We start from the raw sequence: 66,169 nt of genomic DNA, 5'->3' as shown, positions 1-66,169 counted from the left end.
ATATCTCTTTTTGCCGTATAAACCGATGAATCAGAGGTTCTATCTTAGGACTACAACTATGTGTGTGTTTTGTGTGTTATCACAGAAATGTCCTTTTCGCTCATGGACAAAAAGGCCTGGTCGCCTTTCCACTGTTAATAAACACTGTTAATAGTGCCAAATTAAACTGAACCAATTAGTTAATTGAAAACAAAAAGAGCTCTAACATGTCTAAGAAATAATGCAGATCTGTACAGTTGCCAATAAAAACATTTTAAGCGCCAAATAAAGGCATGGATTCTATGGATTTTTAAGTGAGTTATCTCAATTTACATAACAAACAAAGAAACTGAGACAAACTACCTCCTCGACTCAAGGCATCTCATTCATTTTACTTTCATTCTAATGAAATCACACAAATCTAATGATGAGGGAGAGATGTCCGATGCAAATGAAAGCATAGGCCTGCTTAAGATACTAGTCAGTCACATGCTGGAATAAATGTCCAGTGCGTTTAACAGACCTGCTGACTTTCAGGCAGCAGTCTGGGTTTTGGGATACATTTCACTGATAAAATAGCAGGAGATGAAACAATGGGTCCCTGTGGGGAAATTGGATAATTGGGCTGATAATAGTTCCAATAAGTCGACTATATAGTCTTTACTCTACTGCAACCACACAAATCTAATCAGGAGGGAGAGACATCCAGTGCCAGTAAAAGCATAATGAGCAGAGTGTTCACAGTCACAAGGTTAAAAAGGTCATGTCAAGTTGTCTCTATGAATAGGTGAAGATAAAGCAACAGAGAAAACTTCAGTCTGATTGTGGTAACGTCAAAGTCAATGTGAAAATCCTCAGTGGGATAAAAGACCCGAGTCAGGTGGTCTAGATGCAGTACTGAATGATGTAAAGTACATCAAAAAGCGTGCAATGCATTTGTAAATTAACCAATATCACGTTCCTCATTTTCAGAATGAAAGAAGCCTTTTGACTCTCTGTAAGCGGTCGGAGGTTTTTGACGATTATATTTCAGATAAGTTAGCCCAAAGATAACAAAATGACTATACATCAAATCCAAAATTCACAGAATACTTCTCATGTTCTTGGAAATAAGATCATTACAAGAGAAGACAGAACAGCTTATAAGAGACAGAGAGCTAACTGAGCCTCCTGCCCTCTTATTCTACTATAACCACACCAGTCTAGTGTGATGGCAGCCTGATAAAAATGCATTCAAAGACAGAATTTACAGTCAGAGAGTTGGCAATGAGAAAGTTTATATGTAAATGGTTCACTGGATAAAAGACATATGTCAGGTAATCTATACTGGTGTACTACTACTACAGAAGATGCAGCTTACAAATGCCTGCTCGGAATATGCAGTACACCTGATGAAGCATTGCACTCCCAGGCTGAGGCATCTGACATAGATAATAGTCATAATAATATAATACAACAGCTCAAAGGAAACCAAATGACTCAAGCTATCACATTAACTCAAACAAAACATTTAATACTGCAACATTCTAAATCAGTAGAGTACAATGAGACCATTTAAATAGATGAGTCAGTGTGGCAGAAATTAAGCTTTTATGGAATAAAGAGTCTGAATTAACTCACATTTCACCCATGCGTTCTTATTGTGTATTGTTTTTATTCTGTGTATTTTGTTTCTTGCTTTTTTTCCTAATGAGGTTATCGTGGGAGTTTTCCCTTGTTCTCATTGAGGGTCTAAGTAAATTATGACTGCGGCTGGTAAGTGACTCTAACCAAGGTAGTCAGATTAGCTGGTAAGGTTTGAAATCCACCAGAAACTTTCCTGCCCTTTACATTCAAGGTGATTGGTCAGGATAACAAAAATAACAAAAATCCTAACATTATAAAGGAACCGATGGTTCCAGCCCCAGACATGAAGTCACAGAATGTACTTTCAGGTGTTTACCCCTGACTCAATAAGGTTGAGTGATAATACTGTGGCTGGTAGGGAACATCATGTAACATCATCTCATTCTGGCGGAGAACTTTTACTGATCATGTAAAGAATGTATATGCTGTTAACGTGAAGAAGATTGCAGAAATGCCGACGATTTTCTTCCTGCATGCATGAACATAAAATTTGTTTTCCAACACGTTGTCACAGCTGGGTTGGGTTCTCTGCTATGCTCTGAGAGAGAGAGAGAGAGAGAGAGAGAGAGAGAGAGAGAGAGAGAGAGAGGACAGACAGGAAATTGAATTCCTTAATTGGAATCACTAGCTCCATATTATAGACAGAGACCCTTGTTTTTGTAGTGCAACCACACTTTCTTTCCTCTGACTGTCCCTCCATCATACCGACTGGCCAGATCGTGGAGAGTTTTCCATACTGAGGTAAGCTGAAACTCTTTTTTTTTTTTACAAAATGTCTTCACCTAAATTCTATAATGATCTGTGAATTATATACAGACAAGACAATGTAATAACATGTTTCAGTGTACAATATGTGTATCAGCACTCACAGAGAGGTGTTTGATAAAGTATGAATGAAAGTATGATCTTGGGTTTGTTGATCAAGAAGATTTAAATAGCAAAAGGAATGGAATAACATATTAAGGAAATAACTAATGTGGAAGTATCTCACTAAATTAAAGACTAAAAAAACAAAGGAAATTACCATAACATAATACTATGAGTCATATAATCAGATTTGATCACCTATGTTGAATTTTAACACACTTGTGTGATTCATGTTGGATGCCCTCCCTCTATAGGCTGATAATTTCAGGTCTAGTTAGTCTCTGGTCCATAACAAAAGTGTTATATTACCACTGGCTTGTATTGCTTTGCAATTGACTGTGACTGCCATTCTTTGAATAGAATAGAATAGAATAGAATATTGTCCAACCAATGCTTGAAAGTTGTCCTCAGCCTCAGATCTGTATAATCAGAAATTTATTGTAACTCACATTTCCTTTTATGATCAAATGTTTATTAGTTTGTAAATGAGGTAACGTGAGTACAGAACATACGGATATTACACCAATGAGGAGTGAAGAGAAGATAAGGGAGACAATACTGATAACAAAACACCAACAAAATAACTATGCATCAAAATTCAGGGCAAAGAGAAAGGAGAAAATCATAGAAATAATATATAACAGACCAATATACATGAAATGTATGTGTATGTTCATATATAATTAAACAGACCATCTACCTAATATCTGCACATTGGTGGGTGCCACCAAACAGACAAATATTCCTATTATTATTGACAGTTTTGTATAAACACCATTGGGCTCAGCACCTACCCTACAAGATTAACCTACCTATCTACACCCACACAAAAGTGTATCAGGTCTTTAGCTCTTTTCTATTGATAGGTACTAGTTTTCTTAACAGCAGTCTTATCTATGATGATCTATGATCCTTCCAATGGCAAAGTTGACATACTCCCATAGCATAAGCTACTGGGTAATACCAGAACATATGTAAATTAAAGCGAAACAGGGAACTCACATTTCTGATTTCTGATTTTTGGTAATTACCCTACTTGTTATGTTGTTAGTTATGATGTCTGTCATGTATATCTGGGAAGTCCTGAAGTACTGACTGCTCTCTTACTATTTAGATAATAGACAAGGTTCTTTCTGTTGGTGCTGGGTTGGTTTTCCTTTCAAGATTTCTTTCATACAAGTTTTATTTCTGGTTATCTATCAATAGATTCATTCCATAGGCCTAAACAGACAATTTCAGCTTTCCCATGCTGTTAGACTGCATGATACAATCATTCGTTCATATAGAAAACTGCCATTCACATACAGAAAACATAAAAAATGTATTACATTTTTGTTTCCTTCTACTTTTAGTCAGTATCTGAGCTAGTGGAATCTAGTTCTGCATCAGTCACAAATCACAAGATCAGGATCACCGCAGAACCTGAGTCTGTCCTCAGGAAGAATACAAACAGGCAGCATTGTGCGGACGACTTGAACTGATGGGGCAAATCAGCAGAAATCTAATTTCCCAACACAGTCATACAGCGAGGGACATATTCCCATGACAACCAGCGATGCAAAATACCACACTATTCTTTTTTCAGGATGGGTGTGTGTGTGTCTTAATTGAGGTAGAGAAGTAACTCGTTTCACGTGTGAGGGGGGTTATAAGTCATTACTAAGGTCAGTATAGCAGCTGAGTCCAGGGGGTATTGTCTTACAAGCAAACTCTGGATGCATTCCATTCATGTTTGTCAGATGAATACACAAAGAGACCTGTGTTTGTCTCGTCAGCCCCTTCTGCTTGTACACATAAATTGACTAATTGACTTACTGGCCTTACTATCATGTGAAAAAGGTTGGACATCATGTGGAGAAAATGTATGTAAGGAGATGAGATTGGGTTGGTGATGTTCAGATGTTGCATGCTGATATGATATACTGTAGTGTGCGTGTATGTGTGTGTGTGTGTGTGTGTGTCCAAGGCTTAAGGTTTATTTTGTGAGTGAAAAATTTCTGGTACAAAAACAAAGAGTACAGTGAACATATTTTATTTTTCTCACACAGTCCTATAGGTATCTGTTGTCAATACAATCATTGCTATTCAAATGTTCAACAGCTTCTGATGGTTTTGAGACCTTGGCTGATAGATCATGTATTGGCTGCATTGAGCATAACTCAACCTATAGGACTTGACAGAGTCCTTGTCCTGAATTGTCTGTCCTGTCATGCAAACTGTCACTGGTCTTGTGAGGGAGGCAGCCACGTGCAGATGGGGAAACTGCAGCAGTTACATTCATGAACTCAGCACAAGGTGAATTGATAGCGCGTGACCTCTCCTTCCTGCTCTGTCTCCATTTACTTTCTATTAATTACCCTCTCTCTCTCTCTCTCTCTCTCTCTCTCTCCCTTTCTCTCTATCTCTCTCTCTCAACAGGATGGCCCTTCTTGATTACCCTATCCCAGAGCTGGATGTCACCTTGCAAGAGGTGGGCCGTGTTCTCCAGCTCACTCTGAACCCCGACCTTTACCCCGAGTTCAAAAGCACGCTGGAACAGCAGAGGGAGCTCCTCCAGGAGGCCCAGCAGAAACTGGCGGCCGGCGCCTCGGGCCGAGAGAACTGGGTGACGGAGCAGTTCAAGAGCCGACTGCTCTCCTGCGCTGACCCCCTGCCCACCTCCACAGCCCTCCCTGCCGTCCTGCCCGCCTCCAGGGCAAAGACCTGTACTCAGCTGGAGAGGGCCGCCACTCTGCTCTGGGCGGTGGCGAAGCTGTACAGCGAGCCCTCGTTGGTGGAGGGGAACGTGCCGACAGAGCGCACGCAGCAGTCTGAGGTATTTGCCGCCAGCCGGATTCCTGGCAGAAATCAAGATGAGATCAAGGTGAGACTTTTGGGAGGGCAGAACTAGAGAGCTGATTCATAGCCACATGACAAATTAAATTTCAGTTATCCATTTATTCATCCATCTAATATCTAGCATCTTCATTTCTAGGTCTACCCAGATAGCCTCCACGCCATCATCACCTGTGTTGGAGGAGTGTTCCCTGTTAACATACTGTGCCGTCCCAGCACTGGGGGGTCAATTTCTGCTCTACCATTCCTCGACATCTACAACCAGGTGGCTCAGGTGATGAGCCAGCCCAGCGCGGGCAAAAAGAACGACCCCCCTGCCATCTGCGGCCTCTCTGCCCTGGAGCGCAAGGCCTGGGCTGCCCTCAGGAAAGAGATCCTGCAGCAAGGAGGGGCCGCAGCCACATCGCTGGAGCTGATGGAGAGCGCCGTGCTGGCTCTCTCTCTGGAGGACTGCAACCCACCCTCTGAACTGGCTGATATCCTGAATGCAGTCAGGCTAGGGGGAGGAGACAGGCCCAGTCTGAGATACTACGACAAGGTATTGGATGGGATCTGGATAAAGATTTCAGAACAAAATCAAATCAAGCTTTCTCCCCCTCTTTTTAGTTAAAGGCCTTTCTTGGAACAGAAAGATCAAGGGACACAACAGCATCATGGGAATCGGGAATTGTCATGTGATGCTGCTGTGATAGAATTGTATTCATTCCTGTTAGTGAGTCTGATTTTTTGGATTTCCTAATTAAAGAGCCTGTCTTTTATCTTCTGTGAGCACAAGTAATACAGATTGACCTAAATTATTCCATTCAGCAAGTGGATCTTTACAATTTTAAACCCTTCTCTGTAGAAGATTTCAGAGCAGCACCCCTTTTTCTGTTTTCAGTACTATTCAGTACATTGCACAGAGGAAAGCCTGCCGATCTGTGCTCTCTACAACTCTGTCAAATTAGCTAAGCCCCACACACTTGGGTGTGACAACATCATTATCCCATGATTTATACCAGTGTTTACATCTGGGTAATTTAAAGAAAACACTTATTTCATGTACTATGATACAAAATCATCATTATAGACTCTCAATGAAGTCACATGACATACAGTATATTTGGTTGTGTTTGAGTGGGTTTGACTAAAGTGATCCTTTAACTGCACAGAGCAAACATCAGTTTATTAAATTATCACATGCACACATACTCACATGGTGAATTATAATTTCTGTGGTGGCTCAAAAGCACAGTTCAAAAAGCCCACACATCAGCCAGTTAGGACATCAAGCCTCAAAAAGGATATTAGGAAGCTGAGATAGTGAGATAAAAAAACAACAACCTTTTTTTTATTTGATGTAGTATAAAAAAGTGAAGACAAAGAAAAATTCAAGCAAACATTTCAGCGCATAAAGCTATTATCAGTGCATTTTTCAGTGATGATAAGTGGTTTCAGCAATCAGTGATTTACAAAAGAAGAATTAACATGTAAGCTTTTGTTTTTCTATTGTCTTGACAGGTGGTGAACGTGGTGGTGTTCAAGGACAGCACAGCTGGGATGGTGTTTGAGCACAGTGCCGTGGATGGGATGGTGGCTGGACTTGTGGCTGAGTGTGTGTACCATCTGTCTGAGACTGTTAACCTAAACCACGTCCATACTGACACAAGAAACAGCAATGGGTCTGTCACGGTAAACAGGGCTAATTCTGTTTCCCCAACTTCCCTAACATTCCCCTTGCAAGGAATAAATAACCCCAACCCCAGCCCTTCCTTAAAAGCAACTCATCCAATTATCACTTTTGAGGTGTCCTCTTACCCTGATGTCTTTTCTACAATCCGAGGGCAGAGAGGCCTGTATGATGCTTGGATCAACTTCTCTTTGCAGCTTTCCCTAAGGCAGACTCTTGGGGAATCTGCTGCCAATCACATCCTTGTCACACCTACCCATATGCGGCATTACAAACATGGCCGTTGCGATCCTACATACTCTCTTACCATGCGTTCCCGCCAGTTAGTAGGTGCTTTAGCATCCTGCATTGGCCCAGATAACACAACCCAATATACTACTGACCTCCTACGCTTGTTCCATGTTGCCTTTCTGGAGCATAAGAACATCATCAAAAATACCAAAAGTGGTCAGGGCATCGGTCCCCACCTAGCTGCCCTGCGCTGGTCCATGCCGTCTGACAACCCACTGAAGAAGTTCCTTGACCCCTTTGGATGTCCATCTGTGTACCTCACAGGTAAAGATCTGATGGAGGGCGTGGAGTGTGCAGTGGGGAATGTCTATGCCAAAGATCAGCTAGCTGTAACCTATCTAGGGAGAAGAGACAAGGTCCGCATGGTGCTTAATGGGAAAGGGAGCTTTGCGCTGGTACTGGAGAAGCTTCAAGAAAGTCTGAAGGTAAACCTGAAGCTAGTGATGCTCCTAGCTGTTAGGTATGCCATTGCATGCCAGATGGGAGCCCTGGAGTGTCTACTCCAACAGGGTCAAGTGGGGCAAATGAATGGAGAGATGTATCACTCTCCAGGAGGCCCAAAAACAGGCAACGCCACCGTTGACTCTGCCTCTGGCATGAGTCCAGACTATACCCTGGTGATCCATGGTGGGGCTGGAGAGGAGATGATGTTGAACACAAAAGTGGTGGATGTTATTGAGTTTGCCCTACAGACAGCATTAACGCTTGGAGCCCAGGTGCTTCAACAAGGTGGCAGCGGTCTGGATGCAGTTCAGAGGTCAGTGGAAGCGCTGGAGGACTGCTTCCTCTTCAATGCTGGTAAAGGCTCTGTATTCAACAAAGATGGCAAAAATGAGATGGAAGCAACCATAGTAGATGGCAATGCAATGAATTCAGGCTCTGTCGCTTGTGTGAAGAGCGTGAAGAACCCAATAAAAGCAGCCAGGTGTGTCATGGAGAAAAGCTCACACTCACTCATTGTGGGAGATGGGGCTGAGGAGTTCTTGCAAGGTTTGGAGGGGAAGGAGAAAGTTATGGGCCCTGAGTACTTCTACACTGATGTACGTCACAGAGAGTTAACTGCGAAGCTCAGTGTTGGAAATACTTCAAAAAACAATCACCCCCAGACAGTTGGAGCTGTAGCCTTGGATCGCTGGCGCAAGTTGGCTGCTGCAACATCTACAGGTGGGTTAGTAGGGAAGCTGAAAGGGCGAGTTGGGGATACAGCAGTAGTAGGAGCAGGAATATATGCTGATGACACGCTAGCTGTTACCTGTTCTGGAGATGGAGATGTATTTCTGAGGCACACAGTTGCACAGAAAGTTGCCAGTCTGTACCATCACAAAGGCTATAGCCTTAGGCAGGCATGTAGAGAAGTGATGACTGAAAATCTGAAAGGGAGCTGTGCAGGAATCATTGCTGTGGACACTAAAGGTGATGCCATCATCGAAACCAATGCTGGCGTGATGTTTGTGGCCTCTATGATTAGTGGCATTTCACGAGTAGAAGTCCTCAGACCCATGAAGAGCTTCTCTGATGTGATCTGGGAGACTGATGAGCTGGTTGCCTACCTACATTCCAACCCCTGGACACCAGGGGAAACCATTCTGACTAGAAAAACTCTTAGCGGGCCAAGCAGCATCTTCCAGTTGGCTATACCTGATTTTGTGTCTATGCTACAAGGAGCAAGAGCTGTGTCAAGCCTGCTATGTGATCGACTGGGAGTACAGCGCTGTGCCTTGGTTTTCAATCCAACCCCCAATCAGGCAGCCCAAATCAGACTGCTGCCACTTCATGGCTTAGAGCCCAACTGGCACCCCCATCTTGCCCAAGAAGAGGAATTCCAGGCTTATGATGCTGGCTACTGCACCTCAAAAAGTGGCCCTCGTTGGGATGATGAAGTGCTGGACCAGGTACAGGCCAAGATTAGAAACAAATTGCCAACACCAAATGCACCCTCTTGCTATGACTTCTTAGGAGACCCTTCTCATGATGACCTGTTTTCTCGTATTGTACGTGGAGAGGAGCAACAGTGGAGAGTGTGGGAGGACAGTGAGCATGTTGCATTCCTCACACCGTACCCAAACACTCCTGGACTAACTGTCTTGGTGCCACGCAAACCACAATCCAGTGACATCTTCAAAATGGAGGAAGCAGACTACAATGCACTGATCCTAGCCACTTGTAAAGTAGCCCGGCTGCTGGAAGAGGGGATGGCAGCTCGAGGTGTTGCACTGATCTTTGAGGGCTTTGAAATTGATTATGTTCACGCCAAGCTGATCCCTCTGGTACCTTCACCAGATGGCACCAAGCCTGCTGAACTGCAACCAGAATACTTCCAAAGCTACCCCGGATATGTGTCATCTCTGGATGGCCCTGCTGCCCAACCTGAGGCCCTTAAAAAGATCCACTCTACAATCACCCAGTGCAGGCCTCCCCGTTCATGGGAAGACCCTCAGACCCACTCCACACTTGCCATCAAGAGCCAATGGTACCGCAACCTGTTCCAGATTCAAAATACGCTTTTCCACAGCACGGTGGAATATTTCCACAATACCTGCCAGTACTCCTATGCTCTGACCCCTCTCACCACTGACACCATCTCCTCCCCAATGGGCCTGGGATCTGACTCAGAGCCAGTTTTTGTTAACATGCTGGGCCAGGACGTCTACCTGGCTGACTCAATGCAGTTTGTACTAGAATACTTCCTCCGCTTCCAGGAGAACCTGCCGGGGACCTACTACATATCTCCTAGCTTCAGAGGGGAAGATCCTGATGCCACACACTTGAACCAGTTCTACCACGTGGAGTGTGAACTACTGGGTGACATGGACAAAGCCATTCATATAGCAGAGGGGTACATGGCTCATCTCACCAATTCCATGCTGAAGAAACACTCTGATATAATCATCAACACTGCTGGGACCCTAACACATGTCACAGACATGCTGAGTAAGCTGGATGGGAAAACCCCACTACCAAGAGTCACTCTAGACCAGGCCATTCCCATGATGCCCTCTGCTGACTGCCTAGAATGGGTACAGGATGGCCAGCCCCAGTTTGGCAGAAAGCTAACCCGTAAAGGGGAGCGGGTCTTGATAGAGAAATATGGTGGAGCTGTGTGGCTGACTGAGATGGACCACCTAGGAGTTCCCTTCTACCAGGCCTATGTGGAGGGCACAGGGCAGTGCAAGGGCAAAGCCGCTGACCTTCTTCTGGGGCTTGGGGAGACTGTGGGCCTTGGTGAACGCCATTCCACCCCTGAGATGGTACAGGAGGCTCTCAGACACCATGCAGTGCCAGAGGAGGCCTACAAGTGGTACATTAACATGCGGCAGGTAATACCACTCCTCACCAGTGGATGGGGCATGGGGACGGAGCGCTACCTGTGTTGGCTGCTTCAACACGATGACATCAGAGACATTCACATCATACCCAGGATGAAGGCAAGGAAATACATGCCCTGAACAGCAGTGCTGCAGGGATTTCCAGCCCCCTGGACATGATGTGACACTGGTACATAATAGGGCCACAATGGACTATAAACTATGGACTATAACCATAAAAAGGTCCCAGAAATCCAGACTTTTGGAAGTTTATCCAGCTTGGGACCCTACAAACCATTACCAGTTCCCCCTTGCTGTGCCCCTGGCCAGGAGAACCTTCCTACAACCTTTAGGCTTTTTGAGTGGTAAAACTACTATCTATCTACTGTGGTTCCAGCAAAGTGAGTACACAGGAATAGTGTAAAGATATCTTCAGGTAACTCTGTATCTTCATTTCTAGGTGTATGAACAATCGAATAACTGTGATGTCAACATAAATAATAAGTTACAATGGATAAGCTAAATGTTTAGATGATGGAGAAGAAGTAAGGCCAACACAAAGGAGCATATTTCCTAAAATGACTAATTCTTAAACAATTTATCATTGTTTCCATTATTCAAGCAAATTATTTGTATTATCCCTCAGTAAAATGTTCTGGTTTGTGTTATTTTTATCATACTGTCTTTGTTGTTGTTGTTTTTTTTGTCAAATTCATGTGGATAGATGGTATAGATGGAAGTATCATTGCTATTTTTGTTGAAATATTACTTAATTTTTTCACACAGTGAGACACCAAATGAGTAGCCAGTAAAAACTGAGAACTGAGATATTGCTTTGATAAATCACACCTGTTGCCTTAATCATATTATTTTCTAACTCACTATCCTGTAACATATTGTGCAAAAACTGGCAATGTAATTTGGACCAAACCAGATGCAATGCATGGTATAATTGACCATCAGATTGATTTTGTGAGGTATGAACATGTAATTACTCTATGAACAGTCAACTGAAAATTTAACTATTTGTTGTGCATGTATTTTTTCATATATTGATTCCAATTCATAAAGCTTGCTATGTTTTAAAAGTAATCTCTTTTACTATCCCATTGCAACTACTATTGTGATTTTGACAAGATGTCTTTATAAACCTAAAACTTTGTAAAGTAGTTTTTGTACTTTTCCCTTTTATTATACAAATTAAACTGTTACTAAGTAATATCTAGTTTCATTCTGAAAGGCTTCTGAGATTCTGCAGAGTAACAAACAACATGTTTGGAGGTCTGATTTACTGAACTCACTCTAATTGCTTTAAAAAAAAAAAACCAACTCTATGATTGTTCTATGGTCACAGGCATACTGTGGGCACTAAGGCCCTGACCACTGCACTCCTTATCACTGGTTACTAGTAATTTTGGTGATTTCATTTTGGTTGATTCCAGCTAAATGCCTAAAATCATAAATGCCCCCCACCTCCCACCTCCCAAGGTGACTGTAGATTTAAATTCTTTAATAATTGTAAGATTTTTATGATTAAAATAAACGTATGCTACCAGTGCTTTCTGGTTAGTGAGCAGGCCAGTTCTGGGTCCCTTCAGTTCTATACGGGGTCTTCAGAGGTAAAGATCTCCAGAATTAATGTCATCAGCTCTAAATGAAATTAAAGGTCTGACATTCCATTGGTCATTTTCTTTCAGTTACTGCTCAGCCTCCATGAGCTCACATTCTGTGGTCATACTCACGAGCATCACTGGCTGGGTAATCAGTGCCCTGTGATAAAGCACACGTTCTGACTCACAGGGATGGGAGACCATGTGCCATGGAGGCCCAAGAGGATGCAGGTTTTCATTCCAACCAAAGACTACACCAGGTGATTTCACTGATTAGCAAAACTTCAACCAGAGAGGAGGTGAAATCACCTGGTGAAGTGACTGGTTGGAATAAAAACCTGCATACTTGCACTTCATGGCTCATGGCTACCCATCAGTTTATCCTTTTACAACCTTGTAATTTCCATATTGCCCTCGTACTTTCTCTCTCGGAGAGCATTATGGAAATCACAAAGTTGTAAGCATAAGCTGGTACAAGCATTCTTGATGACTAGCTACAGATTTGCTGCATTCTCTGTCTAGTATGAGTGTCTTCAGAAAACAGTACAGCTGATTTACGCTGTAATTCCACAACATGAGAAAGCTGCTTGGCCATGGGAAGTTAAAGCCTCAGTCCATCTCTCATTGCACACAGTGGCCTTACAACTAATTGCTTACTTTTGATTTGTTTGTCTTTGGTTCACTGGATTGAAGACAGTCTGAAATTGATTGACGAAGCTTTTATCACAAATACTAACATTAGGGGAGAGCAGGGCATGTCACACTTTTTACTGATTCGTGTATTTCTCAGCAGTGCCTTATTACTGAGATACGATATATATTTTTATAGCTAGATTAAGTATGTAATACATACACATTTAATTTGATGTTTTATTACGTTAAATGGCTTCTTAGTCACTTAAAGAAAACAGTAATATTAATCTGCCTCTGTGACTGTATCCTATACTGGTCCAGCAGAGAGGCCAGTTGCTACTGCAAGTACCAAAATCTTATTTATTCAGAAAATAATGAATGTAAAGATATTTAAAAAAAAAAAAAAAAAAAAAAGGATTTGAATAGTTATCACAACATGCCCTGAAATCAATGTGACAACATGCCCCACCCAAGCTTTCCTGACAAAGGTCCCTTCCCTCAGCACACAGCTTCACTAAACCATTCGATTTATTATCAGGTCATAGCTGACCCTTGCTTTTATGTTCTTTTATGTTTCACAATGTTTAATTATTTTGATTCCTTTATAAGAAAATAATGAGAAGAAAAACACCGAGATTTTCATTATTTACTTTCAGGTATACAAATTGCTTTTATGTTAGAGTGCTTTGACTTAGACTGTTGTATTCAACATAGATAACCTCTTATTAACAAAGTCAACATTTTTGTAATTTGATTTTTGGCTCTGCTCTTTCAGAAATAAAGCCACTGCGACAATTTACACACGTCAACTTTCCCGCTCTCCCCTATTTGACAACTATAGCTTGTATGGAATTTGAGGCTGTTAAGGTCTGTTTACACGGCTGTTCATAAATATAGAATTTTACAGACTTGTATTTTAAGTTATGATAGCCTACTTTATGAATGTTTGCAAAAAAATAAATAAAAATTATGTAATAAAATCTATGTAGCCTAGGCTGCAAGTCAAACTGTGAAAGGATTTATGTGAATACCTAAATGAGCAAAATAAATAGTAACTAAAAGCATCAGAGTTTGATCAATTAAAGAATTCGGCTAATGAGGTTTTGCAGGGCAGGTAGTCTACTTGGTGCGTCTAGCCTTGCCTACATCAGACGTTCACCTTCGACCCAGATGCAAAAATGGCAACGCAAACTCGGGCTCTAGTCACTGCAAAATGGCTTGCAAACATGGTGAAAAGCAATCGCGTTGGTCCCAGTCTGCGGGTCCTGGACACATCGTGGTATCTGCCGATGATGAAACGAGACGGTAAGAAGGAGTTTGCCCAGACGCATATACCGGGAGCGTCGTTTTTTGACATCGACGAGTGCTCGGACGGGACCTCGCACTTCGATCATATGCTGCCCACCGAGCGCTTCTTCGCCGACTACGCGGGGAACTTGGGCATCGGGAGTGACACCCACGTGGTTGTGTACGATGCCAGTGATTTCGGGGCGTTTTCGTGCACGAGGGTTTGGTGGATGTTCCGATTGTTTGGCCACCCGCAAGTTTCGGTGCTGGACGGCGGGTTCAGGCACTGGGTCAGATCGGGTCACCCTGTCACAGGGGCGTACACCAAGCCTGAGCGGTCTGACTTCACCGCCGCTATAAACGGCTCCTGGGTGAAGTCGTTTGAGGACATCACAGATAACATTGCAGCTCAGCAGTTCCAGGTGGTGGATGTGAGGCCCTATGCCCGGTTCCGTGGAAGAGAACCAGAACCAAGAGAGAGTAAGTAGGTCAATGTTTAAAAGAGTTCCACCTTGCAAGGCAGGATAGATGCGTTAGAGCATAATAATAATGCTGCCACTCAGTTAATGGAAAAGTAGGATTTGGGAAGCTTTTCATGAAATACACTGATGAGATGTGTGCAGAAGGAGCTGCAATTCATGTCCCTAATACTACATTCAGTGTACATTTTGGCCACATCATGTATGTTTGATGATGTAAGCCATTGGAGTGCAAAACAATTTTAAACTTTCTTCTCTCTTGAGTTAACAAAGTGTAAAAGAAGAAGAAACCCCAAATTCTCCTCCCTCCCTGAACAACTCCCTTTCTTTAGAGTAGTCTATTTCTTGCAAAATGACAATGCTCGCTTCATTGTTTCAGGGAGATGGCAGTCACACAATCCCTGGGCGATGTGCAACCATGTGCCATGGAAGGCCGAGATATAAATATAGTTTTGACATTCTTTTAAAATATCCTCTTTTATGATGGTACAGTATTCTGCTTGACATAATATCTATACTTAATTTTCCCCAACTAGTCCAAGAAGCAACTATATCAAATGTTATAAGGATGCCATGCAATTATCACAGCAAAACTTAAACATACATGGTGACTACTATAGGTCAAAAAATTATACCATAGAAAATCTAATAGTAATACCATTACTATTAGATTTTTTTTTAGGTACAATAAGGTTATTATAAGTTTATATAGTTTCTATAAGTAACTATTTAGCACCACAGACAAACTATAAGTCCCTATAGGAATATTATATTCATTTTGTTTTTATGGTTTATTTAGTTCACAATAAGGTCATTGATACTATCCAATATTTCATAATTAATCTCATTATGCCTGATATAAATTAATGGTACTTTGCAGTGATGTCAGTTAAATGTTATCCACTTGCTAAACCAGACATGAAACAATATCAGCTTCATCATACGTTGGCATATTACTTTCAGCGTGCTACACTGATTTCTCCTGATCCCGCAGGCGTCCAGCCGGGCCACATCCCCGGCTCCAAATGCATGCCTTTCTTCAGGTTCATGGATGAAAACGGCATGATGCTTTCCACAGAGGAGCTCATGAAGTTCTTCCAGAAGTCACAAGTGGACCTGAACAAGCCCATCTGCGGGTCCTGTGGCTCCGGTGTGACCGCCTGTCACATGGTGCTGGCGGCCCATCTGTGCGGCTATCCTGGGGCGTCGGTGTACGACGGGTCCTGGTATGAGTGGTACACCAAGGCCCCGCCGGAGCACGTGGTCTCCGAGGCCAAAAGCAAGCTGTGATGATGAGGAGGAGGAAGACGATGTGACAAAGTCAGCATTAAGAAAGATTCATTTTGTTTGGTGTTATTATGTATGGAGAGATTATATTTCCTTCCAATGTATGCCATGTTAAAACACAAGTCTCTGGGAGCAAGGATAGAACATTCAAATGAATGTGAAAACACAGCTCACACACTATTTGCTATTTGCTTCTTTCACAACATATTAGTCAGGAGTGTTCAACTTAATTTCATTTTTGTTGATTTTTTGTCCAAGACACCTCATCAATATTTGATTTCAGTAATGGTTGTACAGTTAATAATGTGCCTTTGGATAATATTAATCACAGACTTAACATCATAGGCAAAATTATTGGGGCAGTCATGTGACATTGGCACTTCCTGCTGTAGATAAATAGAATTAATAATTTCTTTGCTTCCTTGTATGTTGAAACATGTTAAAGAACTGCCAGTTGTTGCTGTCAGTCCCCCTAATTTCAGCAGAAATGAAGTACTGGGACAAATTGATTTATCACAAGGCTTTGTATGGTCTGGCACCAGGCTACATTTCTTAATTTAACCTATGACCTCTTTAAACAAAGTCATACTATCGTTACTTGAAAAAACTTCCAATGAGATGCATTTTATGTGAATCATTTTAGATTACAATGACTTGTTTACTTGTGAGCAATTTTCCCAAGCTCATCTGAGATCAGCAGTATCATTACAATAGCAAGCAAAGACACTGAATAGTTGCAAGCAGAGTCTGCTCTGCCTCTTACATCTTTCACTGTCCCAGTACCTTCACCATTGGCTCCTTGTGTGGAGCTGGTATCAGAGAAAATGTGTTCATAGGGCACAACCTGCTGGTGCTTTACTGGATGTGCAGTTTGGAGAGAAGTGCCTCTGACTACTTTGTTAGTCCAGTTTTCTAAGTGCAAAAGTTATGTCCATGTTGGACATAGGCTAGTGTAAACTTGACAGTGACTTGTATAAATAAAATAAAATGCACTAAAGATATAGCCTAATGTCTTTGTGTCTATAATGAATTGAGTGTACTATTGTAGCCTAAACGTGATTTCAAATTGTTTATTTTTTCCCACATAAGCGTTTAAAAGAAAAGCAATAAGAAATGAAAATTTGCAATTTCATATTGATTGATTTAAACTAATTTTATCCCGATTTTTTTATTTTATTTATTTTTTATTCCAATATCTAAGGAGGAGGACAACTGCCAGCTGTTTCCTATATTATTATAATAACCTATTTCCAATGCAGATGAGCTCATGTTCAACACGGGGCGTACCTCCATGCATAATGCATGTGAAATAGCCTATTTAGTTTTGACAGTCTGTGCAGGCTTATATTACACAACACACAGACTCTGATCATTTCCCAAGAACTTCCCAGTATGAACCGTCATGGCGGCGCTGACTCGTTCCGTCGTGTCAGGCAAGTGGCTGGCAGATGCCATCAGAAGTAACCTCGTCGGTCCCCAGCTCCGCGTTCTCGACACTTCTTGGTATCTGCCGAAGCTGAAACGGGACGCGAAAGATGAATTCGTCAAGAAGCACATACCGGGCACGTCGTTCTTCGACATCGACGAATGCTCCGACAAGAGCTCCGCGTTCGATCACATGCTGCCGAGCGCGAGCCACTTCGCGGAGTATGTCGGCGACTTGGGGATAGGGAACGACACGCACGTCGTGGTGTATGATACCAGTGACTTCGGGGTGTACAGCGCGCCCCGCGTCTGGTGGATGTTTCGGTTGTTCGGGCACGATCTGGTGTCGGTGCTGGACGGTGGGATGAAGAACTGGCTGGCTGACGGTCACCCGGTGTCAGCCGAGTACTCCAAGCCGGAGCGCAGGGAGTTCAAGGCGAGCATCAACCCGTCCTGGGTCAAGACCTACGAAGATGTGCTGGAGAACATCACAACCAAGCAGGTCCAGGTGGTGGATGCCAGGTCTGCTGGCAGGTTCAGGGGGACCGAGCCAGAGCCTAGAGACGGTGAGTAGGCTATGTAAATAAATAGCCTATCACCTTACTGTTTAAAGTGAACCAAGGTCAAAATGTTGCTTGTCAAATAATGTGAATTCCACATCAAACTTATAAGGACCAGGTTGGACTGGTATTCCATTACAGCTCTGAGTAACCCTATCAAAATTGTGAAAAAGTGACGTAATCCAAGAGATTACACAAACTATATAATGCTTATTCTGATTAGGCTACTTTCCATCTACTTCGCCATATTTGACCTAAAGTCGCCTACAGATGAGAAAAAAAAAGTTCAGTTAATTTTCATATTTGCATACAAGAAATTGTCACTATTTAAATGGCCTTCTGGGGTTCTGGCTCTCACTTTGAAAGTATTCCCAGAGGTAATCCACAAAGTTTTCACAAGTATCTGTGACCAAAAACATTATATTTTTAGATAATGTAGGCTATATAGTTACATTTGTTGTATTTAAAATATTCCATTACTACCCAACCCTGATAATGATTTTCTGCCTCTCATTCTGTATTCCTCTCTCTCCCTCTCAGACACATTGCCTGGCCATTTCCCCGGTGCCATCAGCATGCCGTTCACCACTTTCATGGACGCCTCCGGGAAGGAGCTGGGACTCGAGGGGCTGTCCAGACTGTTCCGGGAGGCGGGCGTGGACCTGGAGCGGCCGTTCTGGGCTACCTGCGGGTCGGGCGTCACGGCGTGTCACGTCGTCCTGGCCGCCCACCTGCTGGGGCACCCTGGGGTGTGCGTGTACGACGGCTCGTGGTCCGAGTGGTTCAAGAGGGCGTCTCCGGAGCTCGTCGTCTCAGAGGGCAAGGGGAAGCAAGGGTGAATGGGAGAGGAGGGCAGGGGTGTAATGTTACCTTTTAAATTAGGATGTTTGTCGCTGGCCAGTGGAAATGGAGTGATTATAAAATTAGCTTGAAAGCACCTTACAAAATCCACATAATTTTATAAATAGTGAGAAGATACTAATGAGGAGATAATGATGGTTGTGCACAGAAGCCTGATGAATCCTAATGAAACCCACAAAGTCAACAGAGTTGCTACAGTTTCTACAGCTATAGCACATACAACTTTGCTTAACTTTTCCTCTACATTATGCAAACTCTAACAGGAAAAACAGGAAAAGACATAGGTTTGAAAGGTTTACATCCTAAAATGAGTTGGGCAATGATGGGCTTTGCAGTTTCGCACAGAATCATCCCAGCTGTTTTTGTGATGTGTCTACTGAGATGGTGCTGCTCGGCTGCTCCGCCACGACAGGTTTAAAATGTGGTTCACCTGTTAAGACAGGTGACATTTAGTTCTTGAACAAGTGCACTTTTTTGATTAGATGATATATTGCATTCTTTTGAAATAAATACATTACAATAAAAATGTCTGCCTGAGGTCTGTTTCCTTATTCTCCATTGCTTATAGTCACATCTGGTTTTCTCTTCTTTTAAAACTATAGAAGGCTAATGTCATGGGGGGCAACCTCTCCATTATTCAGTAACCAGAAATGTAAATATTTAGCTTTGTATATGGCAATAGCACAGTATGCAAGGTCCAAATTCCCACAGTGAATAATTGTCTTTAAATGTGGTGGAAATAGGTGATGGGAATATTCTTCTACAACGGTTTCCCTCTCAATTCATGGGATTAGGTGATTGATGCTCCTCACTGCTATACAGGTCCATAACATGCTGGTCCTGATGTGAATCAGAAGACTGCATGTGGTGTAACTTTTAACCTTTAATATGCCACTGCTGCATATAAGTTCCACCTAAGCAAACTCTTGTGAGCCCTGTAAAAATAGTGAGGGTCTGGCAGAAAAATAGTCCTACAATCCTGTCAAGTCCTGCAGCTTTTGTTTTTACTGGCAATAATGAGCTATAACGTTTGACAGACGGGGGGAAATTCAGGCTGCTGACGCAGACCAAATCAAAACCGGTTTAATCCGGTTCCTGTGCTAGATTTGGGGTGTCTGGCAAGATGCCCGATTTCCAAAACGCAATGTTTTTCTATTTTAGCATTTGTAACCCCACGATGCTGCTTTGTAAAACTGACATCTATGTAACTGACGTTGTGCACGCAAGTAGCAACAACATTAAAAAAAAGAAATTAAAAATGGCTAATAAGGGGTCCCATTTTGAGTGTGGCTAGAAGGCTGGCAGTGAAAGCTGTGCACCAAATATTTCTGCATCCAACCTACATAATCTTCACATTTTTGAAATGTTAAACATAGATGTTAACATATCTGAACTATCGTTTATGGTGTAGGCTGTAACTTTGTTCCCTTCACGGTAGAAAGATAAATAAAGAGAGCAGAACGCACTTGAAAGAGCATGAATGCCACAACAAAGATGGCCGACAATAGACGACTCTTGAAAATGTTGCCCTGCAAACTGCCTGAAGGTCCTCGCGAAATAAACAAATTGGGGTCCTTTCTTGCGATATGCTAGCAGTCGAAGCGGAGTCGCATTGTTTTGTATAAGTGTGGTAAATTCTAAAATATAAACATCAATATATGTAGATTTGAGTTTTAAATGAATGTTGGTAAGATAGCCGTTTCGAGCGTTTGGTTATAAACGCTCTAACTGGCCCAATAGGTTTGTTTTTGAACATCAGAAGGGTGTGTTTTTCGGTCGGTTGTTCACGACCAACATAGCTCGAAACGTTAGCGAAGCAAACAAGCTAGGTAACGTTAGCCTAGTCCACAACCCATTTCCCAGCTAGCTAACGAACTATCAGTGTTAACCGAAATAAATAGGTAAGTTCGTTTGATGTAATTTAACACTGAACTTAACACCGAACATATTTGTGTTACGTTTTCAAACCCGTTCCGTCCTATGTTTTAAGATGTTCATAGTGTTTCTGTGTACTAGCCCAGAAACGAATTATTAAGCTTATACCCTCTATTGTCCTAAGCAACAAACTGGCTTACTGTCAATGATAACTCTAATAATTTGCCAATAATTATTTCGATTTTTAGTGGTCAACATTCCGCCACATCAAGAGAGAGGTGTGTACTGATTAAACTGAATAATTGCAAGTTTTGGTTTTGATTGTTTTTCCGCAGGGAGGCGTTGATGAGCAGCAATGTCTGGCATCGCTCTTAGCAGACTGTCCCAGGAGCGCAAAGCCTGGAGGAAAGACCACCCATTTGTAAGAAACAGCTCTGTTATTTTGCCTTGACTGATCATTCTACAAGATTCTCTTTTGGCCCCTGTTACTGAGATTCATTAATTTCTCATTGCCTAACGTTCATGACTTTGTGGCGTGTTAACATTTAGTTCGCTGATGTTTTCTGTCTGTCTTGTCACCCACACAGGGATTTGTTGCTGTGCCTACTAAGAATCCTGATGGCACCATGAATCTGATGAACTGGGAGTGTGCCATCCCAGGGAAGAAAGGAGTAAGTCACTTTCTGACATTCAGAGTTGTTCTTGCATATTAACCTTACATGGGGTCAACTGATTTTTATGTCTTCAGAGTGACTTGCAATAGGTCCTTTCAATACATTAGGAATGTTCAGAATGCTTTACAAAACCTTATACGTTACCCCATCTATTTGCAAACCTTCTACAATGGCAACTGTACCACCCAAGCCCCTTGAAAACCCCTTCAAAAAGAAACAAACCAGTGGCATGACCATACACAATCACTTACATGCAGACCATAATTGCAGGTTACAGTGATTCAGCCAACTTCACGTTCAGATCAAGCAAAGAAAAAACTTCAATAATACAACACTGGAAGGAGAATTTTGAACATAGGCAAACAGTTTTCATACATGAAGTTCAGTTTCTTTTTTGGCTTTGTGCTAAAAAACTAACTGCGATATTTAAAGTCCGTAGCACAAAGGACACGTCCAAGTGTTCATCCTCTAACCAAAACGGCTCAGGATGCTTGCAAGACAAAAAAATCTTAGTGCATCATAAATTTAACAGCAAAGACAGAAAAGCGGATTTCTTTTTCAGTCTGAAAAATGTTGCATAATGTATAAATTCTTTCACTACAATTCCAAATTGAAATATGCCTAGGTTTGTCCATTCACTCCTGTGTCATTACATTTGTTGAGTCTACTCATTTCACACTAAAGCAAAACAGTTTTGTTTATCCCTGTGGATTTTCTCAGTGATTTCACTAAAGCAATAATTATCTCCTTGTTCATTCATTAGACCTTGTGGGAGGGAGGCCTGTATAAACTCAGAATGCTGTTCAAAGATGACTACCCCTCCTCACCGCCCAAATGTGAGTACCACTTTATGCACAGCTGTCCATTCAGAATTGAAGAGGAAAAGCTCAGGAGATGAGAGTTTCGGCAGCGAAATCACTAGACCAGGTTTAAGCAGTGCACTAGCTCTAAGCTGTAAGCTATTAGCAAGCTATAAGCAATGAATCTCTTGCAAGAGATGACAGTCAATGTCTTTGAAATTGTGCTTTTTGTGTGACATGCAAAAGATGTGTAAATGCTTCAAGTCACTAGATTTGATTCCTGAGGTTGTGGAAAACCAGGAAAAGTTTTCAAGGCCAAGGAAAATAGTGTAAAATGCTACACATTCAAATAGGTTTAGAAATAGTTGTATAGTCATTTATAGAAATGGTTGTATAGTCTTTCAGTCAGTTGATCAAGTGTTTAACATCAAGCTTAACTTCAGATGGAACCTCACATTTCCTGATTACCCAAGTCCCAAACTTGTAGCCAGCCACAACGGGAGTTGGGATATTCAGATCAGTTATTGAACAAAGACAATAACAACTGATCATTTAAGCTGGCAAGTATATGTGAGGGAAATTGCACTAAATGTAATGGAAATTGCACTAAATGTAATGGAAAGCTTGACAAAAAGATAACAACGGATCCTCTTATGTCGTGAATGATAAACTTAAGGTGATGGTGGTTTTCTAAAATGGCTAAATTATGTTTTGGAATTGAAATCTTCAGTTTTACCATGCCAGTGTTACTTCAAATTTTGAAATCCTGACTTTGTTTTTGCCCTGTATTGATTTCCACTCAGGCAAGTTTGAGCCACCTATATTCCACCCCAATGTGTACCCATCAGGCACTGTGTGTCTGTCAATCCTGGAGGAAGACAAAGACTGGAGGCCTGCCATCACCATTAAACAGGTCTGAACTCCACACAAACACACACACTCTCTCTCTATGTTTTGGCATAAATGAGTTGATACCCTCCCCTTTATCCCTTTTTTTCTTAGCAGTAGTAGAAGTGCTTCTTATACTTGTTTACTTCTAGGCAGTTTGCAATTATGGCTATTTGTCTTGCGAGTGTGAACTTAATCTACTTAATGTAACACTTACTGTATGCTGTCTGGGCCAGAGTGCCAGCTAAATGGAGAACTATTAATTGTGTGTTTTCAGATCCTGTTGGGTATCCAGGAGCTGCTGAATGAGCCTAACATTCAAGACCCAGCACAAGCAGAGGCTTACACAATCTACTGGTCAGTGTCTCTTGGTTCATGCTTTAACAGACTGTATGAGGAAGAATAGTCAGCACTCTGAAAAATTAATAAACTGGTTAACTGTTTTTATTCAACAGTCAAAATGAACATGTTTCAGCTATACAGCCTTCATCAGTGTCATTGCGAATGCAAATGAAGCTTGTGTAGCTGAAACATGTTTATTCTGACTGCACTTATTTAAAGGACAACTCCAGCACGATTTAAGTTTTATGCTGTTTTTTGTTGCATGCACCATGATTAAAGATATTTTTGAATCAGTTTTGCCATACATTTTTGGTTCAATCACTCCCATTCAATTCCAAATGGCATAGAAAACAACTTCTGAGACGTCTAATTCGGTCAGTAAATGCAATAAATTATTGTGAATGAGAAGCTAAAAATCGAGTTTGCAAATATCAGGCTAAAAACTTTTCAGCAGTTTCCACCAGCTATAAACGGAAATTAAAGTTTGATTTTCCAGGTATGGCACACAGTAAATATTTAGAGAGCGTTTGTTTCAAAATATTACTTTGAAAAACAACTAAGACAAAGGAAAAATATCAAATATAACACGATAAGTAAAACTGGAAGACAATCTACAGTGATGTAAAACAGTAAGTGAATGCAGGAAATGGGCAAAAACGCCAATCACGCTGGAATTGTCCTTTTAGAGGTCGGCTCATTCATTTTTCGAGAGCAGTTTTATGAGTTTTCGAGCCATTTGAGCATCTGCAGCATCAATTTGTAGTGTTCACTTACTGCATCCCATAGATTGTAATCTTTTTGCCGTTGTTTGGAATTAAAAGGTTTTGTCTGTATTAAGAGTAATTTGAAGATACTGACCATTAACGTTTTCACAGCCCATATAACAAGCAGATTTAAAATTTTTAATGTGCATTTTTTACCTACTTAATCATATTCAAAAATCTAGTTTCAGCCACATATAAAGAAAGACCTGTTTGTAGAGCAGTGTTATACTGTATGAATAACTCAGATAGAACTTTATCATTCCAAGGTCATGAAGTGTCAGGTCAGTTCTAGATAAGTTATAATACAAACCCTGTCATAGACCACAGGGGATTCATAACACAAAGGAAATAGGAAATGTTTTCTGTTGTTTGAGTACTCCTTGTCAGGCACGTCTTTCATGCACTGATACGTTTTTCTATTGCCCAGTGTGAGTCACTCTGTTGTACTGAAAATGTTCTTCCCAAGGGATCCTACACATTCCTTGGCACATTTGTTTCTAAGTAACATTAGTAGAGTCTGAAATTTCTTGTACCCTCTTTTGTGTTTCAGTCAGAACAGGACGGACTACGAGAAGCGGGTGAGGGCGCAGGCCAAGAAGTTTGCCCCCACATAGAGTGGAGAGCTAGCCTTTATCCCGCCTGAGCAGCCTGAACTGATATGGGTAATGAACAGAGGGCAGGCAGCACCTGAAGGACCACTCCAATAAGAATCCCATTTTCATTGTTATTTTACCATTACACAGGGGTTAAGTGAACCTGTTTTTTGAAAGATGAATGCCCGATGAGGTCATATTGTTACCTATGTTCGAGAATTGCATATTTATGCATTGTTAATGCGTAGTTTATGTGTCTAGAACTCTGCTGTCAACATGACTTTTGTTATTGATAACTCTGATATAATCCATATCTCTCATTTTTCCATGAGTGTTGCTCTGCTCACTCATGCCTCCATAAATGTGTCATGCTAATGTCTTGACAGAGCCATGGAAATACGATTTCATCTCAAGACCACTTATTTGTATGGTGAAAGTCAGTTGTCACACAAGAGGAGACTGCGACCACTCTGGCTCCGCCCCATGTAGTCTTCTAAAAAATCATTAGCTTTTTAGCATCTTGGAGGGTTTTGGCAGGTCTAATGCAGCGTGGTTAAAAGCAGCGTCAGCTTGCCATCTCCTTTTTTTTTTTTTTTTTGGAGTTATCATCGGTCCTTTCCATAAAGGCTGGATAGGCTGGACTATAAAGTCTTTTCTCTAGTAAAGTGACAGATATTTTCATTGCATTCTACCCAGTGCAAATCCAATTTTGTGTTTTTCTATATTTAGACAAAAAAAAAAGTAATATTCTGCCCCACACCGGTGAACAAAAAAGACCTTTACCTTGCAGTTTTTAGCAAACCGTCAGCTCCAAAAGTATTCTAGGTAGTGCTTCATAACTAAGGGACTTGGCGCGAGTTCAGTTCCCAAACAGTTCCTTAATTTCCTCTCTCCCTTCCTGTCACATATCCATCACGTCTGGGCTTCCCCAAAAGCATCTTAACTCTAAAGAATACTGTCATTCCATTGAACTTACCACAGGTAAAAGACAGCCCACAACACAGAGATATCATTTGTAAACCCAACCATGACTGGTTCTGTGGGTGGTAGTCGGTTCTGTAGGATCTAAGTGGCGCTCGGTCCACCTGAGAAGGGAACAACTCTGAAATGGAAATGGTGCAGTTGGGTCAGGGCCTCGTTTCCCACCACCATGCTTAGATCCTCCTCCGTTGCAGTGGAACTAAGACTACGTTAGTGCTAAGATTCTTTTTGCGAGACCCTGTTGAGCTTGACTCAACAGGGTCTTCTTTCCCTGCTGATTCTGCCAAGCCCGTTCCCTTGGCTGTGGTTTAGCTAGATAATAGGTAGGGACAGTGGGAATCTCGTTCATCCATTCAATCTTTTGTCAGTTGCAGCGATAAACGTAATGCAACCCATACCAGTATACAGTCTGCTTCCCAAAAATGCAACAGTCTGATTTTTAACTGAGGGCCGGTTACATATTAAGAATAACAAGCACCCTTGACGTTTCCTTGTTTGGCTCTCTATCCATTGCAGTTTGTGGAGAATTGTTTAGAGATGATGTACATAGCATACCATCTCCTTCATTCAGTCATTCATCCAACAACGCTTACGACACTAAAATATAGCTCTACAAATCCGAAAAGCTCTTAAATCGATGTAATTCCACTTGGCAATGAAGCAGAAGCTGAAGGATCCTCATTGGAATGGCCTCTCAACCAGCAAGGAAGACAGATGAAAGTGCACTTGAGAATGACAGAAGGCCTGTGAGTTTTTTTTGCCTCTGAAGACATGAGTGCATGTACATAATATAAATACTGAAAATTGTGGAAGTTATGTTTTATATTGTTTTAGCCAGTTGACATTTGTGTGTGGTATTAAAACAAAGAACACAATAAATGTTATAAAATTGTGAAATAAAGTTGAATAAAAGAATTAAAAATATTTGGCATTTGGATTTCTGTGAATTCCTTTCCAATGTCTGTTGAGATTAGGCTGTGGGGACAATTGGCTTTTTATTGGGCAAGTTAATTTAAGTGTGTTTGTGTGTGTCATTTCCTATTTACTCAGTGATACATTTAGGATTTTCAATTATTTTGGGTTTAAATTGATACAACTAAGGAACATAAAACAATAAACGAGTGAAGAAAGGAACATTTAAAAATAATAATAATAATAATTAAATAAATAGGCCCCAAATATAAATAAAAATGGTTAATAATCAGGAAGTGTTCTGAGTATATATACGTATTTGAATAAATAGTGGATTACCATTAGGTACACAGTTGTTCTCAATGGATTACTATCCCTAAATTGTTTAAACTCCTCAGATCTGACTTTAATTTGATAGAGAATGTAAGTTTCTCCAAAGCCAAATAATATAAGAGTTGTTTTTCAGCCATTTGCAAACTGTTAAAGTTATTCCCATTGAACGGCGATAGAATGTTTGGCCTGGAGAAAGCAAGTAGACCGATTTTTGCCAAATTGTTTTTTAAAACTTTTGTTTTATTTTTGTTTGTTTTTTTCGCATTAAATTTGGATTTTGGTTCTGAACAGCAAAAAACATTTTAAGGTGTGACACGCACGCGGAGCTCAGTCACTCGCGCGCCACAGAATTCCTTTCAGGATAATTGTGACGTCAGTCTCCAGGCAGAAGCTCGGGCCTCCATCCCAACAGACGATGTGTGGGGTCTGCAGGGATCAACCGTTCGTCCAGGTTAGCTTTCAGGTTAAACCTCTGGGACTCTAAACCACAACAGGTAGGCTCTTCTCTGCATAGGGTACCTGCTAAAGATAAGCCTGGGACTAGGTAGGACACACGAGTATTAAGTATGTTAGCTGTTCAGAAGAGGGAAGTTGTAACTAAGTGTGTGTTTTCACCCTCTTCAGTTTCAGATTTTAGAGATACAAGCACACGCAGAATGGAGTGATTTAGCCTAATTGGATGTATTGAGGTTGCTTTGTGACTTTTAATAACGTGTCCAAAAGTAAACCACACTATGCATGCAGTTGTGTTTTTTCACACGTCAAGGTGTGACCTAAATGCTTATTTTAAATGCCACGGAGGTTTTTTGTTTTTTTTAGATCTAACGGTGAAACCTGAGGTAATGTTCGCGGATGGGCTGCATGAAATTCGTAATGCAACACCTTTGTTTTTTGCCTTGCCTTGTTTCTTGTCTTGCGGTTAGTATCTGAGTATGACCTCACTTGGCGAAAAAGAGACAAAACAGGTGAGTGTCCCTACTTTAGCATTTTTGATTTTGTTGTTTTTCAAAGCTGGCCAACTGTGTGTTACCAATATGTTAGTTACTACTGTTCCCAGCTGACAACTGGAGGTCTGTCCTGAATGTGTGTGTTGTACGGGCAGGCGGTGGAAAGCCCCCAGGTGCCGACCCTCTTGCTGCCTCACTATGAAGATCCGGGATCAGCCTTCTCATCTCCCCACTGCAGCTATCACAGCCTGGGCCACTGTCTCCGAACCAACATATTTCCAGGTCCATATGTCAACATCAAAATCTGTATTTCCACTTGAAACAAGCTGAGGGATTTTGATAGGAATGGAGGCGATACCCATTCAACCTTTGTCATTAGCCTCTCTCGAATGGTTGCCTACCTGGCTTCCTAATGTTTAAAAAACTCTTTCACTTTCTATGTTTGTTCTCAGACCGCGTGCAAAGAAAGTCAGTTCCTCAGGGTGGCAAATCAAACTGCTGGTCAGTGATGGATGTGTAAAGGCGGGCTTTAGAGCTTACACAGTTTCTTCTGTGCAGGCAAAATGCCATCGATTTTCCATTTGTTCTTTTCAAAAAAATAATCAGCAATTGGCATTATTGACTGATTGACTGAAGCAGGCTCACATAACATTAACATTATTTTTTACAGGCCGTGGCCACATGGAGACTGTAAAATGTAATGGTAAATCGAGGGAATCCTCAGCAGCTGAAACGGATCCCACTTATCCTTCTGAATTATTCAGCAGTGTGTGTGAATGTTGCCATGTGTACTGCTACAAGGTGTACAGTGTACCGCACTGTGACATCTCCTCTTATCCCACTTACCTATTCTCACTTAATGTGCTTGCTTGTGTGACAGCAGTGGAAAAGCTGGACAGCAGTTTTCCTCCCTGAAAACCTCTTCAAGCACTTTTGTCCTATTGTTTTATCTCCACTATTTTACCTAAGCCTATCTGTTCATGTAGAGATTTGTTTCAATTTCTCTTCTTCAGTCAACCCCCTTGAACCCTCCATCCATTCCTCTTCTCCCTCTCTTTCCCCGTGCTAATTTTCTCCTCCTTCCTACCGTCCAATGACTCCCATCTATTCACCTCCAGGTGCTCCTTTGACATGGAAAACCCTCGTCAAGGAGTCCTATATCGGCCACCCTCCGCCTGCCCGGCCTGCCGACCCCCACCGCTGGTACGGCCGCAAGACTGATGAAATGGGTAGGTGCTGTCTCTTTCCTCCTGCTTCTCTCTCTCTCTCTCTCTCTCTCTCTCTCTCTCTCTCTCTCTCTCTCTCTCTCTCTCTTTCTCTCCCTGTTCTATTCCGTTATGTCCTGTCTCTGTTCACGCCATGTGTTGTCGTGGCGTGTCTGCAGTCCAGTGGACCGAGAGAAACATCGTGAACCAGAAGCTCAACAAGGCGCTGAAGGAAATGGAAAACAAGGACACCGCAAAATGAGGTCCCGCTTCCTACCGCCAGACCGCAGCTCACACCTATACCGCCCATGCACCGTCCTCATGATTCACACCTTCAGTAACTTCATAAACGAAAATAAAATGTGATTTGCAAGCCTCCATTCATGTTGTATGAAGTCGTGCGTTTAGCGTATTATTTTTCACCCGCTTTCATCTGAGAGACGCCCGTCTGTAATGGAAGGTAGTTTCACTGCTTAACACGAGAAAGATTGTGTTGGAGATGGAAAGCCACTGAAACAGATTATTGATTAGCCAAAGCTTATCTGTGATCTGCCTTTAGTCTAGGCCACTCTGAAGGCTTAAGCTGTGTCTAGACATGAGCTAAAGGTGTGTGCATGCGTATATACATGTTCATATGTGTGCATGTATATGTGTAAGTAAAGGGAACTCAACCCTTTTGCAAATCTTCATCAATCAAACTTTTTTTTTTTTTTCCATCTTGTTCAATGAACTCCAAAGCTTACTCCCATAACGCACGTTGAAATATCAAGATCGTTTTTAATTTTGGAAAGTACTGTCTCAAATGCAAAATGCTCTTTTTTCTCCTCCGAGCTCAAGACGCCAACAGTTGGAGGGTTTTTTTTTTTTTTTGCGTTTCTGTGATGTCCTGTGCTGCGTGAAGGCAGCGCAGTCGAGCCAACTGACAGCACCGCTGACGTGGTTTCAGCAGAAACCACCGAAACTTGCTTTTTGTCACAACCTGCTGCCTCTCCTTGTCAAGTCAGACCTATAATGGCTATCTATAGTAGTAATCTCATCTGCGCTTTACTACAGTGAGAAGAGGAGGTTGAGGGAGCTGTTTGAAGTCGCACGTAACTGATTCACCTGACTCAACAATACACAGTAAACTGTCAAAATAAACCCCGACTGAGGTGTTCAGTCTGCCTCGATTTACAGATAGTACTTACATGTCGAAACTTATCTATTATTCACTAGACTGCAGTGTGACGTATAGCCAGTTAAGGTCAGTTGTGACATCATACTTCAAATGAATGGTAAAAGGTGGTATATAAAGGGTGCAATAGTCATCACTAATGAGAAATGTATATATGGCGGTCATAGGAAACCAAAGTGTGAACTATTTTTACACCTACGCTGAATTCAATAATTAGATATGATGTGTTAGTTCATGTAAGGCCTACATAGAATGGCTTCTGCATTTGAAGTGAAGATACTGTAGGCATGTGATAGTTAATAAATACGAGGCTTGTGAATTCAAGATTGTGAAAATCTATTTTGGCTTTATCCCTGTAAGAGTGGTAGGCCTTGTGTGAAGTATTGGGATTTTCTTGGGCAAATAATATGTGCATCATTGCATAGCAAGTTGATATGTGGCCTTTGGCAGCACAGGATATTGCACTTAGTCAAAGCTGGCCCCCACTGACAGTAATTGTACATATTTTGGTGTTTGACTTTCCAGTTAGATGGGTGTTTAATAGAGTCTACAAATGAACTGTCAAACTGCCAGTAGTAGCCTGATGCTGACGTTACAACTCAACGAAATGCTTTTTTTTTTCTGAAAGTAAGACTTTTCATAATTACAAAATGACAGCTATGTGTATCTGATACCACTATCAGACGCAGAAGAGTTGCATCCTTTGTTTATGAAGCTACTCCAAGTGACCTCACACGATACAAGCTGCTAGAACACATCAGACTTTTTGCAGTATGAGTGTACCTTCCCTTGTTATTGTTCTCACCTCCTCCCCGCTTACACCATAACCCCCCCACACGCTCCTCCACACACACACACACACACACACACACCCTCCCCCCACCTGCTTCTTTGTGGTCTGCAGATGGAGACTGTTTTTCATGTTGCCTTTTTCGAGCACAAACATCACGACGGCCTTTAAAAAACCCCACTTCCCGCCCCAGGCGCAGCGGACTTTGACCTTTCGGCAAGTGGCGCGTCGCATGGTACGCCGCTCTTCCCCCGCCTCGCCCCCCCCTCCCCCCCCCCCCTTCCCCTGTTTGCCCCCTGTTACCGCTGCTTATGCTGACAACCTAGTAACTGCAGGAACTCGGGGGATGCATCACATCAGCTTCTGGCCTGCTGCAGGCCTAAACCCACTCAGTCGCCTAAACCGAGCAGCTGCTGACTGTGGAGTTCAAACGCGTTGTGTTGCAACAGCTTTGTGAAGGCTCTGGGTTGTGTAGGCCTACATGTAAAGGTGTTACACAATGCCCCTCCACTGAACTGAAAGCTTGAGATGCACACACTAGATAAACGCTCAAGACCTGGAGTGAATTGTTCCTTTTCTGTTGGCTTTGCCTCACTCATTGCATGTCTGTGAGCTTTGCATTCAGTATATGTCCTTCCTCTCTCTTTCTCTCTCTCTCTCTCCTCAGAATGACATTATATTTCGTATTAAGTTTCACGGGCATGCATGTGCACCCGTCACCTCTGTGCATCCAGGTCTGAGTGCAGCGTGCACAAGACTTCTCGAAGCGTTTCGCGGATTCTCAGTGGCTTTCCACTGCGGCGCCGAGAGAGACCATGGTGAAGAAAGCTTGTTGTTGAGATGCATTGGAAGCTGCCGCGTGGCCCCTCTGATTGTCAGGCCTCTCGCCGCTGGAGACGGCGAGAAAAGGGCCGATCGACAGAGACGCCGACGGATGAACGAGAAGCTCGCAGGCAGAGGAAATCAAGACTCGAGGCCTGCGGCTACAGAAATGAGATGTTCGGTGACCTTTGAAGGAAGAGTAGTCTCTCAGTGAGTCTACCTTTCAACTCTCATGCCTCTTTCCCCCGCGCAGACGGCGTCGAGCTGAACGCATGTGTTAAAAAAAAACGAGTCTGCAGCGGTTGTGGCTCCGACAGCGGCGGTTTCATGGCTGGAAAGTATTTTTTGGGGTCGTTTTCTGCGCGGCACGCATCGCCCCGCTGCTTCTAAATGTGGTGCGTTTAGCCCCTTTAATCTTCTGTTTTAGCTGAGTTTCATTGACATAAACCACTTCAGAGGACAACGTGCGATGTTTCTCTTTATACTACCCACTCATGTTGTGATTGAAACAGGATGTGGCGTGCTTTGTATTTCTTTCTTTTCAACACAATTATTATTTTTTTTTTTTTACCTTAAAACTAGATGGGGCCCAGGTAGCTGTTTGGCTTTTGGTATTGAGTAGAGAGAGGCGCTCTAGAGTAGAGTAACCACCCATCCTCTCTCTCTCTCTCGCTCTCTCTCTCTCTCTCTCGCTCTCTCTCTCTCTCGCTCTCTCTCACTATCGCTCAGTGCCTTTTGAGGCTTCCTGCTCGCGACGGCCTCAGAGAGAGGCTGCGGTTACCGGCGGAAAGTGTCACTGGGCACTTCAATCGAGAGAGAGAGGGAGGAGAATGAGGGGAATGAGGGATGAGTGTGTGTGTGTGTGCGAGTGAGAAGCGAGTGAGTGAGAAAGAGACAGAGAGAGAGAGAGAGAGAATGAGAGAGGGCGCTTGTGCAAGAGAGTGAGATAGTGAATAGAGGAAAGAGAGAGAGAGAGAGAGAAGAAAAGGAGAGAGAATCTTCTACATTCGTCAGTCCAGGAGCAGGAGTGACCAGCAGAATGTGTTTTCTCTCTGGGATTCTCTTCCACCCTTACTGACCAGCGCTGTCCAGGTAGAGTGTCTGTATTCAGTCTCATTCTGTAAACCAAATCCAAAACATTGTTATTTCAAACTCTATTTCAAACATATTGCACAAAGTGACAGCTACCTTAAGTGTAAGGATTCTTTTTTTTTTTTTTTTTTTTTTGGTCATAAAATCAGTATTTTATGCACTTGTTTTCTAATTTCTTTTAACAAAATAAGAGCCTTTATGTGCCCCTCCTAACACTGTATAAGGTTTAACTTTGTCTTGTGGCACTGGCTCCTATCGCTGGTGTGCCACAGCCTTGAAGAAGACCTGCATTTACTCTATAAGTTTCCTTTCCATTGGTCTGCTGTTGTCAGCAAGGCTCTCCTCGAAACAAATGGTTCTGTTTTCCCGCTGCTGCTTTTCTGTCCTCTCTGTGTCATTGCCCCGTCAGTTGCGGTCCTAACGTGTGTATGAGTTATAGTGACTTCCGATAGAAGTTATTTTCAGACCTTGATGGAAAACCAGCAACAAGTGATGACACAAATGACATTTGTGACACTTCATGAAAAGTCCCTCTTCTTTGCACAAAGGCCATTTAATCAGAGTCAGCCACTGTGTCTCACTGCTCTAAGATGTTTCAGGATTTGTTTCTCTATTCTATTCTATTCTATTCTATCCAAATCCAAATTTATTTATAAAGCACATTTAAAAACAACAAGAGTTGACCAAAGTGCTGTAGAATCAAAATAGCAAAAACCATAAAACAACACAATAAAAACAAAGACCAGTTTAAAAGACAAAAGGACAATAAAATAATAAAAGCAATAAGACCATAAGAAAAAGAAAGGCAACTCTCATACTGAGTTAAAAGCCAAGGAATAAAAATGTGTTTTGAGATGGGATTTAAAAACGGGCAGTGTAGGGGTCAGCCTAACATGCAGAGGAAACCCGTTCCATAGTTTGGGGGCTACAACTGCAAAGGCGCGATCTCCCCTGTGCTTCAGCCTAGACCTTGCCATTACAACTATAGGCAAAGCTTAGTGAGCAGGCATGCATGGATGTGAAACATGAAGTCAGTCACACTAGTTTCAATTAAGAATGACACCCATTAGCAATACGGGCAATAGGAAGCAGTAACTGTAACACAGAGTTGACATTATTCTCGGTTCACCACAGCACAGCACAGCAGGGCAGGTGTCAGTTTTTGCAATCCGGTTTCACTTGGCACTGCGAGCTGCTGCCCACTCAGAATGAGATGTCAGGTTGCTGAGTGTGGATCTTGTATGTTTTTTTTTTTTCACTCTCAGCAGCATACAACATAAAGACGGTGAGGGTTGACAGTGGGCTGATGCGGTTTGGACTGCCACGGTTCAGAAATGGTTCTGTCTCTCTTTCGGAAAAAATGAGATCTTAAGTAGAGGTACAGAATGATAATGAAACACAAGACAGAAGGGATTCAGTTCAAGGAAAGATGGGTAATGTAATTTAAAAAGTTTAAAAACATTTTTTTTTAGACACATTCTTACTGAGGTGTAAGTAGTGCAAATTGTGATTGGCTGTCTGTTTGTGTCTGTCGCGAGGTCCCTTGCTGAGGTCGCAAGTGAAATTCATATGTAAATGTACTTAGCAACAGTAATGACTGTGATGGTTCTGATGTAATGTGTAATGTGCTGATCCTCTCTGTTTACAGTCATATGGTAGCCGTTACCATGGCAACCCTGTGGTCCATATACCTGGTGGTTCTCTTCTCAGTGCATCCAGCCCACTCTCATAGGAGCTTGCAAGGTATTTGTTATGGTTACAGTCAGCTCATATTAATAAACAGTCTCTACAGGGTGATGCTGTTAATGTTGTAACTGTGCCACGATCACACTAAGATCATTTTGTGTGTATGTCTATCATGGGTGGGATATATGCAGAGTGTACCTTGAGAGTTTGAAGTAATAGTGATTTCAGACTTGTAATTGTCAATGGAGGGACTACTCTACACAAGTTTATCATGGAGCTCATCCTGCTGTCTGTCTTATTCTCAATTTGTCTTTACACATACAGTGAGCTCCATTAGTATATGCACAGGAACACACTTTTTTTTGTTGTTTTGGCTTCATACTTTCATTATTTTAGATGTGAATTGACAGTGTCTGTGGGATTAAAGTGCACATGGGGCATTTTCAGCCATATCAGCAATGGCAATAAAAGTCATAAGGAAGCAATAAGTCATTACATGCTTTTAGAAATCGTTGCAGATGAAAAATATTAAACTACATATAAAAACAACTTAATTGAATGTAATCTTAATCTGTCTGTAAGCCTTTGGGACTCAGAAATGGGCCGACGATGAACAAAATGTACTGTTGATCCGATGTGAAAAAAGAATTGAATCCCCTAAAACTGAAGTTGACAGTTTGCCCTTTAACCTTATAATTACTGTGCAAATACTTGTGGAGATCACTGTATTGTCTGTTTTGCTATTGAATGTCCTACATGAAGGACAGCTTGTCCAGTGACACTGATAATAAAACACCGTCTTAATCTCTCTCTTTTCCCCCTTGTTATGTCTGTGCCACTCAAGGACTCTCCTGTCTAAATGACTTTGTCAACAACGTCAGCTGTACCTGGAACAGCTCCCAGGTCGACCCCGCTGTGGACTGCTGGATCTTTGGACAGAAGAAAGCCTGGACTGGCCTCATAAAGTAAGTTTGAGATATTGCAGCGACTACTGCTCAGCATCATATTCTACTAAAATGTAGTGGATGGAAAAGATTTGCTTCGTTTTCCATAAAGTGAAAAAAACCCACTTAGAATTACAGCACATACTGTTCTTTTTTTTTATCTAGGCAAGGGTGCAAGCTGAAACAACTGGGAAGTTCTGTTCAAGGCTGCAGTGTTGTCTTTGAAAATAGAGTAAGTCACTAACATAACTCATTCGTGTCAAGGCCTAAACGTAGGATGGATTCCTCTGTAACATCTCCTGCCCACTTGGAATTAATGAAATTTAGATTTGTGGGACAATACTCATTTTACGCTATTATTAGCTATCATGGTCAAACCTTTAACAGGAAGATAATGCAACTTCTAAAGAAAGAAATCTGTGACAATATTGAACATCTTGCTCCCAAGCTGCTGCAGAAATGCCTCTACTTGGGCAATAGTGTCTTTGTCCTGTTTGTTTGATGGCTTGACTGTGTCCCTCCAGAGATTCACCTGTGCTGAGTTAATGCCCAGAATCCATGTGGAGTGTAACGGCACATTGGTGGAAAGCCTTACAGACTATAAGCCATGTGATCACAGTGAGTGGCTATTACCTTTTTCCTCAACTTTCTTTTTAGTTGTTGTTGAGAAGCAAGGTGCAGTAAAGTTCTCACATCATTTGTTATACAGCACTTGGAAACGTCAGAAAATGGAGGGGAAAAATGAGACGCTAATTCTTGAGATTTGCTCAGTTGAGCTATCATGCAATTTTTTTGTACAATGTGTGAATGGGAATTTTCTGATTTTTGTCGCAACCGACACTACAGCCGTATTGCCGGTTATGTTATCGTTTTCCAAGCAGGATGGCACAGAAATCGTTTGTGAAGTGGCTACTTTGTTATAGATCAGGAATGAATTAAATGCATTTGATCTTTTCTGTGTGTGTGTGTGTGTGTGTGTGTGCGTGCGTGCGTGTGTGTGCATGCATGTTATGACAGTTAAAATGCACCCTCCTAGTGTTGTGAATGTCAGCGCCAGTGCCAATCAAACCTGGATATCCTGGAGTCCACGCAGCTCTCACTCTTACTTTTTCGCCTCCTTTGAATTTCAAGTCCAGATCAAACAGAATCACCAGAAATGGAAGGTGTGTGTGTATGTGTATGTGTCTGTCCATCTATTTGTCTATGCGTTTGAACTTGTCTGTCTGTTCTGTTGTGTATTAGTATATGTATAGATCTATATACTGTATCTCTATATGTAAAGTATATGCAAATGATCATTTTTTCTGACCTGCTGCAACGGACTCCTGTAAATCTCAGGGTTTTTATCTCACGTCAGGAGGCCACAACTTTGTCCACGGAAAAACAAGAGATAAGAATAGATACCTCGGGAAGGAAGGCAGGGCTCTACCAGGCCAGGGTGAGAGTCAAGCCCCCAGTGAGTTATCGCAGGACCCACTGGAGCGACTGGAGTCCCACGGCGTCCTGGGAGAGAGCGAGCGCCCCGGAGGATCAAGGTAACACCCCTAAATCAGTCTTGTAGGGATGGGACGATATATATGTATAGAAAATTCAATATATCGCAATACGAAAATGCGACAATGCGTATCGTGGGTCCGAAAAATGAATGGTGATATTAGCTCCATTTTATTCTGCTGTAGTAATCGCAAATGAGACGCTTGACGATCACAATTTCACAAGCTCTCCATCCAAGTTATATTATTTTCCCTTTCTAATGACATTTTTAAACTCTCTTGCTGTTCTTCTGTGTTTCAGTGCCGCTTCTGGACCGGACATCATGGTTCATGTTGGGTGGAATATCCCTCTCCACTCTCCTCATAGTTATACTGCTGGTCCTTCTCAGAGGTTGCTCCAACAGAGGGTGAGTATAGGTTTTATGTGTGTGTGTGTGTGTGTGTGTGTGTGTGTGTGTGTGGGCATGTACTGTATATGTGTCACTTGTTGGAACCACTGTTTTTCAACCGACCCTGTGCTGCAGGCTCTTGAAGGGGAAGCCGGTGCCGAACCCTTCGGAATACTTCCACACTCTCCACTCTGTGCACGGAGGAGACATCAAGGTAAATCTACAATGTCCTTATCCAGCATAATGTGCATTTTACTATGACATATTACTAGCTCTGAGCGTTTTACTGCAGGCGCTTCATAAACTGCATATGACCACAAGTGTTACCACAAACATTTCATTAACTATTTAAACACACAGGCAACATAATGCTCCTAAATGTACGTGCCATCTTTGGTCAGCACGAGGCACTATGAACTGTGAACTATGAGTTTAACTATAGAACTATCTCTTTAACTTTAATTTTCATATTTTAATTACTTATTGCTGTATTTAATGGCTCACACACACACACACACACACACACACACTTGGGGGTTGGGGGAAGGGGTGGGGTGGGGGGGCTATATTTATTTCTACTACCAGTAAAAGGAGAGGTGTGGCCACAAACTAAACCAGGTTACAGAAACCAACTGGTAGAAACCAGTAGAGAAACATTAGTCACCTGCTAAGGCCTCTTGGTGTGGTTTGTCTGTTGCTTGGTATTTCAGGCAAGACTGAGAAACACACACACACACACACGCACACGCACACACACACAAACCATCCTACCTTCTGAAACTCCTATGTGAGAAAACATTTACACGCCACATTTGCTCAGTAACACCCAGTTTATTCACAGTCTAAAGTTCTGTCATCTTTTAGGTACATTTTCTAATTCAGGTCATCCCTATCTTCCCATTATCTTCCTCTTCCCCTCTCTCTCTCTCTCTCTCTCTCTCTCTCCCTCTCTCTCTCTCTCTCTCTCTCTCCCTCTAGGAATGGCTGAATCCTCAGACAGCCTCAGGATCCTTCTTCACGGCCCAGCCTCGCGACCACATCTCCCCGGTGCAGGTGTTTGATACCTGGGATGCGGTCCCCTCCACCTCTCCCTCCTCCTCCTCCACCAGCGCCCTGCTTCACTTTCACCCCGGCCGCTGCCCCTCCGCCGACTCGGACGGCGGCGGCAGCGGCATGCACCGCTCCGCCTCCACCGCTTCGTCCGGCTTCTCCAACCTGGGCTACTTCTACTCCAGCTGCCCCGGCAGCGACTCGCTGCGAATCGACGCCAGCCCCGTCTACTTCACCTATCAGGACGACTTCCGCAATCCGCACCTCCACCTCCACCTCCCCCTCGCCGGCTCCCCGCCCTACGAGTGCCTGCGGCGCCCCGGGGGCGAGCGCAAGAGCGAGCCGCAGAGCCCCGACTCCGGCTTCGGGATCGGAATGGAAGACGAAGCGGGCGAGGGAGAGGGGAGAGACGCGGACGCGGACGGCGATCGCCACGGCTCTCCTCTTCTCGTCCTCCCTCTCCACCTCCCGTCCCGGTTGTGTCCCCTCTCCTTCCCTCTGCCCCCCTCCCCCTCCTCCTCCTCCCCTCCACCCCCCTCTCACCCTCCCGGTCCGCCCCAGGTACAGCCGGACAACCGAGGGCCGGAGGTACCCGCGGCAGCGCCCAGCGGTAGTTATGTAGCCTGGCCTGCGGGCGGCGCCATGTGCAGGTCTTCCTCGATGCCTGTGGAGCCGTGTAAAACCGGCTATCTCACCCTCAAAGAGCTGCAAACCACCTACAGCAATAAATCTATCTGAGCCACTCGCGGAATCCAAGTTAGGTGCGAGAGGCTCCAACAGCATCTATGCAGTGATGTCGTGCAGCTGCGGTCCAAGCACTGATTAGGTAGCATTCATTGAAAATAAACAGAAAAAACTAAATGGCATTAGTTCAGAGTTTACCATCAACCTCAACGATGGATACAACCGTTCTCCAAGCATCGTTTTTGAGACGTTTATTCCTGTAGTCTTTCAAATATAAAGAGTAGAGAACTGGGAAGCTTTGAATGGGTGTAATCAACTTCTTATCCATTTTGCTTATTGTTCGCGAAACAAAAATCATATTGGTAGGGAAGTAAGGAAGCGATGAAATCTGACTGGTTGTTGACAGCTGATGACCGAAAAGTTCAGCCATGGACAACTTTTCTCAGCCGACAAGCTTGTCCACACATCGGCCGAGTTTCCCTGGTCACTCAGCTCTATAGGACATGAATGTTCTTCTGGTGACTTATTGGTCACATTGCTCGCACCCCAACATGGGGTGAAAGGTATTAATTATGTTTTGCACTGAGTCCGGCTGAAGTAAATACAGTGAAAACTAGTGCTGAAATTGTTGCTGAATAGTTGATTAATCGATTGGAAAAAATTAATCGATTATTCTAGTTTTGATAATCGATTAATTATTTTAGTCATTTATCATATGCTTAACATTTGCTGGTTATCGCTTCACAAATAGGATATGCTTGCTTTTCTCCATTTCATATCATTATAAAATGAATATTTGGGGTGTTTTTGGGCTGCTGGTCAGACTAAGTAAGCAATGTTAAGACATCACTTTAGGTTCTGGTAACTTGTGATGGGCATTTGTCATTATGTTTTCCATTATATAGACTGAATGATTGATTAATCGGCCTACTGAAAACGGTCTCAGATTCAGTGTTTTGCTGTGATTGTTGCAGAACACCCTGACCTCTAATACAGGGCAAAGGGATGAGTGAATGAAGCATGCATGCATTACCGTACCGACTCCTAACTATTACATCATACTATCCTCGTCTTTATGCTGTCATGGAAACGCTGCTGTCAGTCATGGAGGACACCGCTGTCCTTACTTTAAGAGTGAGTTCCATTAGCCTTCATTCTTCTCATTCTTCATTCCTGACAAATGTACAGATTTGTGTTTTTTGTCCAACAGCAGTGAAATGGGCTTTATACGGGTTTGGATTTTTATGTGAATAGTAATGAACTACTTCTAATGTCACATAGTATACACAGCGCTTTAGAGTCCTGTGTTTTCTTGATTCTGTTGTATATGACGTGTATTATCAGAAGCACAATGTAAGCCAAGATTGAATGGTTTGAAACTAACAATTGCCTCTAAGCATTATATTGAATTCAGCCTACATTTGTCTACTGTGAAACAGAAAGGCAGCTGGTTTGCCATTGCTGTTGTTGTTAGTCTTATTTTGGTTTTATTTCTTTACAAATGATTCCATTCCAAAGTGGTATGAATGCATTTTGAGTAACAATTGCCACCTTAAATTCATGAAACAACATTTCCACCTGCAATTCTATTAATATCTCAAAAATACAGATGTTCACATCCCACAATATATTTGCACTTTGTAGCCAAATTTGTAGATGAGATGCCAAACAATTCAAATGATATTCCATAAAGAGTTTTGGGTTAGATGGTGTCACCTTTTCAAATGATACACATCTTTTTGGAATGAAATTCTTTATACATGTATGCCAGATTTTGTATAATATTTGTCTGAAATGCAATTTAGAAAAAAGGAAACTGTTTTTTCTGTATATGTCAGATCTTTGTAATTCATTCAGGTCAGTAGTCTATGCTGCTATGGTTGTGTGTATACGTATATTTCCACTGCACTCACTGACATCTGTGCAACAACCAAACAAAATAAAAGCTCTGGTAGAAGTGGGTCACCCTTTGGCTTCCTGTGTCACTGTGGATTCAGGGCTGAGGGTGGGCATGTGGGCCGACACGAGTGAGTGTGAGAAGGAGTGTGATTACAAGAAAAGAGACCATGAAATGTGTGTTTGTGTGCATGTGTGTCTGTATGATTCTCTGTGTGTGTAAGTCTGTGTGTTTACAAGTCCTGTCAGGTGGTCCTCTGTGTGTGTGAGAGAGTGAGCGTGTGTATTAGAATGTGGTTTGACATTTAACTGTGACACAACCAGTGACATCCGTTCACCTCACAAAGAATTCACAATTTTTTAGCCATGACAGAAATGAGCCAGAGTATAAAGGCAATATTATATGAAAAACTATAGAGAAACAGTGTAAGCTTCTATCTATTCATATATATGTCTAAATAACATTGAATAACCAAATACCAAGAAATAAACTCAACTATTTTGACTAAAAAATGGACCTGTTTATCTTTAATACCCAAATGTCAATCCACTCCACTGAATTACACAACAAAAGTGCCAATGTTTATCACAGAGAGCTCACACATTACATAGTTTTTATTTTTATTTTATTATTATTTTCATTTCATGCCTTGAAAAGGTTTCTAAAGTCTTGACTTGAGATCTTGTGTTTGTGTAAATGACTCAGATTGAAAGTGATGAGATTTGTTCCAGCAGACGACTGAATTTAAATTCTGTTTTCTGAATTTGTATGGAATGATTGAAGTGATTGAAGTTGAAACTGATTATAGAAATCAAACTCATGATGCTCTTACCAAGTTCTTATCCTATTAAAACCATATTGCATTGAAAAGTCCTAGATATTTAGTTTTCTTTAAGATATTAAATTGATACTGGACTCTTGATTTGTTCTGACTTGACTTGCTGTTCTACATTTAGACTTGAGACTTGACATTAATGACATGGACTGGACTTGGACTTGACTTGAAACATGTGACTCAAGACTTGAGACTGACTTGGGACTCCAGCAAAGTTGACTTGGTCACAGCTCTGCTCAAAATTGATTGCTGACCTTTTAAGCTGTCCCCATTGTCCAGTTCAAGATGCAATTCAAAACTTTATTTCCATTTCCTAAGATTTAATTGGACTATGCCTCAGTGCAGCTCAAGTTAAAATACAGACACAGGAGACATTTGTCATACAAATACTATACATGGCAACTATTTACGTATTGAGTTCTAAATATACTGGTTCTCCACTGGGCAAAGACTAGTTATATGTTCCAGTGAGTCTTTGTTAAAAGGTTACATTTCTCATCTGGGGAAGCAAAAGTTAAAGGATATTTGATGTAGTGTGCTCATTCTACCACTAGGTGACATTACAAAACTGAACAATTAAACTGAACCAGGGCATCCTCTTCATCTGGGACCTGCATGATGTCACTGTCTCAACTTCACAATGAAAGAATCCCCAGTTCGAATCAGTCAAATAACATTCATGTTATCCATTCACTTCATTCACCACTGCTCTGATTCATTCAATAATATCATTATCTGTTGAATACACTGGCAGTGTGCCTCTAGTGTCGGTGAGCTGTTAAGAGACTCAGCCTGTTTGAGTTTCCCCTGCCTGCTCCGTCAGTCACCGAGCCAGCTTGGACCCAGATGGGTGGAAGAAGTGGAGGGAGGGAGGGCGAGAGAGAGAGAGAGAGAGAGAGAGAATGTAAAACAGAGTAAGAGAGAAAACGAGAAAAATACCCTCTCTCTTAAAAAAGTGTGTCTTGCCCTCTTTATGAGGATTGGAAACAGAGACCCAGACATCACTATCAGACCGGCAACCACGACCGACACAGGCGGGGGCCAAAACGACGGGGGAGGGCCACCATATGAAACTGGTTGCTGTGCAGCAATAAGGATAACCAGGGACAAATGTGAGAGCTTGTTCTGAAGTCTAAAATGATTTCCCGCTTATTCCAGATGGTTGCCTATCTGAGAGGGGGAAATGAGACACATAGAACACATAGAGAGACAGACATTGTAGAAGTTCAAGCACTCTGTCATCTATCATGCATCTGTTTGGTTTCCAGCTATATGGAACATCAAAATGAACATAAAGTACTATAGTGACGAATTGGTGACAAAACAAAGTTAGCCTCTTAGCCAATTAGCCATGGTGGCAAATTCTGACACACCTTGGGTATTTTTCATGCAAACAAATGCCCGATTACCTGTATGATTACCTTGTATGATGAATGATTGATGATCTTGTAGCAACTGGGAGCTTGATCTCTTTCTTGATGAACCTTTAACAACTTTCTTAAACTTGCAGTTCCATCTCCAAAGTGCCATCTAAAAACACCAAACCCATACATCTGTTTGTAGTGTATTTAAGCCTAATAGAAATATCACTGCCCAAAACAACAAAACCAATTCAGACAAAACTTACAGCAACCATACTGGCTCTAACACATACATTCAGGTAGTAGTTTTTCGTTTTGCAAGTTAAACCCAGACCTTCCGTCTTTCGAGCGTCAGTTGGGTCAGTTTTATGAGTTGTGAAAATCAGCGGTTATGTTGAGGTAAGCAGTCCGCACACGCCCAGGTGTGTAAGAGCAAACGGTTCACCTGTAAGGTCAAAGGTCAAAGGCCATGGGGCATAGCCACTTAACGGACCTCCGGGGTCAAGCGTACAAATGGATCATGAAAGAATTCCTTTGCGAAATGGACAAGTTGGCTAGAAAGATAGAGAGAGATAGAGAGAAAAAGAGGGAGTTCGACATGAACAATGATATGGTGTTGGTGAGACGATACCGCCGGCTCTTCCACTAACACACGACGCAGTAATGGAGATATATGAGATTTTAAGACTCCTTCGCTTCCAGTTAACATACAACCTGAAAGGAAAGGAGCAGCGATAGTGGAGGATTTGTGGATACTGGAGGCAGACAGAGAGAGACAGCAGAAGGGGATAAAAGCCTGATTCGTACACTATAAATAAGAAAGCAGATAGTAAAGGTTCACAGGAGGACAACATGAACTCAAGATGTGTATCAAGTCAGTTCAGATGAGTCTCTTAATAGCTTATATGGGAGGGAGAGGAACTCTCTGCTGATGTAATTGCATAACAGTCTGTGGAGCCTCAGGTCTCGGGACACCGAGGCGGTAATGTTCAGCAGCTGTGCTCATGTTACACGTGTGCACAACTCCGGGCTCCGCTTCCTCTTTTCCTGTGATGGTGATGAGCTCTACTATTCAAACAATTGGAGTCATAAAATAGCAGGATGGGGCTGGTCATTTCCCCCGCCTGGTGCACGTTTGCCAGTTTTCTTCAGTGAGGAGATAATGGGTTAAAGGGTCATATTTATTCCTGAATTTAAAGTCTGTGTGTGTGTGTGTGTGTGTGTGTGTGTGTGTGTGTGTGTGTGTGTGTGTGTGTATGCAAAAGGCAGATTTATTACTGCCTTCAAAAATAATGTGGTCTAGTTCACGAAGAGTCACAGAAATACCACTGAAACAAAAAGCATAAAGCAGCAGATACCACAGAAAAAAGCCTGGCTATCCTGACCGATGCTACACAAACCACTGGGCTCATACTGCAAACAGTCACACACAATGACACTAACTCTGCTAGTGAGTGTGGTATGTCTATGGGTTTGTGTGTGTGTGTGAGACTATGGTTTGTCACTGCTCTTCTTTCTATATCTTTGCATTATTCACATGTCAAGACAGGGTAATGTGTGAGTGGATAGGAGAGCACCAGGGCAACATCAGGGCTGATATAAAAAGCCTTCTTCAGGACATAACTAAGTGGGAGAACTGTTCACTTTCTTAAAGGTCCCATATTCTCCACTTTCCAGTGTTTTATTTTATGTCTTGAGGTTCATTAAAAGCTGTCTGTGTGGTGTCATGTACCAAAAACACTCTCAATCCATTTTTACACGTTCATTTTCCAGCATCTCTCTGAGCCTTACCAAGAACAGGCTGTTTCTGTCGCTGTGACACTTTGTTAGTCTATTATTTCTTACAGAAATGATAATGAGCGAACCTTTGTGACGCCACAAAGTTACGGAAGTCCAAACGGCTTGTTTAGAGGCTCGCTTTTCTAATATGGATTGTGTGGATTTAGTTGGCGATCGTGCGGTTTGATACTTTCACCATGTTTAGATAGCACATCCAACTCCTTTATCATCAAAGAGGCAAGGGGAATCCTGTTTTACACCATATGGGACCTTTAATAAAGGAATACACCAAGGTTTTGTGTAATATTGGTTAACTTACAGGTTAAGTGATGAGAACATAGACACCAAAATCATCCATGTGTCCCCAGGTGTTTGTTTTTTTATGCTAATACTTTAGCATATGTTGAGCGATAGCAAGTGACTAGCATTATCTCAAAAGTGAGACAATGATGAGAAGTTGTAGCAGCTTTGAAGGTAAATGGTGAGTAATCTTGTGGCCAAGTCGGGCAGTTTTGTTTTGGTAAAATTAGGTGACAGAGGATACAAAAATAATGCATTGTTTTGAACTACTAGGGACTACTTTCCCTATTTCCATAGGAAGTGAAGATCGTGTTTAATAGGATGCTGTGTACAGCTAAAAAAAGAAATAACTGTGCAGAGGATGGACGTGGTTGCTCACCTGACGACATCAGCTGTATTGAGTTAATGATAAATCATTTTTAAAATGTATGAATCGACATTTCATAAAATCCATTAATAATGTTTTTAATAGGTCAGTCTTCTTAGTTGGATAATGCTAGTCACCTACTATCATTTAACATAGTGTATGCTAAAGTGTTAGCATGGAGCTACTATCACTCAACATAGTGTAGGCTATGTAAAAGTGTTAGCATAGAGCCTACTATCACTCAACATAGTGTATGCTTAAGTGTTAGCATAGAGCCTACTATCACTCAACATAGTGTATGCTAAAGTGTTAGCATGGAGCCTACTATCACTCAATATAGCTAGTGTATGCTAAAGTGTTAGCATGGAGCCTACGATCACTCAACATAGTGTATGCTAAAGTGTTAGCATGGAGCCTACGATCACTCAACATAGTGTATGCTAAAGTGTTAGCATGGAGCCTACTATCACTCAACATAGTGTATGCTAAAGTGTTAGCATGGAGCCTACTATCACTCAACGTGTACTGTATGCTAAAATGTTAGCAAGAAGCGCTAGAGTGAATGATCTACCAGGGACACATTGCCACTTTATCACTCTCAGGCTGGATGGTGCGCTCAACACACTGCTGCTCCCAGATCTCCCTGCAGCACACACTCTCCTCAAGGCCCACTGCCTGAGGGTCTTCAGTCCACTCTTTCTTTTGCTTTTCTCCCTCTCTTTCTTTCTCTTCCCCATGTCTTTCTTTGCATTTTCTCCATCAACTGTCTCTCTCTTTAAACATCTGTAATGTTTATAATGTAATGTAAACCAGAAGCAGAGTATTAAATTGTTCTCAGATCTGAACATATGTAACAGAGAACACTAGTCCCCCACATTCTCTCTCTCTCTCTCTCTCTCTCTCTCTCTCTCTCTCTCTCTCTCTCTCTCTCTCTCTCTCTGCAGCTGCACCAGATGGGAGGCATGGGGAGTGGAGGAGTGGAATTCAGCATAGCAGAAATGCAGAACTGGAGGGGAATGACCATGAGTTTCCTTGAGTTTGTAAACAGATACTCGAGAATGTATGACCTTACATTAGTGCGTGTGTGTTTGTGTAACCCTCCTCTGCCTAAAGTTATGGGTTATAGTCCATATGTCTCCTTCCAGGATAGCAGAAGACAGGGAAATGCCTTAAACTGAAAAATAATACGGAGTTTGAGATAAAAATTACTGAATGATAGATAACTTTTAATAAAGTAGTCATCTCAAAATGATACATTACGCTTTCTCTGTTATCAGTAGCTCTGACATCCCGGTATGTTTGACTTATTCCCTTGTAATGATCAGAGCAGTGTCACAGTCTACTCCAGGCTATAAATGTCATGTCAGATTTTATTCTCGCATTAATGGAGAAACACCAGTCGCCAGAGTTCACAGGAAACTGAAATGTGGACAGAGCCAGCTGGGTCGTTTGGCGAGGTTGCTGAACTGTCCTCCCTTTGCAAAGTTATAGAATTGGTGTAATAAAATAAAACCAATCTTTTAAGAGGGATGAAAGGGGAAAGCCTCTGTGCACAATGTGAGAGAGAGAGTAGGCCTATTGCAATAAATTCCACATTTTCATATCAGATTTCTCTGCCCTCTGTCCGGAACAAAAACTCCCCTATATGTACTTGGAGAGGAGAAGAAATCTGCTGCTTGCTGCAAAATTTATATGTGCTTGTAGTGTTGTATACTGTGGTATACTTTGCTATACTAAGTGTTATGTATGTAATATGCTCTCTATATACTGAAATATACAATACAAACATAAAAAAAATACAAAGTTGTAGTAGAATATTGACACATGATGCTTTTGGCTTTTTTTGTAATGTCAATAAAGCCAACCTGAACTGAATTGAGGGAGAGAGAGAGAGAGAGAGAGAGAGAGGGAGGGAGAGAGGGAGGCTGATTCAGGAATTTCCCCCTCATCTGTCCTCCTCCTCCACCTCCTCGGCGGACTGAAGCGGCTGCAGAGACGTGAACGAGGTGAGATTTATTCTACTAACTCTCAATTATCCGCTGGACTTTCTCTTGCGGCAATGCGGGTGCACGAGCGCGGACTGGTCGCATCGCGGTGATCATTTTAAACTATTTAGTTCATGAAACGGTAACTGCAACGTCGCTATAGAACTCGAGCGGAGATGCACCGGTTATATAGACTATAGTAGTATAGACAAAACCACCCGTTAGCAGAGATATGCCGAAATACAGTAGAAATCTGCAATGTTTCTATTCATAATTATTTCTAGTGTTTCTACTGTGACCTGATGCACATGAGATATGCCTGTCTGTGTCTTGACTGAATTTACAGTTTTACTTATTATACTGTATATATATATTTTTTTTAAATAAAAGTATGAGAGAAAAAAAAGAGTTTAACACACCAAGATATCCTATAGATGTGTCGAGACAGTGAACGCATCACAGTCGTTCACCCGGTCGACTTTTGACCATCAGTATCCTGGGAAGGATGGGGAAACTGAGGTCAGCTATTAAAATTAGATTTTTTTTTGTCCTGGTTTTTGCGTGGGAAGACCTAATTTAGGGTTAACCGGTCAAATCAAGCCCCTTCCGGTCCCACTTTTCCTCGATTAAGCAATCTGACATTTTTCTTTTCTAAAAACAGAGGGAAATCCAACAGTTTCTACACTTCAGCAAAACGTGCAGCGGATTCCCAGCTTAAGTCAGGGTTTTCCATGGAGTTGTTATGTAATATCCTGGGTTGCTGTATGGGCCATATCAAACACACTAATGGGCAACGTCTCCGAACACATGGTCCTCTCTGGGTTACTGTGGAAATCTCAACAGAAATCCAACAGAAGCCATGGATTTCCACTGTCATGATGAATGGTCTTGGATAAAACACTGTTTGGACCAAAGATAATAAACCTTCTGTTTGACTGAATATGCAGATGCTGTTGGAAATACATCAGCACACACACACACACACACACACACACACACACACACGCCAGGGAATGTCCAGTATACTTACAGTTTATCTCCTTCAACCACAGTCGTTCTGCTCCAGAAGAACACTGACTGTCAAACTCTATTATGCTTACTGTATGTTAGCTTTGCCCACAGGCTGATGACCAATACTCTGTGTACTGTAACTGAGACAATGTGTGCTGGTGTGTGTTTATATAGTATACCCATACTGAGAGTTAGGTCCTTCATACACTATGGGACATTGAGATTCACCTATAGTCTATAGAGCAGTGGGTTTCAGTTACATGCCATCATGATGCAAGAGTATTCAAGTTTCCCATTCCATCCAAACACTACAGCAGCTGATTTCAGTGATTTATTACTCTGTCTCTGGTTGTAGATGTGCTCATCAGGGAAATCAGCTGCTGTTGTGTTTGGCTGGAATGAAAACCTGCAAACTCTTGGGTGACGAAGGCACATGATTGAAAACCAATGGACTGTCAAGTGTATTTTTCACTCTTTTTCACTTTTACTAGTTGTGTGTTCGACCTAAAATGATCATGCAGGTTCAGCCGTCACAATTGTGTGGAAAATCCTGCAGCCATAAAAGGGAATAGATGCATTCTGGGCAGCCTGCACTTCATTACAACTCTAATCAAGCATTGTCAGCATTGCTCTATCTATCCGTCCTCTATCCCAGCACTTATATATCACACTCTGACAATCTAGAAGCTTGACTTTTCCACTCAGTGCCTTCTCTGCTGGTCTCTCTCACAAAGGAGGTTGGTCATATGGGTCGGCCTCCAGGTGGGACGGGTCCACTGCACTTTGACGTGAGCTGAATCGGCCGTGCGCATGCTGAGCAGAGGCAGAGACAGGCTCTTGCACTGACTGCCTCTGGATATGACTCTTCAAAAGTCAAACCCTTGGCATAACTTGTGAGGAGTCACCCTTCATAGGCTAATTGGTGGTAAATCATGGCTTGTCTGAAGGGTAATTTTAGGGTGATTTATGATCCTTGTAGGCAAATTTTTCCCCCAGTTATTTGTGTAATTTTCTTTACTTTTGGGATTTGGATGAGAGGCATACTAGTTTTTATTGGACTGGTGTTTATTATGGAGCCTCGAGGTCCCATTTGCTCTTTCATCCCAATTGGGTTAATTCTCTACGGTTGTGTTCACATATGGGCAGAAATCATGGTATTTCCTTATTAAATGACCAATGATATGCAACTGTGAATGCATGGCCAACCCATAAACCCCAGTGGTTTCTGTTGCAACAAGGCTTCATTCCCTTCTGCTCTTTTTTCCACCGTTCTTGACTCTTCTCTCCTCTCTTTAGGCTAGTAAATGTTTTCTCTGGCTCAGGATCCCAGATTCCTCTCTCCTTCTTTCCAGTGGTCCGGGAATGACATCTAGGACGCATAATGATCCTTTTTGCCAAACAGCTGCTTAAAGACAGATATTTTAGCGAGTACATGTGTTTTTACGGTTTAATGGAAGAGCTATGCAACACCCTCAGATTTCACCTTATTTGACATGTTAGGATTTTGAAATGTGTTTTCAGTGTATGAACTAATGATTCTTTTTTTTTCTGCAGTCAAATGTACTACCTCATTGTCTAAACACCCAAATACCTTTCGTCATTATGGTTGGGGCCAGAAAGCAATAAAAATGGATGACCTTACATGATTCCCACTCAGTGTGTTAACTCTTAACCTTAAACTTTCATATTCTGTTCCTCACAATTCAACTTGCTATTTTATAACAAATGTCTTGATTTCTTTAATGGAACGCAAAGCTGGAAATACAGTCATAGGTCCCAGAATAGTTGACTGGCTGTCTATTGGCCCCAATAACCAGGAAAGCACACAAAAATGCCATTTGCTTAAAGTATTTTCTACAATAGCAGTGTGGTGGAGCACTTCAGTGTTAAGCCTCTACTTCTCCCTTTTACCTTATTACCAATCAGGTGATAAACACATTAACTTCAAGCAATTAACTTTTGATTTTTAATGAGCTCCTTAATACTTTACAGATGAAGCCTCACTTTTTGCACACTTCCTACACTGCTGCAACACTAGTGCAACACTAGTGCTCCACCCTCAAGTGGACTTTTTTGGAATGTTTTGATGTGCTTACACAGGGGACAGATGCATGGAGGGGGCCTGCCACTGTATGACATTTACATTTATATTCAGGCATTTCACTCACGCTGTAATCCAGAGTGATTTATAGTGGCTGCAACTGTAGAATAAGCTTAAAATATTAAATCAACAACATTTCGAGGAACCTGTAGAAAGGATTTCAAAGGTCAGAGTTTGAAGGGTTTGTTTTCTTCCCCGATCATCTGACGGTATCCTCTGCTCTCGCTTCAGGCACAGCCATGTTTGGTGTCCTCCTCCTGCTCCCTGTCCTTCTGTCCCTCTTCTCCATGGTGGCTCCGGTGCCGCCCCCCAGCGCCCCTCCTGCTCCCTGCAGACGCTGCTGTGATCACCTGGAGCCAGCAGAGGGCAGCGCAGAGCAGCCTCCCACGGCAGGGCTCAACCACATGCCGGAGGTCCGTGCCTACATCAACATGACCATCCTCAAAGGTACGGCGGTGTGCTTCAGGCCGAGGAGTAGAATGGACGGGATAGGGACTTGACTGGTGTGTCATGGGAATCTCTCCTCGCACGTGTTTGTACTGGTTTTAACTCTGTGGGTTCAGGTCAACTTTAAACCCCACTGCAACTTCCTGTAGTTCAATCCCTCATCTCTCTCTCTCTCTCTCTCTCTCTCTCTCTCTCAACATACACAGACACGCACACACTCACACAAACACTATAATTATACTAACAGTAATAATAATCTTTATTTGTGTAGTAACTTCTCAAAGTGCTTTGCAGAGCATAAGAAAAAGCAACAAATGAAAAGTAAAGTGATTTAATAATAGAAAAAAACAAAGTCCATGAATTGGTACAGAAGCTAGTTTGCAAAAAGGGTTTTAATAAGTGGTTTAAAAGACTGAAATGATTTAGCTTGCCTAAGCTCCTCATGCAGGTTGTTTCTACAGCATAGGGGCCCTAATTGAAAATGTTTGGTCCCCTTTGGTCTTGAGTCTAGACTGTGAAGCAGCTAGAAGGGCTCTGCTTAAGGATCTCAAGGTGTGTTCTGGCTTATAGGGAGTTAAAAGATGTAGCAATGTGCCAAACCATGTTGTGCTTTAAAAGTAAGCAGTAAAATCTTAAAATCAGTTGTAAAACTGTAGCCAGTGCAGCGAGGCTAAAATTGGGGTGAAATGATCTCTGTGTTTAGTGCCAGACAGACGCAGGAAAGAAACTTTTGAGTGAAGCACAAGTAAAGGAAGTGTAATAGTCTAAGCGAGAGGAAATAAAGGTGTGGATGTCTTTCCTCAAGTCAGCTGAGGATAGGATTGATTTAAAGTCAAGTCAAGTAAACTTGAATTGTTATCACAGTTACTCTCTCAAAGGGGTTCACAACACCCACATCATGAAACAAGAAATAAAACGACACCCCCAACCTAAGACCCTCAATAGGAACAAGTCAAAATTGCCAAAAAAACGCAATCAAAGAACACCCCTAGGTTCTTAGTTCCCAAGTTTACTGTGAAAAATAATGACCCAGGGGCATCGTTCAGCTCTTCATGTCTTGAATGCACTCATGCAGACTGTCAAGACAATTGGAGTCAGTGGACTTTAAGGGGACTTTAAGTTGGGTGTCATCTGCATAATCATACATTATGTTTGTGGATAACATGACCTAGAGGGAGTGTCGGGAGAAGAAGATGGTGCCTAGAACAGAGCCCTGTAGGACCTCGCAGGTTATGTATTGGGAGGAGGAGGAGGTGTTAGCTATTGAGACAGCTAATGTTCTAGTAGCAGAGCTGAACCTGTCTTGTATCTGTTGTCAAAAGAAAGTCATTCAGAAAGCAGTCTCAGTGCACTGAAGCAGTCAAATACCAGATTGGAAGTTGTCAAAAATGATTCAAAATCTTTAATCTTCAAAGGATACACTTTTTGAGGTTTTGAGAAATAGTTAAACTTTCTCATTGAATGCACATGATGACAGCATGCTGAATGTATTATGCAGAGTGATATGCATAGTCAATTATACCATGACAACGACAGCATGAATTCTTAAATTGAGGTGTTTTCCCCGACAAGTGGCTCTGTGAAAGAAAGTGGGGTTTAGTGACAAGCTTCACGGGTAATGTAGCAGAGACTTTTACCTTAATAAAGATGCAATGAGGTTTTCACATATTTCATTTCTTGAAGTATAAATGTTGATTGATTGTGCAAGAGCTGAAACTGAATTATCAGTAATCAGCTAAAAAAAAAAAGTAGTCGTGCCCTGTGCTTGCACAAGTTCCAGAAGTCTTGCTATCATTAAATTAGTGGTTTTGTTTGACCTGATGTAAAATGAGGAAACACATTTTTTTTACCATTAAGCTAACATGAAGATAACAAGATTATTCATACTTATCTGCTTTCTTCCATGCTATCAACCATTTTAGAAACCCTGCATTAGTGTTACTCAACACCAAAGAAGCTAAAGAGCAGTTAATAAACGAGACAGTGTGTATTTGATTCTTTGTTAAAACTGAAAGATGTGAAGCAGTAATGTGTGAAATGTGGAATACTTTATGTGTATATAGGGAAGAGTCTTAAGAAAGCAAACAACTCATATCATCACAAATGGCATCAAACGTTATTCATATTTCATTGTAATACAGTCACTGTAAGACTAAAAACTATATGACTATTGTAAAATCTATAATTATTTTTATAATTACTATTCTTCTGACTTCTCCTGATCTCATTGTATTGGTGACATTTTACAAGACATTCTGAATGGGATTCACTAGTCCAAGTGAAATTAAATTTATCCTTTGAAACTTGTATGGAGAGCATACAAATATAGTTACATATAAAAAACATAAAATGCAAATGCAAATTTCAAAATGATGGCAAATAACAGCTATTTTGTAAGCAAAGTTCTTAAGATAACTCAACTTTAATAGAAACCTATAATGACAACAGTCATTTCATGAGAACAGGCTTCAATTTGTGTTGATATCTCATTTTGTAATGACACTCCTCATATATATGTTTAATAATGATATACAGTATATGATATAAATGAAAACTGAGCATAAAATCCTAAACAGTGTGACTCACTATCAAGTAAAATATCTACAAATATCTCCTTCAGGAAACTGTTAAAGCTCCAACTTGGATACAGAAGTAAATAAGAACACATTTCATTTACATTAAAGGTGCACTATTCTAATCTTCATCATGATCATCCTTATCAAACCTCCTTTTCACTTCATCATCATCATCATCATCATCATCATCATTAAACAAATCAAGACATCGATATAGACAGATAGCCCTATAAGTACACATTTGGAATAGTATCATCAAAACACTAGTACAGTCTACTACATAGTAATAAAAGTAGTTTTTGAAGTGATTTTGTGATTTTACTTTCCCCTCCGTTTAGTTGTGAGATTTTCAATTTTTCATTTCATTCATACAAAGTCTCTCTCTCTCTTTCCCTCTCTCGCTCTCTCTCTCTCTCTGCTGAGACTGACAGGTCGGACTGGGGAACCTCAGACATGCTGAGACCCCGACTTAACCACCGTCCAGCTGCACTAACACTAGATGAACACCCTCCTTCTCCTCCTCCTGTCTTGTTTTCTCTCTCTCTCTTCCCTATCCTTCCTCTTCCTCCTCATCCTCCTCTTCCATCACTGCTGTCCCGTGTCGTCCGACTGCATCTCTAGCCTCCTCTCTCCCTCTGGTCTTCAGGACCACAGCGACCACAGCGCAGGTTAGCCCAAGCAGACCGCAGCTCACCAGTGAAGCCCGCACTGCAAAGAACGAAGAGTCGATGCCAAAGGGGTCCTGATAGATTAAGACGATCTTGTTTGTTGACTCACACATATTCCAGGCCAGATATTTTCTGACATAAACAGAACACCAGTACTCCCCTCTGTCCTGTAGCGAGAGGTTAGACAGGATCAGAGTGGTGTAGGAAGAAGACAGGTTAGCCCTCCTCTCCAGATCATCAGGAAGCTCTCTGTATTGGTTCAGCGAGTCCAGAACAACACCATGATGGCGGGCTGTCCGTACGAACCACACAACACCTTGTTCCTCTTCTAGGTCGGAGTTGCAGCTGAGATTGACTTCCCCTCCCACTGAGAAGAGCTGGATTTGAGGTTCAGGCTCAAGGCACACCAACAGACTGAAGCTTCTGCCATATTTAGCACGACATTCATAATGCCCTGAATGGTTGAGCGTAAGGGATGGGATGACCAGGGAGTAATTCCCAGTCTCTCTTCCATCCACCATGTACATCTCTTGTCTTTGGTCAGTGTCATTACTCTTTGCATAAGACTGGTTCTGGGATGCCAAAGGAGGATATTGTAGAAAGTTTGTAAACCACTTCTCAGGTTTCCCATTAGAGTCAGGCTCAATGCAAGGCAAGACAGCCTTCTCTCCCACTGTGTGATATAAATAGACATAATTTGAAGCCAGGTATATCTCATGGGTTCCAATGCAACTCTGTCCATCCAGTACCAAACAACTGAAGCTGGTTAGACTGTCATCATAGGTGATGTTGAAGATGCGGAGTGCGGAACTGTTCTTCACCATCTGAACTGGGCCCCCCAAAACCTCCATGAGGGGGTTCAGGGATCCAGTTTCCTCTGATAATATTCTGCTCCAGCCCCAAGGCCACGATGACTTCCACCTGAACCACTGGACCGTCAGGTTGTCAGCTGCTCCAGCTCCTTCACAGTGCAACTCTGCTGACAGTTCAGCACTGACCAAGTGCCTCACTGTGGGAAACTGAACACTGCAGACTACGAGTCGGAACCAAAACATATTTGAGCTGGTCGACATTGCATACTGTCCAGAGTCAGACTCAGTCAGGTTTAGGATTTGGAAAGATCTACCAGAATTCCCTGAGCGAATTCGATTCCCCATGCTCTGACGCAGTGTAGAATTCCCCAGAAGTGGGCCAAATGCACTCCATAAGGGTTGGTATCCTTCAGTTGTGTTTTTAAAGATATAGAATCTATTGTCCAGTACTGGAATTGAACAATATCCATCCTTTCCTGCTAGCAAGTAGATGGCCGGCTCAGCATAGTTGGTGCTAACAAGAACTGTCAGCAGAAAGCTTAGCTTTTTGACTGAAGCCATGTTGTTGGATGTGTATCGGCTGTGAGCTCTGACAGAAGCAAAGGCAGTTCTGTCAGCCTCTAGATTTATATGAACTCTTACCCACTTCATATCGTTTCATATCTGTGTTTGAGTATGTGTGTGTAGGTGTGTGTGTGTGCATTTTTTTGTATGTATATGTGTGTATGGGGATGTGCATGTGTACACGGCTATCTATTCATCAGTGACTCAAAAGAAGACATAACATATGAAATGTAAATTTCCTGCTGTGTGCACAATCAACATGTCACTAAATATTATCTCCCTTTAAAGATAACAGGTAGCATTTTATGACTATGACCATTATAATGTATCTGACATGCCAACCCAGTTTTAAGACGTCTAAGCAGAATTGCATGTATTCCAAAATATTACGATTCCAAATCTTTCATCTTCAAAGGATACACTTTTGGGGGTTTTGAAAAATAGTTAAACGTTTTCATTGCATTCACATGATGACAAAATGCTGAATGTATTCTGCAGACTGATATGCATAGTCTGTTATACCATGCCAACAACTGCCCCTGTAAGTGGCTCTGTGAAAGAAACTGGGGTTTAGTGACAAGGTTCAGCTTCACTGATAATGTAGCAGAGAGAGTTAACGCAAGAAAGATTCAGTGAGGTTTTTAGATATTTCATTTATTGAAGTATAAATGTTGATTGATTGCACAAGAGCTGAAACTGAGACTGTGCTTGCACAGGGTGCAAAATCTTGCTATTGTAGTGGACTCTATGGACATTATTCACCATAATCTGGGTATGGACATTACTCACCATAATCTGTGATTTTGGTATGTTTAACACACGCAGTTATATGGTATGCTTTGCAGGGTTAGGGAGACACGGTCCCTTTAAGAAAGTCTGGCTTTTCTGAGCAACGTCAGTTCGAAGTAGGTTTGTTGTGTTTTTGGGCAGCTCTATGTAAATTAGCAAGGAGTTGGTAAAAGATAAATGACACACGAGTTGGTGTAGTCAACGAGAGAAGTTGTCCGTCTCTACATTCCTGCCACTTCCACACTGTCATTAAACTAGTTGTTTTGTTTGACCTGATGTAAAATGAGGAAACACATTTTTTTTACCATTAAGCTAATATAAAGATAACAAGATTATTCATACTTATCTGCTTTCTTCCATGCTATCAACCATTTTAGAAACCCTGCACTAGTTACTCAACAACAAAGAAGCTAAATAGCAGCTAATAAATGAGGCAGTATGTATTGGATTCTTTGTTAAAACTGAAAGATGTGAAGCTAGAATGTGTGAAATGTGGAATACTTTATGTGTATATAGGGTACAGTAAGCTTATGAAGAGTCACACACACAAAAAGACAATTTGTATCATCCCAAAAGGCATCAGACTTTATTCATATTTCATTGTAATACAGTCACTGTAAGACTAAAAACTATATGACTATTGTAAAATCTATAATTATTTTTATCATTACTATCAGTCATCAGTCTGATGTTGGAAAATTACATTTCTAGTCAATCCATTTTTACATGAAATGACAGACTTCTGACTTCTCCTGATCTCATTGTATTGGTGACATTTTACAAGACATTCTGAATGGGATTCACTGGTCCAAGTGAAATTTAATTTATCCTTTGAAACTTGTATGGAGAGCATACAAGCATACATATAGATACATTTAAAAATATCAAACACAAATGCAAATTTCAAAATGATAGCAAATAACAGCTATTTTGTAAGCAAAGTTCTTAAGATAACTCAACTTTAATAGAAACCTATAATGACAACAGTCATTTCATGAGAATAGGCTTCAATTTGTGTTGATATCTCATTTTGTAATGACACTCTTCATATATAAATGTTTAATGATGATATACAGTATATGATATAAATGAAAACTGAGCATAAAATCCTAAACAGTGTGACTCACTATCAAGTAAAATATCTACAAATATCTCCTTCAGGAAACTGTTAAAGCTCCAACTTGGATACAGAAGTAAAGCTGAGCAGGCAGTAAGAACACGTTTCATTTACATTAAAGGTGCACTATTCTAATCTTCATCATGATCATCCTTATCAAACTCCCCTTCCACTTCATCATCATCATCATCATCATCATCATCATTAAACAAATCAAGACATCCATATAGACCGATAGCCCTGTAAGTACACAATTGCAATAGTATCATCAAAACACAAGTTATTACAGTTTACTACATATTAATAAAAGCACATAAAGGCTAAATATGAATTTCCTACACAATGCAATATGTATATATGTACAGTGTGAGAAGAGGGTCTCATAGTTATTTGAGTGTGTGTGTGTGTGTGTGTGTGTGTGTGCGTGTGCGTGTGTGTGTATGGATGGGTCTTCAGTTTTTAAAGTGATTTTGTGATTTTACTTTCCCCTCCGTTTAGTTGTGAGATTTTCAATTTTTCATTTCATTCATACAGACTCTCTCTGTCTCTCTCTCTCTCTCTCGCTCTCTCGCTCTCTCTCCCTCTCTCTCTCTCTCTCTCTCTCTCTGTGCTACCCGGAGAGCTGACTGAGATTGACAGGTCGGACTGGGGAACCTCAGACAGGCTGAGACCCCGACTTAACAACCGTCCAGCTGCACTAACACTAGATGAACACCCTACTTCTCCTCCTGTCTTGTTTTCCCTTCTCTCCTCTTCCCTTTCCTCCACTCCTCCTCCTCATCCTCCACTTCCATCACTGCTGTCCCGTGTCGTCTGACTGCATCTCTAGCCTCCTCTCTCCCTCTGGTCTTCAGGACCACAGCGACCACAGCGCAGGTTAGCCCAAGCAGACCGCAGCTCACCAGTGAAGCCCGCACTGCAAAGAACGAAGAGTCGATGCCAAAGGGGTCCTGATAGATTAAGACGATCTTGTTTGTTGACTCACACATATTCGAATCCGGCCATTTTCTGACATAAACAGAACACCAGTACTCCCCTCTGTCCTGTAGCGAGAGGTTAGACAGGATCAGAGTGGTGTAGGAAGAAGACAGGTTAGCCCTCCTCTCCAGATCATCAGGAAGCTCTCTGTATTGGTTCAGCGAGTCCAGAACAACACCATGATGGCGGGCTGTCCGTACGAACCACACAACACCTTGTTCCTCTTCTAGGTCGGAGTTGCAGCTGAGATTGACTTCCCCTCCCACTGAGAAGAGCTGGATTTGAGGTTCAGGCTCAAGGCACACCAACAGACTGAAGCTTCTGCCATATTTAGCACGACATTCATAATGCCTTGAATGGTTGAGCATAAGGGATGGGATGACCAGGGAGTAATTCCCAGTCTCTCTTCCATCCACCATGTACATCTCTTGTCTTTGGTCAGTGTCATTACTCTTTGCATAAGACTGGTTCTGGGATGCCAAGGGAGGACCATCTTGAAGGTTTATAAACCACTTCTCAGGTTTCCCATTAGAGTCAGGCTCAATGCAAGGCAAGACAGCCTTCTCTCCCACTGTGTGATATAAATAGACATAATTTGAAGCCAGGTATATCTCATGGGTTCCAATGCAACTCTGTCCATCCAGTACCAAACAACTGAAGCTGGTTAGACTGTCATCATAGGTGATGTTGGAGATGCGGAGTGCGGAACTGTTCTTCACCATCTGAACTGGGCCCCCCAAAACCTCCATGAGGGGGTTCAGGGATCCAGTTTCCTCTGAAAATATTCTGCTCCAGCCCCAAGGCCACGATGACTTCCACCTGAACCACTGGACCGTCAGGTTGTCAGCTGCTCCAGCTCCTTCACAGTGCAACTCTGCTGACAGTTCATTACTGACCAAGTGCCACACTTTGGGAAACTGAACACTGCAGACTACGAGTCGGAACCAAAACATATTTGAGCTGGTCACCATTGCATACTGTCCAGAGTCAGACTCAGTCAGGTTTAGGATTTGGAAAGATCTACCAGAGCGAATTCGATTCCCCATGCTCTGACGCAGTGTAGAATTCCCCAGAAGTGGGCCAAATACACTCCATAAGGGTTGGTATCCTTCAGTTGTGTTTTTAAAGATATAGAATCCCCTGTCCAGTACTGGAATTGAACAATATCCATCCTTTCCTGCTAGCAAGTAGATGTCGGGCTCAGCATAGTTGGTGCTAACAAGAACTGTCAGCAGAAAGCTTAGCTTTTTGACTGAAGCCATGTTGTTGGATGTGTATCGGCTGTGAGCTCTGACAGAAGCAATGGCAGTTCTGTCAACCTCTGGATTTATATGAACTCTTGCCCACTTCATATTGTTTCATATCTGTGTTTGAGTATGTGTGTGTGTGTGTGTGTGTGTGTGCATTTTTTTGTACGTATATGTGTGTATGGGGATGTGCATGTTTGAGTGTGAAGCACACGGCTATCTATTCATCAGTTGCTCTTATAAATGTTGACTAAAAAGAAGACATTACACAGGAAATGTTCTTTTCCTGTTGTGTGCACAATCAACATGTCGCTAAATGTTATTTCCCTTTAAAGATAACAGGTAGCATTTTATGACTATCACCATTATAATTTGTAGCCCTAGAGGTCTGCACCTTGCTTTCAATTAGGATTTTCACTTTTTTCTGTCATAGTTTCATTGTTTCATCATAGTGTTTTATAATTCCACATTTGTACATTGTGAATAAATAAACTAAATTAAACTACTGTGGCAGATTTTGGGAAAACCCTTCACACAGCAGCTGTGATTTGCAGTGCACCTACCTTAGACAGCACATTCAACTAAATTGCACAGTAAAACCCGACTTCCAAATTGGCTGGCCAACTGAATAAGCCTGAGGCGTTAAATATGAGGCAATGCAAATTTAAAATATCATTACTAAAAGATTGTATTATTACATTTTAAAAGGAGACAACAAAAATTATAAACTGCTGTGTTAATCTTGAGGATTATACATAAAAGGCTCAAAGGTCCACTCTGGAATTTGAGGAGTTCTATTTCAAATTGCTATTTATCCAAAAAAATCATTACCTGAAGTTCATCATTCAACATTTCTAAAATATAGAGGATATGGTCTGTAAAGGTGTTATCTAATTGTCATGAAAGGAACTACTATCGATTAACAAGTATCATACAAGGTTTTGATTTTGTGCTATCAATCCTTTCTCAGAGTAGGTATCACTTTCTTTAAACGGGGGAAATCTAATTTTGGATCAGAACTCTTCATCTGTCAGAAGTAGGTCAGGCTGGGTTGACGTGTTGGGATGTACCAGGTCATGGATGAATGCATTTCATTTTCCATTGCAAATGGAAAATACGCTTTTGGCAGGTTTCGGATCCATCGCTGCTAAAATAATCAGGCCTACTTCGCTCCGAGGTTTACAAACGGTACAAGAGATGTTAAGAGCCTCAGTTGAACCCTTGTCACGCCAGTTGGCTGGTGTCTTGCCTGGGAACCAACACTCTAGTTGTGGCTGTCCTGGGGCTTAGCATTTTCCTCATTCAACCAGGTTCAGGGCCAAGTTCGTGAGTTTCTCCCCATTCTGATCAGTCTGCTGCTCTCTTAGATCAGGTTTTGACCTGATACTGAACTTGCTTTTGTGGCAGGGAAAAAAATCTTTTGTTTGACGTTTGTGGGTCGGTTGTATGTGTGGGAGAGCAAGTCACAGAGTGTGAGGGGGAACATACTGTGGGTTTTCTGAAATAAGGTAGAAATGTGAAAACCTCAGGGTTCATTTACTGCAATAGGAAACAGCTATGAAGGAGTCTCGTGTGTCAACTAGTTCCCACAGAATTTCTTTATGTGGAATTTCGGGCCATTTGCAGATTCGGCTGACAGCAGAATTCCAGCTCCAGACCCTTAGCTGTTTCTGGCCAGTTCACATAGTTTCAATAAAACTCCAGGCCTCACACCCAATTATATCCTAAATCAAGTCAAACGAAAAACCTCATCAACTATCAATACTGTTATATCCTTGAACTGAACTGAACTGGCTTAGTGGTTGGCACTGTTGCCTCACAGAAAGAAGGTGCTGTGTTCGATTCCTGCCCGTTTCTGTTGGGTTTCCTGCTTACGCTCTGGCTTTCTCCCACATCAAGGCAGGTGAATTGGAGACTCTAAATCACTCATAGGTATGAATGTGAGTGTGTTTGTCTGTCTATGTGTGTTAAAGGAATAGTTCACCCAAAAATCAAAATTCAGTCATTATGCACGCACCCCCATGCCAGCTGAAACTCTGGTGAAGTGTGTTAGCCCATACAGCAGCAGGTCCTGAGCTCCACAGCGGAACGGCGTTGAAGCCTTCTCCAAAACAAGTGAAGTTGCTGGGGACCTGACCTGACCTTCACGGTTAAAAAAAATAACGGAAAATAACCATAAAATGGCTCCATGCAGCTTGTGCAGCATAATGCAAGTGTCCAGAAGCCAAATTAAGTGACTTGAAAAGACCTACATTTACACCATTCTAGCTGTTATTTCAAAATATGTCACATTTGCCCGTGCCCAGCCTCAATAGGTAAGACTAGCTCGAATTAGCAGAAGCAAGACTTCCGGTTTAGCCTTAAAAATAAGTGCAAGATTTGAAAATAGGTAGAAATACTGTTTTAAACCAATTACTTTGTATTTAATCGTCAAATTCAGCAGCACCCATATTAATGTTTGATGTCCACAAAAGTCTCTGTTCTATCCGTATTCTGCACAGTATTACATGTAGCATTTATAGTTAAAAATGGCACATTTTATGGCATTTTTCATTATTATTTTGACATCAAACATTTACACATGTAGTTCTCCTCGTTCTTGTATCTCGGGTGTGCGCAAACGTGAACTTTTCAACAGCTAGAGTGGCGGGTCTTTTCAGTTATCACTTTCAGTTATTTTCCGTTATCTTTTTTTCTACGCAGTTCCGCTGTGGAGCTCAGGACCTGCTGCTGTATGGAAACACAAACAAAACTGCACCTCAGTTCCAGCTGGCATGGGGATGAGTAGATAATGACTGAATTTTTATTTTTGGGTGAACTATTCCTTTAAGTTAAGAGCGTCTTAAAGCTTTGCCAAGAAATCATTGTTTTTTTGTCGATAGAATCATCTATAGATCAATTTCAAGGACCTTTCCAACATGGATAGTGTTTTGGAATAAAATCCTTCAACACCAATCTTTATGCTTGTCTGCAGAAAGCTTGTATGACCTTTTCTTTCTTTCTGTCAATGACAGCAGACATTGTCTTCCTAGAGGACTCTTCAGAGATACAAGGATTCTGCAGGACGTCACTGCCAAAAGAAACACAACATTGAGCTAATTTTATATTTCATGTTACTTGCGCGATATTTAATAGATTTGCATACATATGTGAAGTGTTCAATATTTGACCTAACACTGAAGTCTGTGACAGTTTGTCACTGCAGATCTAGAAGCATGAAGGGAGTTCCCACTCATCTGATCATCTGATGTTTTAAATCATCCCACCAGTTAAATGTCCAAAAATGTCCAATATCATTTTTATTCTACATTCTCATTCTCATTTATTCTCATTCTCATACTCATGTCTCACAGGTGACAAGGGTGACCGTGGCGACAGAGGGACACCAGGTAAAGCCGGACTGGAAGGCCCTCCAGGCTCCAAGGGTCCCGTGGGTCCGAAAGGCACTAAGGGCCAGGCGGGACCTCCGGGAGACCCCTGCAAAGTCCAGCACTCCGCCTTCTCCGTCGGCCGTCGCAAATCCCTTCACAGCCTCGAGTACTACCAAGCTCTGGTCTTCGACACGGTCTTCGTCAACCTCCACGGCCACTTCGACATGTTCAAGGGGAAATTCTACTGCTACGTCCCGGGGGTCTACTTCTTCAACGTCAACATCCACACCTGGAACTTCAAGGAGACGTACCTGCACGTCATGCAGAACGACACGGAGCAGGCGATCGTCTACGCCCAGCCCAGCGACCGGTCCATCATGCAGAGTCAGAGCCTGATGCTGGTGCTGGGGCTGAACGACGAGGTGTGGGTGCGTATGTACAAGAGGGAGAGGGAGAACGCCATTTACAGTGACGATGTAGATATCTACATCACTTTCAACGGGTACCTCATCAAAGCCAGCGTGGAGTAAAAAAGAACCTGGGAGGGACATTAAACTGGGAGAGGCAAGGCTGATGTTTAAGCTGTTAAAGGCCAGTTTTATAGAAGACTAAAACAATGGGCTGACTTGGGACCAGCTACTATTCATTTTGTTCTCTTCTTCCTTTGATACTTAAATAAAAACACATTCAGCAGGTCCCACCATGTTCTCAGAATCTCCACATTCTCATGACTTTGGGCAATACCTCATTGAAAAAGTAATATGATACTCAACTCAATAGCCTTAATCACCAACTGAAAAGTGTTTTGCATAGTTGAGATTTTGAAAGTATGTGGGAGTACTTTGATTCTCCAAGAAGAGTTTGAGGAGGACTCCAAGACCAAACATGATCCTCCTCCCACACGTTCCTGGACACATGCAACAAAAAACACTGTTTGGAGAATTTGGATGCAAAATGGGTCTTGGGAGTAGATCCCTACATGTCAAAAGTACATGTTTTTATTAGGCTGGTTCACAGGAGATTAAATTCCCTCCTTGTCTGGCAAAGTGTAGGACAGCAGGTTTAGGCTATGATGCTTGCTGACCTGTTTGATCTTCCTTAGTCAAACTCTGATGTGAAAAACTGAGCCAGCACAAATAAACAGCCGCCGAGCCAGTTCAGCAGTTGGTCAACGTGGATTAGGCGTTAAAAATATTCTGAGAAAGGCCTCTGATGTAGCCCACAGAGAAATGAGATAACGGATTCCAAAACACAAAATGAAACGATTTGTCTTGGCTTGATCTCAGCGGAAGAAGAGGAAGGTGAAGTGAGGCCATAATCATCAAATAGTAGGGCATGATAAGAAAAGTGTATGCAGTTTCTGTGCTAGTCACACACATTGAGAAGTGTGTATTCAATGTTTTCCCTATCAGTCCTTTAAGTTTAACAGTGGGTTTATGTAACAGTTAGGTAAAGTTCTATATGGTGCTAAATCATGGTGCTAAAACTCAGCCTTTGTTGTGTGTGCAGTAAAATTATGTTGGTCAGTAAAATTGCAATTTTATCATGAAATATGTCTTATGCCAGTAAGATTGAATGTGTAGCCCTGGCTTTCAAAACTGTACACATTAAATTGTGTTTTGCTGTTCAAGCATACTTGAATGTTTGGTGCTAAACAAGTTTGCCAGAAGATGATGATGATGTTCTTCCCTCTCTCCATCCCTTTTTTGTCATACTGTAAAAGCAGCTGTAAATATAGAGTGTTAACATCAATAACTATAAATATGAATTGTATATTGTCCATAGACTGCAAACCACTTTCAGGTGTTGTAATGAATATTTTAATAAACATATTAACACACTGACACCTTGAGGATGCCATGGGAAATTGTTGAGTAATTCATTGGTTGCACTCATGCAATTCAGTGTTAATGTGTTGCAGCTATATCCTTATGATACATGCATCCCATATCGACATGTATGTATCAGAAGGATAGTATGTATGAGGTGAGTATGTGAGAGAAGACATGCCATGCTTCCACAGTTCACTGGGAGTGGCTCTTTCAAGACTAAACATCCAGAGGTTTCCTCATCTTTGCCACAATGGTCAGTATTTCCTCTAGCGTGGGTTTGGCAGTTCTCAAATGGAAATCAAGTTTTTCTTCCAGAATGTGTACCAGTTTAGTTTTCTTTTACAGTTTTCCCAATACAGGATCTTCATATGAAATCTTGCCTTTTCTGTTTTTTCTACCCCATTGCTGTTTCTGGCTGCTATTTTTGACTTTGTGTTCTTTCCACTGATGATTTTTTTAAATGTTTTGCTGAATTTGTTTGTGATTTTTTTTTTTGTTCCATTCCAACAGGGTATTCGTGCCAAGCCTTCTTAGGTAAAGTGACTCCAATCTTCTTCCTGGTGTTGAGAGATTTACAGAATACCATGAGGAATCCTACTTTGAGATTTTCAGTTCACAACGCTAATGTATTGTTTGGTATGTAGTATCATCCTATCGCATGCCTATTTAGTGTGTTTCCGTCATAGCAAAGCATGTCTAGCGGGACACTGCAAAGAACCAGTCCAGCAATTTACACAAAGAAAGAGAGCACAATAAATCTTCTATCATGCCCCACAACCTTTATTTCTCTTGTGCGATCACCAAATGAAGCATTACACCATAATACTGATGAAATATAACACTGCAATAAATTAAGGGATCCTGTCGAGCAACAACGGTCTGGTACTTTGCACATCCCTTGTTCAATGAGAGGAGAAACAAGTGGGTCAAACAGCAGATTCCCTGGAGAATTTCCCACTTGTATTTTTCTGAAAAAAAAA

General features: G+C 41.8%; 7 protein-coding genes across 9 annotated transcripts in view; 6 read left to right on the top strand and 1 right to left on the bottom strand.

Moving 5' to 3' along the window:
• Nucleotides 1-5,584: 5,584 nt before the first annotated feature.
• Nucleotides 5,585-10,713, top strand: LOC139667037 (uncharacterized). The gene is made up of 3 exons (XM_071546420.1): nt 5,585-5,845; nt 6,808-6,978; nt 7,393-10,713. Exons 1-3 carry the CDS (start codon nt 5,585-5,587, stop codon nt 10,711-10,713), a joined length of 3,753 nt encoding a protein of 1,250 aa, XP_071402521.1.
• Nucleotides 10,714-13,993: 3,280 nt separating this feature from the next.
• LOC139667011 (3-mercaptopyruvate sulfurtransferase-like) lies at nt 13,994-15,871 on the top strand. Its single transcript, XM_071546388.1, has 2 exons — nt 13,994-14,582; nt 15,576-15,871. Exons 1-2 carry the CDS (start codon nt 13,994-13,996, stop codon nt 15,869-15,871), a joined length of 885 nt encoding a protein of 294 aa, XP_071402489.1.
• Nucleotides 15,872-17,233: 1,362 nt separating this feature from the next.
• LOC139666895 (3-mercaptopyruvate sulfurtransferase-like) lies at nt 17,234-19,231 on the top strand. The gene is made up of 2 exons (XM_071546239.1): nt 17,234-17,859; nt 18,394-19,231. The coding sequence occupies exons 1-2, from the start codon at nt 17,271-17,273 to the stop codon at nt 18,690-18,692; spliced, it is 888 nt and encodes a 295-aa protein (XP_071402340.1). The 5' UTR covers nt 17,234-17,270; the 3' UTR covers nt 18,693-19,231.
• A 1,080-nt stretch (nt 19,232-20,311) lies between these two features.
• LOC139666785 (SUMO-conjugating enzyme UBC9-like) lies at nt 20,312-26,555 on the top strand. Its single transcript, XM_071546106.1, has 7 exons — nt 20,312-20,615; nt 20,925-21,010; nt 21,177-21,260; nt 22,027-22,099; nt 22,867-22,976; nt 23,229-23,308; nt 24,608-26,555. Exons 2-7 carry the CDS (start codon nt 20,945-20,947, stop codon nt 24,669-24,671), a joined length of 477 nt encoding a protein of 158 aa, XP_071402207.1. The 5' UTR covers nt 20,312-20,615; nt 20,925-20,944; the 3' UTR covers nt 24,672-26,555.
• Nucleotides 26,556-32,733: 6,178 nt separating this feature from the next.
• Nucleotides 32,734-41,108, top strand: il2rb (interleukin 2 receptor, beta). Of its 3 annotated transcripts, XM_071546312.1 has the most exons (11): nt 32,734-32,906; nt 34,175-34,339; nt 34,555-34,649; nt 35,437-35,557; nt 35,702-35,768; nt 36,061-36,154; nt 36,554-36,699; nt 36,894-37,071; nt 37,331-37,436; nt 37,554-37,632; nt 38,397-41,108. In XM_071546312.1, exons 3-11 carry the CDS (start codon nt 34,559-34,561, stop codon nt 39,204-39,206), a joined length of 1,692 nt encoding a protein of 563 aa, XP_071402413.1. In that variant the 5' UTR covers nt 32,734-32,906; nt 34,175-34,339; nt 34,555-34,558; the 3' UTR covers nt 39,207-41,108. The 3 variants fall into 3 exon arrangements, with proteins under 3 accessions (XP_071402413.1, XP_071402406.1, XP_071402398.1); XM_071546305.1 differs by lacking the exon at nt 34,175-34,339; XM_071546297.1 differs by having other exon boundaries at nt 34,175-34,649.
• Nucleotides 41,109-51,027: 9,919 nt separating this feature from the next.
• On the top strand, nt 51,028-63,887 carry c1qtnf6a (C1q and TNF related 6a). The gene is made up of 2 exons (XM_071546412.1): nt 51,028-51,235; nt 63,340-63,887. Exons 1-2 carry the CDS (start codon nt 51,028-51,030, stop codon nt 63,885-63,887), a joined length of 756 nt encoding a protein of 251 aa, XP_071402513.1.
• Nucleotides 63,888-65,963: 2,076 nt separating this feature from the next.
• Nucleotides 65,964-66,169, bottom strand: part of chst12a (carbohydrate (chondroitin 4) sulfotransferase 12a) — a 6,737-nt gene continuing 6,531 nt past the window's right edge. Inside the window, exon 4 of the mRNA XM_071546191.1 lies at nt 65,964-66,169. This exon is cut by the window's right edge and continues 3,755 nt beyond it. The gene's annotated coding sequence lies outside the window, so the exon portion shown is untranslated.

Source organism: Centroberyx affinis, unplaced genomic scaffold, assembly GCF_046629955.1.
Source record: "Centroberyx affinis isolate AG114_WGS23_722 - 3 ecotype Tasmania unplaced genomic scaffold, CSIRO-AGI_Caff_v1 ptg000262l_1, whole genome shotgun sequence".
NCBI classification, from domain to species: domain Eukaryota; kingdom Metazoa; phylum Chordata; class Actinopteri; order Beryciformes; family Berycidae; genus Centroberyx; species Centroberyx affinis.
The sequence above is the reverse complement of the archived record's forward strand: the minus strand, read 5'-3'. Positions and strand labels throughout refer to the sequence as shown.

Excerpts from the sequence above, each read along its gene's own strand:
- LOC139667011 (XM_071546388.1), top strand. The coding sequence starts at position 13,994 with ATGGCAACGCAAACTCGGGCTCTAGTCACTGCAAAATGGCTTGCAAAC. Across the intron at positions 14,583-15,575 it reads AGAACCAGAACCAAGAGAGA|GCGTCCAGCCGGGCCACATC; the intron begins GTAAGTAGGTCA and ends CTGATCCCGCAG.
- LOC139666785 (XM_071546106.1), top strand. The coding sequence starts at position 20,945 with ATGTCTGGCATCGCTCTTAGCAGACTGTCCCAGGAGCGCAAAGCCTGG. Across the intron at positions 21,011-21,176 it reads GGAGGAAAGACCACCCATTT|GGATTTGTTGCTGTGCCTAC; the intron begins GTAAGAAACAGC and ends TCACCCACACAG. Across the intron at positions 21,261-22,026 it reads CCATCCCAGGGAAGAAAGGA|ACCTTGTGGGAGGGAGGCCT; the intron begins GTAAGTCACTTT and ends TTCATTCATTAG.
- c1qtnf6a (XM_071546412.1), top strand. The coding sequence starts at position 51,028 with ATGTTTGGTGTCCTCCTCCTGCTCCCTGTCCTTCTGTCCCTCTTCTCC. Across the intron at positions 51,236-63,339 it reads CAACATGACCATCCTCAAAG|GTGACAAGGGTGACCGTGGC; the intron begins GTACGGCGGTGT and ends CATGTCTCACAG.
- LOC139667037 (XM_071546420.1), top strand. The coding sequence starts at position 5,585 with ATGAGCCAGCCCAGCGCGGGCAAAAAGAACGACCCCCCTGCCATCTGC. Across the intron at positions 5,846-6,807 it reads GTCTGAGATACTACGACAAG|GTGGTGAACGTGGTGGTGTT; the intron begins GTATTGGATGGG and ends TTGTCTTGACAG. Across the intron at positions 6,979-7,392 it reads ACAGCAATGGGTCTGTCACG|CATAAGAACATCATCAAAAA; the intron begins GTAAACAGGGCT and ends GCCTTTCTGGAG.
- il2rb (XM_071546297.1), top strand. The coding sequence starts at position 34,523 with ATGTGTAATGTGCTGATCCTCTCTGTTTACAGTCATATGGTAGCCGTT. Across the intron at positions 36,700-36,893 it reads AGAATCACCAGAAATGGAAG|GAGGCCACAACTTTGTCCAC; the intron begins GTGTGTGTGTAT and ends ATCTCACGTCAG. Across the intron at positions 37,437-37,553 it reads AGAGGTTGCTCCAACAGAGG|GCTCTTGAAGGGGAAGCCGG; the intron begins GTGAGTATAGGT and ends CCTGTGCTGCAG.
- LOC139666895 (XM_071546239.1), top strand. The coding sequence starts at position 17,271 with ATGGCGGCGCTGACTCGTTCCGTCGTGTCAGGCAAGTGGCTGGCAGAT. Across the intron at positions 17,860-18,393 it reads CGAGCCAGAGCCTAGAGACG|ACACATTGCCTGGCCATTTC; the intron begins GTGAGTAGGCTA and ends TCTCCCTCTCAG.